Raw genomic sequence first — 60,817 nt, 5'->3', positions numbered from 1 at the left:
AGGAGGAGAAAAAAGCTTGGAATTTTGATGTAATCAGACACTTTGGATCAAAAGAGCCAAAATAGTAAATGAAATCTTGCTCCGAATACCTGGCTAGGAGCTAAAAGCATTGCTGGGTGAAACTACATTTGCCCCAGTGGCGGTTCTCCAAAATACTCGCTGCTGCTCCATATCTGGTTGCTGGGATGGGGAACGTTTGTGTCGTCCGCTAATGAAATCTAAAGATCGCCAGAGAGATGCGATAAGACGCACACGCTGACACTTGGACACTGCACGGATAGGCTTCGCACTCATCGTTAGCTTCTTGGAAGTTTCCTTATCGCTGACTCTCCTCAGCCGCCATCGTCATCAGTCGCATCCTCGTGTCACATCTTCCTCTCTGTTTCATTAATAAAATATACTCTCGGAATTGAAGATCTGTTTATAGCACACTCCCCTGATCTCTCCTCGGCCCTTATCGCGCGCATCACTAATAGAGACCAGCACTAATGCTCGTTTTTGCTCATACTCGACTTCTTCGACACTTGCATCATTCACGATATCCGTGAAAACTCTTGGGAGTGGAAGAGGACAGAGGGTGCAGAAGTGGGAGTCGATTTGGCCCCACCGAGGATCTTCCACGAAGAAGAGTCACCAGTCGCCAAGAAGATACCAAGACAGCCATGAGACTCGTCCTCTTTGCCTTCGTCTGCTCTTTAGCGACTGCATTTTCCTACTCGGACGCCTTTTATCCTTACTACGTAAGTTCACGTTCCTGCTTCGTTCGCAAAATACTCTCTTATAACTTCGAAATTTAGGCGATTTAATGGGAAAAGAGAGTTTTGTGACTTATAAATTCTCGATTGCATCATTGAGGTACCATTTTTCTAGTGTGAGATTTTTTAAGTGGATTTAATGTGTTTCTTTATAAAGACATATAATATATAAGATTATAATAAGTTGGATTTTGCGAACTAAGAGCATTTGGGCATATCGAGTTTTCTGCGTGTTAATGAAAAATTTTATGGGCGTATAGTTGCTAGTGAAGATAGTATTTTACCTGAAAATAATTTATATTAGTGTTACAATTAAGGACAATAAAATCATTTTTATTAATGATAGTTTCGGGATAAACAACATTCTGAGCAATCTTGTACTTTTTTCCGAAGAAAAAATTTATTCATTTCTTCTCTCATTTCATTTTATTCCTTTCGTGAAAATTATTCGATATAGCAGAGTTATCTAATTAATATGTGCTCCGAAGATTGTTACGGCTAATTAAAATGAGTCTCAAATTTACGAGATTCTGCATAGACGAGATTTGAAGATCAGAGTTCAATTGATAACGAAATTTGATAGACACTAGATGGCCTATTTACTTCCTAATACTTTCAAAAATATTTCTCAACATATATATTTATTATGAAATTGATGAAATTTTTGTTATTTTTGTTAACAGCATAAAACACGCTTTGATCGTTCTATTAATAATGACGGCAGTTCTACCGATTTGCAAGATATCCAGAACGAAAAAGTCCGATCTTTCACAGAACTTGAAACTGTAAGGATTACATATAGCATGCTCAAACATTAAACTTAATAATAATATCTGAAATTTGGTCGTTCAAAGGGCTACATTGGTCATAAAGATGCCACGGAAAACATTTGTTTCTTAGAGAAAATGCAAATTGAAAATCCAGTTGGCGGCTTATCGAAGAATCAGCCCAAAAAGGTCTCCAAAACCTTGTATGCATCTACCAATTTTCTAACGAAACATGAGGTGAATTAAACCAGCTATTATTCATTGAAGAAAATTTTATTTTTTTTAACAATCAAATTTTTTTATAATAGGCGTGGCGTTTAGTGGGTGGAAGAATCGTAGATTTTTGCAAAGGGCGTCGGTTTATTTTGCTTCAAGAAAATAGGCCATCCTATGTCGAAAACATTGATCCTTTCATGAATGAAATTGAAATGGACGAAAATTCTATAATAGAAAAACGCGTGGTGGATGTTCTCCTGGAACCGTTGAAAGCTCGCGCAAAAAGGGAAATCCAATTGGAAGAACAACAGAAGCGTAACGAAATTTTTGAAAAAACACGTAAACGTCGTCAGGCACCTCAGCGAGGAAGATTTCAAGGACAGACTCAATCGCAATATATGAATGTCGATGGCGATGGCGAAAAAGAAGGCAAGGCAGAAGCTGAAGCTACTCATCAGTCCTCCCACGCTATCGTCAGTAAGTACCAAATATATAAATCTTCAATTCTCCTGAAATATATTTGTTAGAAATTTAATCAACGAATTACAACTTAAACGCCATAACAAAAGAAACTTTCAAATAATACATTTGATTTCTTCTTCAAGAATCTCAGAGGAATCTGTGACAGTAATGGAAGAATCTACGAAAAGAGACGGCGGTAATAAATCGTGGATGGTGCAGAGATAAATTCTTTTTATTATTTTCTAATTTACAAATAAAATTATATTACTGCACATATTGATAAAATAAAAATCATTTTCATTACCGGAAAGACTGTTTTAATTTTCTCCATATATATACAGCAAATCGCGTTTACAAATGGCGCTTGAGTTATGAATTTATTTTCCCGTCGTGCTGTAAACGAGGAAAGGAAATAGTAGATTAATTTCAATTTTTAGGCGGTAATCGCGGTATGGGTCAAGCTCAGAGTATGTCATCCGGTGGATCAGGATGCGAAGATTGTCCAGGTTATGGTTCCCCAGAACGATACGCTTTACCGGGAACGAGTGGCACCGGTCAATCAATATTTCCCGGCGAAACTATATCTTATCCTGGTAGGGTCGGGCCTTATCCAGGAGGCTCGACAACTGGTACTGGTATTCTTGGAATTCCTGGCACATATACTGGAGGCGTCTCACCAGGAGCTACTGGAAGACCTTACCCAGGCACTGGAATCTCTGGAGGCACATCGGGATATCCAGCTGGTTCAAACTTGGAAACTGGTTCTGCTCCAGGCACGTATCCAGGAGTTGGAACTGGAACGTTTCCTGGTAGCGTTCCTCCAGGAGGATATCCAGGAGTTGGAGTTGGAACATTTCCTGGTAGTGTTCCTCCAGGAGGATATCCAGGAATTGGCGGTGTAATTTACCCAGGTGGTACACCTCCAAGAGGCCATGTAGTTCCAGGAAGTACTGAGATAAGCACAGGAACATATCCGGGAAGCGTTACTTCTGGAGGAGCTCCAGGAGTAGGTGGTGTAATTTATCCAGGTGGTACATCCCCAAGAGGCCAAATATCTCCAGAGAGTACTTTAACAGGCACAGGAGCATATCCTGGTACTGTTACACCAGGAGGAGTTCCAGGAGCCGGTAGTTTAATTTATCCAGACAGGACATCTTCAGGAGGTAGCGAAATACCAGGAGGTTCTCCCGGAATAAGCACAGGAACGTATCCTGGAGGTTTTGTCCCAGGTAGAACGATTCCAGGGGCTGGAACATATCCAGGAACTGGTATCGCAACTTATCCCAGTGGATTAGCACCAGGAGCTGAAGGAGCAGCATACCCAGATGGTATAACAACAGGAACTGGAGCAGGGGCTGAATCATATCCGGGTGGTGGTACTCCAAGAATTCATTCTCAAATTGGTAGCGGAGATTATCCAGGAGGTATAAGGTCTGGATCTGGAGTACCCGGAGTCTTATCTCCAGGAACTGGCTCGATTGCTTATACAGGTGGCGCGGCTCCTGGAAGTGGGACTGTGACATATCTTGGTGGAGTATCACCAGGGACTAGAATAGAGACATATCCTGGTGCTGTAGCACCAGGAACCGGTGTAGGAGTATATCCCGGTGGTGGAGTAATGTCAGGAGCTCGACCGGGAACATATATTGATGGTACAGCAGGTATTGGAGCAGGTGTCTATCCAGGTGGAGTATCTTCTGGAACTGGAAGAAGAGTTTATCCAGGTGTAGCAGAAACATATCCTGGCAGGGTGTTACCTGGTCCTGGATTGGAAGCTTCTCTTGGAACAGGAGTAGGAACATATTCTGTTGATTCTGCACCAGGAACCAGGGTGGAAACATTTCCTGGTAGAGTTATACCTGGCTCTCCAAAAGGAGCGAATCTTGGTAGAGTTGTATCTGGTCCTGGAAATGAAGCGTCTCCTGGAACTGGGGAAGGAACATATCCTATTGGAACAGCACCAGGAACCAGAGTGGATACACTTTTGGGCAAAGCTATACCTGGTTCTGCAACAGGAACGTATCCTGGTAGAGTTTTACCTAGTACTGGAGTGGAAGCGTCTCCTGGAACTGGTGCAGGAACATATCCCATCGGAACGATACCAGGAGTTGGTATAGAAACATATCCTGGTAGAATTATATCTGGTCCTGCAACAGGAACCTATCCAGGTGGAAGAGTACCTGTACAAACGTTGACCCCAGGTAGTGATGTATATCCTGGTAGCCAAATTTACCCTGGAACCAGTGGTACCACAACAACAGGCCAAGTTTATCCTGGAGGAATGGCTACTGGCAGGCTTACAGCTGAAGGACAGGTTACTTTATCTGGTGGTGTATCAGGTTTAATTCCTGGAACTAGTGGAACTTATCCTGGTGGAGCAACAACTGGCACAGTGCAACTAGGAGGTGGAGTAGATGGAAGAGGTTCTAGCAATATATATCAAGGACCTGGTGGTGTACTATATCCTCAATATTCTGGAGATAAATATCCATCCAGTGTCCTTGGTCCAGCTGGAACATATCTTGGACAATATCCATCTGGTCAATATCCACCTGGTCAATATCCGTCTGGTCAATATCCATCTGGTCAATATCCAGGTCAAACCGGGGTTCTTCAAGCAGAGAAAATATCGAGTTATGAAAAGCCTGATTATCCTGGTGACCTTGACAACGGATCAGACTCACAGGCTTCTAGTTCCGTGCAGCAAGGAGAAAAGGGAACTCAGGCGATTGCATCGGCCCAAGGAAAACACGGCGAAGGTACGGCGCAGTCACAAGTATCTGGTACTTACACCGGATCAGGTTCATTTTCAGCCCAAGCTGGTACCAATGACGCTGATAAAAGTGCACAGACACAAGTGAGCGGGGGTAAAGAGGGGGCAGTCAGCAATGCTCAGAGTAAAGGTGGCAAAGGCAAAAGTCAAGCGGAAGTAAAGTTGAACAGTGATACTGGGGCGACTTCTACAGGTGCACAGACCAGTGGTTGGAATCACGCGACTAATACTCAAGTCCAAGCAAGTTCAAAGGGAGGGATGGCCGATGCTCAGGCTAATGGCGAAGGCAGTACCTTCAGCCAGGCGCAAATTGGCTTTCAACCATACGCTAAAAACGACTCGAAGCTTGAAAAACGTGGCAAACCTTTCCGTGGTGGAGGAACAGCTACTGCACAAAGTGGAGCTTTCAGGGGACAGTCCCAGACTCAGATTCAGGGTTCGTTCCAATATGGAATCACGTATTCAGGCGCTGCGCAAGCTGGATCAGGATCGGGTGCGTCCGCATCCAGAAAACCCTTTAACTTCTCTTCGGTGGACGATGAACTCTTCAAGCCCTTCAAGTCTTACGATCCGCCAAAGATAAGCCCCAATGAGGAGCAAGCACCAGCTACTGATGCCAATTATAGTAATGAAGAAAACCATCAAGGTTTGCAAACAAGCTCTAGTTCGAGAAAGACAGTTGTTACAAGTTCGAACAGAGGTGAAAGCAAAAAAGAAGTGGAGAAGCATCGAGTAGACGATACCGTTTATGATTCGAACAATAACGAGGATTACGACGATGAATACGATGATGATTACGATACCCCGTCCCTGAAATCATCATCCAACTCCCCAAGCAGGGACCAGCGCGTGGGTGTAAGTAGAACGGAGCAAAATGAGAACTTACAGATTGCAAATAGACATCTGAATGAGCAAAAGTCGCAAGTTACAAGTTTACCGCGGGCGGGTGACCTACTTGAGCCTGGAACATCCCTGCAAGGCTATACCATTCCTCCAGGGTTCCGTGGTAGAGTAACGTCGGTTTCTCACGACTCCTCGTCTAAGAAAAGTGAAAATAAGTCAGATGCTTCTGAAAAGAAATCTCTCGACACAAAATATGAACGTTACACTGGTACACAATCTTCGAATAGCAAATTTCAAGAATCTGTTAATAATAATTCAGATTTTCGTAAGCCTAATTACTATACTGTTACTAACAGTATGGCTGGAAAGATTGATGATAGTCGAAATAATCCAAGGAAATACGAACATAGATATTATACCAAGAGCTCCACTTGTGGTTATTTTACATTTTCTTGTAATGTGGTATATGGCTCTAATGGGCGGACAAAGATCTGTAAACCCAAAGTACCAACGCATCCTGACGGTACACCTATGAAATGCTCATGAATCTCCTTCGTTCATCATTTTTTGTGAACAAGAAGAATCATGCTCTCGAACTTCCTCAATCGTTGTACCAAAATCAATTAATAGGAATACTTTAAGGGTACGATAAATTTAAGATTTAACTATTTACGGAGATTATTAAATTTATTGATTGTACGTTAGCGTCATTTGACATAACACCACTACATTTAAATAATAATAGCTGCACTTGGGATATGCTTTAATATCATCAACAATATATCTCTATTTTATTATTCGTATTTTATTATAGATTTTAAATCTGGCAAGTTTACTGAGTTTGATCTTTTTAATAATTACTAATGAAATATTTAATATTGAATTGAAGTAATTGTATTGCTTATATTTAATGAATACCTGTCTTCGTTATGAAACGTAGATTTTTAAATAGTTAAGTTCAGGTATCGCAGCTTATACATATACACGTGCTAAATATAAATAATTTAATTAAGTCAATACATAAAAAATGAACAATTATACATTCACTAATTAATATAATTTACAACATCTATATACATATATTAAGTGCATTAAATTATACATAAGTTTATTTAAAATACGTAAGGTCATTGGCACGTTAAAATTCAACCAATACTTTACATGATTATATAAAATCATTATATATACAAATAGACATATAAATGTATAAAAAAATACACGGAATACAAAATTATCAGTCGTTTTGTTAAAGTAAATAAAATATAAAAAAAAATACTATTCTCAGAATATTATTCTAGGTTCTCTACAACATTTATTTTTAAGTAGAGAGAAGGCAGTTAAAATTGACTACTGAATAAATTTTATCTGTACAGATTTACAGAATAATTATAAACAAATGCTTCATCCGATTTGCACTTTGATCCGCCTATTCTAATGTGAAATTTTGTTCGTTTTAACTATTTGCGTATTTTTAACTTTGATGAGGTAAATGATATTCACAGATAAAATTAAATAACTAAGTTTGTTCAATATCGTGCCCTGAAACACGAATTCTCCTGAGAGATATTTCATCGAAATATTTATAAAATGTTAAATTCGTTTATAATAATTTACCCTTATCTGTCTCGTCGTTGTTCTGTGACTTATCTACACTTATTTCGATAGGAGCCGCTGCGTCTGTCGTGCTAGACTCAGAACTGCAATATAATTCTATATTAATATTAATATGAGCAATGATATTATTTTTCTAGTTCCTAGTAACTTGCCTATTTCTGAAATGATCTAAGTGTAAATTAGCAGCTTCCAGTTGCTCCATAAGATCTTCATTTACTCGTTGTAGCTTCTTAACATTATTATTAGCAGTATCCACTTCGTCCTGTACAGCAGCTAGTTCTTTTTTAAGTTCTTCTACTCTTGCTCTTACCCTTTTAACTTCAGCTTCATACTGTTCTGACCTTCTCATTGCATGACATAATTCGGTTGTTTTCTCACCTAATAACTTCTTCAATTTAGCTTGTGAATTTTTCAGTTCAGCTATTTCCTAAAGAGTTTAAAAAGTCGATAAACTTCCATAAAATTAAAATTAATGCTATGTATAAGACGGTAATAATCTAATCAATTTACGTACTTTACTACGATCAGCGAGCTCTTGCTGCAATTGTCTTAAATCCGTATCAGCCGAAGAAATGGGACGAATACGTCGTGCTTCAACTCTTTCTTGTAAATCATTTAATTCATTTCGCAACTGTTTATTTTCTCGTTCAAGGGAAAGTTTTTCACTTTCCAATCGTTCCCGTTTACCCCATTCTGCTGCATTTTCTGCTTGTAGACGCTCTAGCTAAGAGTATTAAAAATGTAATGTTTATATATACTAAATAAATAAGGTATTTATAATATTTGATTAAGCAGTTACTTCAGCTCTGAGTTCCGATAATCGACGATCCATCCCCTCTCTATTAGAAGCTTCGTCAATTAAATCAGCTTGCGCAGCACTAAGCTCAACCCGGAACCGGTCTTTCAGCTCTAGTAATTCTAAGAGTTCTTTCATGGCTTCTGCTCTACTTGCTTGCACCTGTTCACACTGCTCTTGTAACTGAACGATTTTTGCTTTCATTTTTTCCATTCCGCGATGCAAAGAGTGCTTCTCCCTAATAAATAAAGCTCTTGGTAATAAATTAACCAAAGTAATAATTTATAAAGAATAGTAAATTGTTATTATTATATTACTCTTTTTCAGCAGAAGCAGACTTCAATGCTTCTTCTAGAGCTGATTGTAGCATTGATATTTTCTGTAATAACATATCCTCATTACTCCCCTCTAATAATGGTGGATTATTTTCTTCTATTGCATAATCTAATGCTGCCTTTCCTACATCTCTATTTAATGTATTATTTGAATTTTCTTTATACAGCTCTACTGCATGTTTCGGTACAGCACCCTGCAAAACATACTCCTCAATATCCCTATCTGGTAACACATGACTATTTGCTGTTCTTGGACTTTCAACTACATTTCTAGGTGATATTGAATCCTTTTGAGAGCTGGCTTGCTCAACTTCTTGTATGTTGTTATATGCTGCTAATAGTTCCTCAACATCTAAAGCATTTTTTAATTGAGGATCTGATTGGAGTACAGATATAAGCTGTTGATCAAATTGACCTGCATGCTTTAAAAGAATCATATGAATTTTTTCCATTTCTTTTTTTAACTGTTCATTTTGATGTTCCACTTCTTGAGCTTCATGTTTAAAACTATTTGCATCCTTCATGGCAATTTCAAGTTTAGCTCTTAATACTTTAGCCTCTTCTCTAGCCATATTTCTTTCATTTCGAACTTTACTCCATTTCTCACGCCAATTTGCAGTACAATCTGACCACCACCTCATTGTTTTTTCCATCTGGGCTGCTCTAGCCCTTGCTTCCTCCAATTCCCTTTGACGTAAAGCCTAAAAAATGAATAACCTTAATATCCTACTGATTTCAATAAATATAATGATGTATTCTATATAGATTAATACAAATCCTGATACAGAAACTGATATTACAAAGGTATACAATACAAGTAAATAAAATAAAAAAAAGATGAATCTCTAGCAAAATACCTCTTTTGTTTCCCATTCACTATCCATGTAACGTGAAGATGAGGATCCGCCAACATCGTGTTCTCTCATATATCTTCTTGATGATGTTCCACTAGCTGTTGACTGAGCCATAGCCATAAAAACTTTAATCTACAAATTTATATTGTTAAAACATTGATAACGACATAGAAATTTGTTTTGAAATTAATTTTGCTATAGAGGATTGCATCCAATGTTATAAATAATTGATATTACGTCTAAAAAAGTAGATTATTAATAATTTCGAAAGAACTGACATATATATGATCCAGATAGCGGCTGGATTAAACCTGTCTTCTTTTCTTTTCTTGTTCGTCTTGTTGTTGGTTTTATCGGCAGTCGGCCTTGTCAATTTTGTCACCTTTTGTCGACTAATGTGTCTACTCCGGCTCTCGGTTCATATCACACTTTTGTGCGCATATGAACCATATGTATGTATGAACGAACGAGTGATGCGTCGTCGCGGCGGTGGTTTTTGGAAATTATGGACTGATTTGTCGAGTAAATTTTTGTCCAGTTTTCATAATTCATTTTATTGTGTTTATAGATTACATTGTATATTGTACAAATTGTCTTTAAATTAAACTTGAATATTATTCATAAAATTTATCATTTTATTTGATTTCGAACTTTAATATGCTTTTATTAAAATAATATAATTAAAAAGAATACCCTGTGATTTTTATGGTAATGTAGATAACCGCCACATCGGCTTAAGATAATGTACATAATCTGTGGACGACTGTGGCCTGTGCACATATTTATCACAAAATTAAATATAGTATAAGTGGAAATTATTATTAGCAAATTATACCATTAACAATAAATAGAAATATTATAATTACAGTGATTACTTCATGTTCTTCAACAAAATCGGTATTTTATAACATATAATACTAAAAATAAACTAAAGGAAATTGTTTTTAACTTCCTTTTTGATTATCTTATTTTATCAATAATGAATAAATTTCTTTGTATTACAGTGGCATTACTATTGCACAATGTATATAAACGTGCATATATGCATTTGCATGTGTTTAACTGCTTTGATTAAACAGAAAGCGGTGATTGGTCAGTGTGGTCAGACTATATTTGATTATTTGAAATGTTAAGACTGTGTGAGAATTGTATACGTTAAAGGTTTAAAGTAGTGTTAAATGATAACATTTCGCGCCACTTGCAAATACCTCGTGGGGTATCATTTTTTCTCAACGGCTTTGCGCACTCGAAATATTGAAAGATAATTTATAAATAAATTACGTAAGTAATTTTACTCTACTACGATAATAAAAGAAAGTATAGATTCTATAATATAATAAGCGTAAATAGCCAAATTTGTTTCGTTTTGATGAAACAAAATCCAACTGACTTCACAACACCTCAATTTTTTTAAAATTTTATTGACAAATATTTTGTGCTTATGTTGATCTCAGTATAACGTAAATATGAAGTAACCTTTAATAATCAAGATGCCCTTTAACTCTTAATATATTATTTTCTGATATGCTAATTACAACATAGCTGTTGTCAGAATTTGCTCTATTTTGAAAGCGTTAAGCACTGATAAATGTTGAAATCACATGCAAGAAGCCTTTCATCAGTACTTGTGCTCAAATCAGTTTAAGAAAGTCAAATACATTCAGTTCAGTGATTGAATACTCATTTAGTGCTAATCGTTAAAAATTTACTTTATGTCTTTGCTGCTTGTTAATATAACTTCATCTAAACTTATTTAGACTATGGGTATCTTAAAGTTTTATAAAACTCCTGGTCTAAAGTCTGGTCAGTTGAAAAATAAGTTAACAGCAATTTCTGGGATATTAAAATCTGTAACAGAGATTGAAACAGAATTGTGTTATTACATTGAACTAAATGATGTTCTCGTAGAAAGAGAAGCAAAAATTTTAAAGTGGATTTTAAGCTCTCCATTTGAGCAAGAAAATCTAAGAATAGTAAGCTCATTTTATGAACAGAATAATGCTCTTATTATTGAAATAGGCCCAAGGTAAATTAATAATTTGATAGTAATGCTTCCAGTATAAATGAAGCTTAAATAGAAATTATATGTAATATTTAAATTTTCTAGACTAAATTTTTCAACAGCTTTTTCAAGTAATGCATTAAGTATCTGTGATTCGGTACAATTAGACAAAGTTGTCAGAATAGAAGTTTCAACAAGGTATTGGATTAAGCATAATGAAGTGGTTGATAAAAATTTGGAGGATGCTGTAAGTTTCTTGATTTTAATAATTTGTTGTATGAAATTAAATTTAATGAATCATTGCAGATTACTAATTTACTACATGATAAGATGACCGAGTGCAGATATTACCAACCATTAAATAGTTTTAATCATGGATTTCTTCCAGAAAATTGGTTTGAAGTTGATATTACTAATCAAGGGCGTAAAGCCTTAGAAGATGTTAATAAAAAATTAGGTATGTTATGGAAGCTCAATCAAGATATTTGTATGCTATTTGTTATGATTTTTATCCAAATAGTACATTTGATATTTATTTAATTGTTTGATTTTTCTTATAGGATTAGCATTTGATGATTGGGATTTAGATTTCTATACAGATTTATTTCTGCACAAGTTAAAACGTAATCCAACTAGTGTGGAATGCTTTGATTTAGCACAATCAAACAGTGAGCACAGCAGACACTGGTTTTTTAAAGGATGCATGATAATTGATGGTCAGGAAAAAAATGAGTCATTAATTGATATGATAATGAGTACACAAAATTTTTCAAATCCCAATAATGTTATAAAATTTAGTGATAATAGTAGTGCTATCAAGGGATATGAATTTAAAGCCCTTAGGCCACAACTTACTCATAGATGTAGCAATTTTTCATTAGAAAAAATTAAACAGCATCTCATATTCACTGCTGAAACTCATAATTTTCCAACTGGAGTAGCACCATTTAGGTATTAGTTACTTGCGTCATTTAGAAACATCATCATTTTTTCTTAATTATTATATAAAATGGCTTCTATTACAGTGGAGCAACCACAGGTACAGGTGGTAGATTAAGGGATGTTCAAGGAGTTGGTAGAGGAGGCTATTATATTGCTGGTACTGCTGGATATTCTGTTGGTAATCTGCACATTCCAGGTACTTTAAATTTATTTTGATTCCTTTAGATAAATTTTATCCATATAATTCACAGCTTTTATTTTTCATAGGATACAATTTACCATGGGAAGATAAAAATGTGCCATATCCAACAAATATGGCTTCACCATTAGAAATTTTAGTCGAAGCAAGTAATGGTGCTTCTGATTATGGTAATAAATTTGGTGAGCCTGTTATATCTGGATTCGCAAGGTCTTTTGGTATGACTGATGAGGATGGAACCAGGAGAGAATGGATCAAACCTATAATGTTTAGTGGAGGCTTGGGAACTGTTGATGCAGATATGATAGATAAAGTAAAGCCAGAGAAAGGTAAAAATATAAATAACTTTCCTGTTTTTTGATTCTCCTTTACATTTATAAGATGCATTGTATAATTTTTAATTCTAAATTGTAGGTATGGAAGTTGTTAAAATTGGTGGACCAGTTTACCGAATTGGTGTGGGTGGTGGATCAGCAAGTTCAGTGGAGGTAATGAGCAAAATATGTTTAATGATCTTTTAGTTCTATATTCTAAAATATTAGCATAAATTGATTCATTTATTTTCTGTCTAGGTACAAGGAGATAATAAAGTAGAATTGGACTTTGGAGCTGTACAGCGTGGAGATCCAGAGATGGAGCAAAGGTTGAATCGTGTAGTAAGGGCTTGCACAGAATTAGGTCCAAAAAATCCTATACTTAGTATACATGACCAAGGTGCTGGTGGAAATGGTACAAAACTTTTTTAAAAATATATTATAAATATATATTAAAAAATATATTCATATAATTTAATAAATTTAATAATAGTGCATTTATAATGTTTCATGCAATGCAGATTCAGGGCAATATAGAAAACTGGTTAGTTAAATAATTGAAATTTGCATTTTTGTTCTCTTTTCCATGTAGTTTTTTTATTTTCTTTCTTTTTCTTAGTTTGTTATTTGCACGCATTAATTTTGGCACATTGCGCTACGCTATAAATTTTGTATCTTTTTATCTGTTTTTAATGTATATTGATTTTTAACATTACACAAAATCATTTGACAGATCAGCCATTGATAATTACCTGTGTTACTTATAGGAAATGTTTTAAAAGAATTAGTTGAGCCTGCTGGAGCAGTTATCTTTACTCAAAAGTTTGAGTTGGGTGATCCAAGTATCAGCACATTAGAATTGTGGGGTGCTGAGTACCAAGAAAATGATGCTATATTATGTCGAACGCAAGACTGCCAATTACTTAAACAAATTGCACACCGCGAAAAGTGTCCCCTTAATTTTGTAGGAACCGTCACTGGTAATGGAAAAATAATACTTTCAGAAGAAGAAGATTGCGATGCTGATAAATACTTAGCTCAAGCAGAAGATACTAGCCTAAGACACCCGGTCGATTTAGAACTAGAGTTTATTCTTGGAAAAATGCCAAGCAAAGTAAGTAGCTCCAATATTATAATGTTATTAAATTGATACATAATTACATATTTTTTTCAATAAAATTTAATGATTTTTAGACTTTTGATCTTAAAACAGAATCCGTACAAAGAAAGCCATTAATTTTACCGGAAAACTTAAAAGTTAGTGCTGCACTTAACAGAGTTCTACGACTGCCTGCAGTTGCAAGCAAAAGATACTTAACAAATAAAGTGGATAGATGCGTTACAGGACTGATAGCGCAACAACAATGTGTCGGGCCTTTACATACGCCACTTGCAGATTTTGCTATGACAGCAGTATCTCATTTCGATTATGTAAGCTTGGCGTGCTATTTTATGGGACTTTTTATATATTGCATTTTAATATTTTTTTCTCTTGGTTTTAGGCCGGTATCGCCACTTCTATTGGAGAACAACCGATAAAAGGACTAGTCAATGCGGCAGCCGGTGCTCGTATGACGGTAGCCGAAGCGTTAAGTAATTTAGTATTCGCCCATATTTCAGACCTAAAGGTAATTGGAAAATTGATAAAGAATTAATTTCTCATAAGGACATTGAATAAAAGGAAACAAATTGTTTTAAATAGGATGTGAAATGCAGTGGTAACTGGATGTGGGCAGCTAAATTGCCAGGAGAAGGCGCAGCTTTATACGAAGCATGCTCCGCAATGTGTTCGGTTATGAAAGAAATAGGGATCGCTATAGATGGTGGAAAAGATTCTCTTAGTATGGCAGCTCGTATTGGGAAAGATGTTGTTAAAGCTCCTGGGACCTTGGTAGTATCCACTTATGCGCCATGTCCAGATATACGCCAAGTAAGCTACATTTTGTAATAATACACTTTTGTTAAACTCTTTTGGTTAACATTAATTCAAGCATCAATTTTTTTACACAAAATAGAAAGTTACACCGAATCTCAGAGCACCTTCACTCCTTCAAACTGGATTTTTGCTGTTCGTTGACTTATCCAATGGAAAGAGCCGCTTAGGCGGAACTGCGTTAGCTCAAGTATATAATCAGCTTGGTGATGATGTACCTGATTTAGAAAATACAAAAACACTAGTGAATGCTTTCTGTGCTACGCAAACTTTGATATCTGGTAATATATGAATTATAATTAGTATATTTTTAAGTTTCATTTATTATTATATTTATTCATTTTTCATACAAATAATTTATTTGGCTAATAGAGGGAAGTATACTATCTGGACATGATGTGAGTGATGGTGGTTTAATCACGTGTCTTCTGGAAATGGCATTTGCTGGAATATCTGGTATCGATGTAAACATCGAACATAAAACAGGATCGGATATTGAGATTTTATTTGCAGAAGAAGTTGGTTGGATATTAGAAGTAGATAAGTTTAAATACAATCGTGTCATAGAATTATTTTATTCATTTGATGTTCCAATATACCCTATTGGAAAGTCCACTCAATTTGGAATTCACTCAATGGTCTGTAATTTAATTAAAAACAGTGAAATTATGATACACACACAAGTTTGTATATTTACTTTTTTATTTTGTTATTCTAGATTAATATAAATGTAAATAAGAGAAATGTACTGGAATCTACCGTGTTTCAATTAATGTCTGTATGGGAAGAAACTGGCTACCAATTAGAATGTAGGCAAACTAATGTAGATTGTGCTTTCCACGAATTTTTTGGATTAAGAAATAGGAATCTTCCCAGATATAAGTTAACGTTTAACCCCGATTTTAGGTCTCAAATTGAACATGAAAATGATGGCAAGTATCATGAAATAAATAATTCTAAGGATGCTAGAGGAGACTCATTGCTATTAAAAATTATTTTTTTGTTTGCAGTTATTATTCGAGTAGCCGTAATTCGCGAAGAAGGAACCAACGGTGATCGAGAAATGGCAGCTGCACTAGTAAAGGCTGGCTTTCAAGTTTGGGATGTTACAATGCAGGACTTTTTAGACAATACTATTAATTTAGATCATTTTAGAGGTGTAATTTTCCCCGGAGGTTTTAGTTACGCAGGTATAGTAAAGATATAAATTCTATTAAATTTTTATAATTTATAGTTTATATTTCTTAAAAATGTCTTGCTGTGTAGATGTTTTAGGATCTGCAAAAGGTTGGGCTGCAGGCCTACTGTATCATCCAGCAATAAAGAAAACGTTTAAAGATTTCTTTGCTCGAGAAGATACATTTAGTTTGGGTGTTTGTAATGGATGTCAATTAATGAGTTTGTTAGGATTGCTTAATTTAAAAACACGAGAATTGAATGATATCGACGTGTTCTTGGATTATAATATTTCTGAGAGATTTGAATGTCGATGGAGTACCGTTAAAATTGGTGCTTCGCCATCGATAATGTTAAAAGGAATGGAGGGAAGTGTATTAGGAATCTGGGTTGCTCACGGAGAAGGGCGATTTACATTTAGGAACAAAATGATTCTTAGTAAATTAAAAGAAGCACGATGTATAGCACTTAATTATACTGATGAATACGGAAATCCGACTACTATCTATCCTCTTAATCCAAATGGCACCATCGGTAAGTTTATGATAAAAAACATTCAGTATTAACAGGCTTTTTAATTATACAAAATATTGTATAATTTTTTGTAACAGAGGGCATAGCAGGTATATGTTCTTCGAATGGTCGACATCTGGCAATGATGCCGCATCCAGAAAGATGTGTAGAAGTGTGGCAATGGCCTTGGCGACCAGAAGACTGGAAATTTGTAAATTCACCTTGGCAGCGAATGTTCGACAATGCATATGCATGGTGCACGTCCAGCTGTACTTCCGCTTGATTCTCAGGTCACATAATATATTTTATTAAAATGTAAAATTATTTTATTACCTACCATAACAAATTGTGGTAACGTTTAATTATAAGTATTACAAATATACATAAAAGTTAAGAATAAATTTGTTAATATCTATTGAATCATTCAAAAGAATTTTGTCTCACTTTAAAAACTTGATTTAATGGCGCGTAATGCGTAAATTGGTTGGACGGATAAAATTCTTCCAACTGCAAATCACATCGTAAAATAACAACACCCGAAGGGTTCACCTTTACTTTTATTTTGGTTTGTGGCGTCAGTATTCCATAATCAACTTCTTCGTATAAATCCTAGCGAAAATATTTGAAAAATTTATTAAAAATTAGAGTAAAGATTATTTCTTGCACGACCCTTTAGAAATTCGTACATACCTCTACTCTGTATCCACCTGGATACTGTAGACCTAATTCTTTTAAAGTAACCGACACATCAGAGGGTGTACCATCTGTTCTTCTATTTAAAAATGCAATGGCATATGAGTAATAAGATTCATAAATTGGCGTTATTGGTCTCGCCCAAATCTCAATTCCTTTGTGCTGAAATAAATAAAAGTGTTAATAATTTAAGTCAATACATAATGAAACAAGCTAAGCAATTAAACTGACTAACTTTATATATGCGACGACCTTGAATTCCTAATGGATCTTGATCTACAGCAATGATTTTCTTATTCTGTAAAATTGCTTTGTACTCTGGTCTAATGGTTCTGAGATCAACAGACATTAACAAAGGAGCTGCTAATATGGCCCACAAAGCCATTTGCGTCTTACTTTGTTCATAGCTTAAACCAAAATTTCCTATAATCAACATATCAGGATCATTCCAATGTCCTGGACCAGCATTTGGCACAATTACATCTTGATTGTTGCCGTAGTAATCAATAATACTTTCAAGACTATTCCAAGAGTCTTGAATATCATCAAAATTCCTCCAAAGATTGCAGTGTTCTATTATGGATGTGAAGTTTGGCTAAAAATGTATGTAGAATTATATTTGTATTTTAAAAGGAAGAGTTATATAATTTGTGACTTGAGCAATTTAAAATCACTGCTGACCTTCATACCAGCATAAATTTGATAGACTGGCCAACTACAAGAGTATATCATTGGTCTACCAGTTTGGTTCAAATGAAACCCAAATTCAGGATATCCTACCAAATACAAATTTGATTAATTATAATGTTTAGAGAGTGTCTACATCTTTTTTAAAGATATTAATACAGACCTCTGTCCATGTCAGAAGGATGAGCATAACACCCATCTAATTTAACATAGTCTACATCCCAAGATCCAAATGTAATAGCATCATTTTCTAAATATCCCAAAACACCCGGGTATCCAGCACATGTATAATTACCATAGTCTTCATAAATACCAAATTTAAGACCTTTCGAATGAATCTATACAAAAAAGTATATATTAATAACTGCAATATAAAAAACTGAAGTGTTCCCTAAATCATTTCTTGGAGAAATATATAATTATATATGCTTAATATCTCACATAATTTGAAAGGCTCTTCATGCCATAGGGAAACCGTTGCCTATCTGCCACTAGTTGCCCATTGATATCTCTATCCTTTTCCAACCAACAATCGTCTACATTGATATATTCATATCCTACTTCAGCATATCCTTCTGCAACAACAATATCTGCCATTGTTCGGAAAAGATGATCACTGGAAAAACATTAAAAACTGAGCTAAAACCTATAGATTTATTTACATGTATTACCATTATAAAATAATAATTTTTTTTTTTAAACAATTTTCATTATCAGTTCTATGGTATGTATATTAGGACTGACAACTCTGGAATGTGGAATTAGCATAATGGTTGTAACATATGAATAAATTTAAAATTTGTTCTTCATACATATCAATGCTCTGCAACCTTGCTTAGACTGTGAGAAATGCTAGAGAATTTACTCAATTATTTTAGTTAGTAAAAATATATTGACTTGCCTGGTAACAAATGCTAGTGCAGTTTCTTTTCTAATTTTGCATCAGAGCAAAATAATTCAAGCAAATTCTGCATTTTCGAAGCATTCTGCAAAATGCAATCAAATGCATTCTGCAGTTAAAGTCATTGTATGAATTTAAAACAGTATTTCCAAATGTTTATGAAACCATAATTCAAACATAAAATAAGGATATTTCAGTTTAAAACTTTACCATATTAAATTTAAAAAAGTAGGAGTTTGGTACCTGATACAATTTTCTGGATCATTTTTGCAGTCTGTATTACATCGGAATCTTTCCCAAGCAAGCCACCCCATAGGTGGTGTTCTTGCTAATCCATTTTCAAGGGCTAGCACAACATTTGCTCCGAACACTAGCAAACACTGTATCCATACTATCTGCAACATTCTGTGAAAACACCCAGCTTTCTTGTTACTTCTATGCTTAATATTATCACTTAAGAAATGTAGTAGTACTAGGAAGCTGGCAGCATAATTGTTTCAAAATAATTTTGAAAAAACACTGAATTATGCACAAGTGAAAAGCTAGTCATTGAAAGAATGAGAAAATAACTAACAACATCCTGCACTGCTTCTGACTCTCTGGCAGACTGATCTGATACAACACCAGACCTCCAAGCTAAGAGTACTTTCACCCAATGCCCTATTTCATTTTCACACACAAATACTATCATTAGTAGTGTGGTGTATGCATTATGTTACAACTAGCAGATATACCCATCACATTCACATGAACATATAAACGTTCTGAATGTCTTCTTACAAAAAAAATAAAATACTCCTTGAAATTACTTGAAAAATATGTTGGAGTAACAAATTTAATTACTGAAAATAGGTTATGCGTTAAAGGTTATGTTTGAAACATAATGTAAATAAAACTATATAATCAAGGGATATAAAATAATATTCGCACCTGTTTCAATGAATAATTGGTTTTTAATATCAAGTTATAGATATAAAATTTCGTTCATTTATTGCTGAATACCATGATTTGTACTAAGTAATTAAGCCTTTGGTAACAAAAGAAAACAGTTTGTATTTTTGACATGTAGCAGAGATGCAGGAACAGTGATTATTATTCACCACTGATGTATATACTAATTTGAAACCCATCTTAAGTTTGATATTATTTTTGATACTGTTAATTAAAACACGATTGCTTTTCTACAAACAATGGATAACTACTAAGCTATAAGATCTTATGATTGCATTCCACTGAAACGTATACTAATACATAACACTAAAGCACCTCGTTATTCAATCGTGAGCTGAGCGGTCGCTTAGAAAACAAAATAGTTATAATAGTAACGTTTTACGTCGTCTATCTAATGCGCATTTATTAAAAAATTTTAATTTCTATAGATTTGGTAATTATAACACACTGCTTTTATTCAACATTACTCTTATAGTGTAAAATTCTCTAAACAATATAATATAATTTTAAATTGAGTTATAATAATTCGCGGAGTGGCTCCTATACATATAATTAAATTTGGAGAAATATTTCAACGTTGGTAAAATATCACAAGTATTAATTGTATCATTAATGCTTGATACGCTGTCAGGGGTAATTTGACTCCAAAATTTAAATTGAAGAAAAAAAAATTACCTGGCAGTTTTAGCACTTTCCCCGTTATACCGTGTTCAAATATAATTGGGCAAGAGTTATAAAGAAGAACATTGACATTGATGCATCTGACCGATTGTGTAATCAATTTCTATTATCAATTCAAACAATTTTTATCATGCAGATGCGCATTAACATGCATTTTACCCAACTTTCCCAATAATATTTTGTACTTGCGTAAATAAAACAAACAATTAAACGATATATTTGATGGATGAACATATTAATCCATGATCTACCATAAAAATATTATCTTCGAACGTGATGCAATCTTCTTAGTGATATTTAGATTAAAATTGTTTATAATAGCCAGTAATATTTATATCGTAATCGAGTTGCAAGATCAATAACGATTAACGATAATTTAGAAAAGAATGGTAAGAATGTCTTACATGCTTTATATTAAACGCACCTGGATAATCAATTCTGTATTGGCTTTGGCTACTTAATCCGTTCTCGTTCTGCAATGCTCCATTATATATATTCCACAATTAAGTATGTACTTTATTCGCTAAAACAAGCATCGATATTTTTTGTCCCCTTTATCGAGCATCGCCTCGTAAACTAAATAGATAAATTAATTTTTCATTACATTAATCTTACAAATCAATAGATTTTCCAGTCGAGCGGATAAAAATATTGACAAATAGGTAATTGATCCGTACAAATAGATATACTGCATACGTAGATAAAACAAGAAGATGCCCCCAATACTGTCAGATTAATTGATTTAAAAAATACTGTAATTATGAACAAAAATGTATATACATATAAACTTTCTCCAATAAAAAAAAAAAAAAATGTCACGTGATTTTGGAAAGGAATAGTGATAAAGCGTTCATTCCAAACAAAAGGCACAATTATCATCAGGTTTTCAGGTTTTTCACAAGTATTATTATTCCTGACGATAATTGGAGGATACTTTCTAGAGCATAATTATGGTTGGGCTGAAAATTAATGGAAATCGTGGGAGAAAAGATTGGTGAGAGAAGGTTCGCAATCGCGCAATTCTTGGAATAGCGCAGGGGTGGTTCTCGAGGGGGTGATTGGAAGGAATGTTGAAGTTTGAAAGATGGTGGATGAGGTGGCGTGGTTGCAGTGGTGGTGCCCTCGCGTGGAATTCGACGAAGATAGGAGGGATATGGTTATCTCAGAAACGTTTGGAGGTTCTCTGTCGCACCAACCCTTCCCCGTTCGAGCCGCCCCACAACCCCCAACAATTCCGTAGTCAGCATCGTTGGACGCGGGCTTAACGGAGGGGTAGTCGCTTCTCCCTGGCCAGGAACACTCGTGTCACCGTCGCACATCGTCATCCTTCTGTATATACTCATTCTTTACTTCCCCACCCCCATTCACTCTTCCTTGTTCTTTCATCCCCCGAGAGCCTCGTCGCATGCCATGTAACTCGTCCACTCATCCAGCATTTCCCAGTGTTTATGGAGCGCTCGTATCCGTGGACAGCCGCACCGGAATACAAGGCAAAGCACAAAAATAGCCACGACAGCAACGGAAGAACAAGAACCGATGTGGAAACATGGAGATACCACCCCTCTCATGACCCAGGTAAGCAATTACTCTATTTTCGATAATCTCGCGCGAAATTTTCTTCCATTCCATTCGGTAAGTTTCCGTCAATCTCAATTCAAACACGGTTCTTACAATAAAGAGGGGGAGGGGGATGAAAATAAGCTTAGGTTAACCCCTTTATCAGCCTCGATATCATCCGATATTCACATTACACCCCTCTGGCTCGATCAAGTGTGCCTTTGTATCTGCGTATGTGTGTGTGTGAGAGAGAGTGCTGTCGGGTTTGCAGTGAAAAAAGGGCGCATATCCGCAACGTGCTGGTGTACATACGGAGTAGTAGAAGTGGATAGTGGTGGTCAGACTCTCGCGATATCACCGAGGGAAGAGATCGAGTCCTGAGGAAATCTCGCGAATATCTTGCTGGGAATGTTTCAAGTGCCAGGGGTAAATTACAATGGGGAATTCGCTTGAAATTGCAACGATTGTTTATTGGAATGGTGCGGTGTCTGCCATTGACCGATAGTGCACAGAAGTCTTGCACGGTTTGGCATGAATGAGTAATGGCGGCAGTTCTGTATAATAATTTTGGATAGTGACACGCATATAGCGCTGCGATCGTTCCATTGATCTGCCTCGCACTGACGTTGCTTGCTAATTTGAGGTAAGAGAGTAGCGTGCATGTGTCTGCACCGTTTAAAGAGGCGCTATTCATGTCAATAAGAAAATTGAAAAAAAGGAAGAAAAAGAAATTTAACAATCTAGCTCTGAAAAATTCTACACCGACCATTCGACCAGTTAGAATTTCCTGATAATCTCGACTCTGGTATTTGCCACTTGCCATTCGGCGAGTCTCCGTAGCGAGCAAATCAGCTCCGGTGATGCGTTTTAAACTGTAATGAACGCGTGATTTAATAAGCGGAAAGAAATCTTCGTGCCTCGATTTCTTAATTAACGGCTTAATTTAGGTTACTATTTATCATATTTTATATGTAGGGCGACGAGGATAAATCGATACGCGCTACTTTCATTCATGGCTGCTGCCTCCCTCACGCTGGCACGTTGCCGCCGCTCTACGTACATTTACCACTGACAATACCGTTACTACTACCAATCCGCTTGCCGGTAGTGGTGCGTCTCTTTCTACTCGGAGGATTCTCAACTCTACTCGCGCCACTTCCGATATCGTTCCACGTGTGCTATCCTTATTCCCACCCCTTACTCCTCTCCCATCGTGACGTAATTCTCCATGCTCGATTTTTTAATATTAAAGTTCATCCGGACGACGCGACACTCAAACTCGAAGCGAATAAACAAAGTCGTGTACATGCAGAGACATAAATAGAAGATTCTTTTGTCAGTTTCTATACCAGGCATTTTGCGAATTGTCATTCGTCGAGCAACGCTCGAAACATAATTTCCGAAACACCCTGCAGTGGTACGTAATTATCGTCACGATGATGAAATGACCTCAAGGCCAATGAAATCGATAAAAAGCATAAATGCGCGTGACTCATGACGACTACAAGTTTTAAGTACCAATTGCGCTCGGGGGTTGGGGGTAGGACTGGCTATGACGCAAGTAGCGTAACTTATAGGAATTGAGAGCTACTGACCTATCGCTATCACTGTACCGTAATACTACCACAACTTCAGCGGTTGAATTCGTGTTTCACATACCATCACCGTTGTACTATCGATAAAGCACCACTACGCGAGTCTAGCTCAACTATCACCACTTAACTTCAGTTCCATTTACATACATATATATATATATATATATATATATATATATATATATAGGTTTCTCAATATTTCTGGTACCAAAATACAATATGTATGTATATATGTACGTTATCAAAGCTTATCATAGTTGAATCGTTGCGTTTTCTCATCAACGCTTCGAAACTCGATCTACCGAACCTGTCAATACACAGAGACACAATTATATCAGAACGTTTTTCAATATCGTTTAACTCCGAATCGAACGTTCACCAAACCTCGTTCGACTTCTGATATCATCGCGTCACTGTCGAGCTTCCTCAATAATTCCACCTACGCTCTTGTAACTTTTCATTATTTTCATACCCCCTGATGCGGTATACTACATCTTTCAGTCGTCGACTCTTATACCTTCTGCTTGTTTATATTGCATGTCTTGAAAAAACCTTAGCTATACCGTGCTCCATTCTTGCATTCATTTTCCCTCTCTCTCTCACATACTTTTCTCAGACATAAGGACCAGTCACGTATGCACTTCCTTTCCGCATTTGCGTCAGTGTCTCTTGCACACTTTCCCACTCGAAAAGATTTTTCCAACTTTTTCCACCCTCGACTTCCTTATTTACTTGACCGACACCGCGTGGGAGGCCTTTCTTCCCATTCGTTTTATATATGTCTTGCTAGTTTACTATTCTATTGACTTTTTCTAATAGACTTATCGAGCTCCCGTTTAGAAGCTTTCCTCGGTTTTGATTTCTATTAGAAATTTATTAGATTCTTTAGTTGGATGACAATCAAATTTATCTTCTGGAATATCGTTCTTCTTGATTTTCTCTTTGCATTATTTATCGGTTGGAAAAGATCAGGTTTCATTTGTTACTTTTCATTGTGTGTATCGACCTCTTCGAAAGTCTTCCGGAACTCGTATGGCTCGTCTGTGTGTGTTATTCTTTTTCCACGTGATTCACAACTCCGTTTTTACTACGCTATTAAATTTCTCCGAATCTTTCAAATTATTCAAGGGTCCAGAGGTAATTACTTTTTAGCTGCTATTGTTTCACTTACAGATTTAACGTTCGCATGGACGAGTTTTTTTCAATATTTTATGACGTCATTGCGAATCCTCTATAATTTCCGTGCCTCGGTGCGATTATAGCAACGTTCAATTATTTTTTCTGGACTGTCGAAGGAAAAGTTATGACGCCGATTTATGTATTATAATTTCCCAACGGGGAGCGCGAATATCTATTTTTTCTAGGAATAATTTTATAATCATTTGAGAAACATATTCATCGAAATGTCCTCATTGTAAACAATAAGTTATAAACCATTAATGCTAATTTATAGCTGTTTAAAAGACACTAAATTTAAACTGCTCGCGTGGAAAACTTTTTCCGATTTTAAATAATAAATGTTCGCATGAAAGAGCTTTTATAATAGCTGCAGTATCTCTTTATGGTAAAATGTGCTTCTGCAGATATATATATTTAACTTGTCTGCTACGCTCCTCCTTTTTCATTTGGCTAGCGTGTGGGCGATTTTTATTCCACCCCGTGACGTCACAATGGATCGTGACGCCACATGCACGCGTAGGTCCTTTGCGACGGTAGAATCGATTATGCGACTGAAACTTCAACTCTGTCTTTTTCATTTGATATCGTTTCTTTAATTATGCAGAACCACTCTTTTTCTATAGACTCTTACTTATACTCACTCGTACTTTTCCTTTCAATACTATATATTTATACTGTGATCACCGTCAATGCGATTTTTTTTTTATTCATACGAGATGCTATTTGTGAGTTATCAATATATATAGTTATATTAAGTCTCAAAGAGCGTTAATAGGACTGCACGTTACAGTATTCATATACACAGTTTAGAAAGAACGTACAGAAAAGAGCAAATTGGAGTATTTCTCTCAAAATAATTTTTTCGCTCTCACGGTTTATATTAGGAATTAATTATTTTCCACGGCTTGTGTTTTTTTCACGAGATAATTGTCTGGGTTTTCCTCGTTAGAAGTCATGTCGTCACACTTCTGACTCTTGACGTTTATAGGATTATTCGGGATATGCGGTGCTGATAAACCGTACATATCGACACGCCAATCGCTCCAATGGAGTTTCCGTTCAATTTCGATGATTTTAGAGATCTGATGAGAATTTTGCTCGAATGCCTCAAACACGAACACAAATACGACCGTGATCACGAAACTGGTGCCGGCACAGTCAAGGCTATATATTCACTAGAAAGTGAAACAAAAAATGCGAATCTGTTAGGAAATTTAAATTAAATGGGAATAAATATCTGCCTATCCCACACGAATCCCTCCAAATTATATCTAATTTACAAACAAGCTTTACATTTTTCTCTAGAAACTCGATTGGTTAAAAAAAACATTTTGTTAACTTTTTTGGGATACTGCGACACGGGATTGGATTCATTTTGAAGAACTGGTTCGAAGTAACGAGGCATTTTAATAGACTAAAAAGGAAAGAGTCTCCTTAACCCATCCTTCGTTGAAACGTGAGAGGTAAAAGAGTCGACAAATTACGATCCTTGCAATAGTTTGCGTATGTGGCAGTGCAGGAAGATCGTAAAAGCAGGAAACTAGCGCTCACAATTTCCAGCTGTAATATCTCGTTACTCTTCTCGTACTCGCGTATTTATTATACGCTCATTAATATTGACACTGATGTGAAAATAATATTCACCATTACCCTATGAAATGGACACTTTTACTTTCGCGTCACATCCGTTTCGACTTTATCGCTAATGTCAGCATCCTCGCTGTATTACCAATTCTTTTAATATCGTATATAAAACACGCTCGTATAGCTGCAGCTTTACGAACGTTTAAAATTCAGCAGAACAATAGATAGAAAAATAATAAATGCACTGTTCTCCACACACGATTAAATCGCAGAGGATTACAGTTTCACGTAGGATCGACTCGGAGATTTATTCGTAAAGCGTCCGTGAAGTGTGCAATGCACAATTAAGGAGATTGATGTCACTGCCGATGAAATTATTACAGAACGTCGCATTGTATGATAATGATGGCTATGTTTACTGAAAAATTGGGGCGATTTTCTATCGCAAGGATCGTGAAAATGGCGTTTGGATTGCGCAACCGGTAGATCTATTAGGGTTTCTGGAGCAGCGCTTACGATTTGTGTATTGTGCGAAAATATCGTTACGTCATTATATATACAGCAGAGTTTCTTGGGAATCAAACCACGTGGTGTTGCACACTGACCGATTCCCCATCATCTTTGCAGTGTCATCGTCGTTCCTCGCGTCTATTTTCGATCGTAATCATTTGATTCCAATGGAAATAGACGAGCTGCAGGGCTCCTTTGTCCCAGTTGCTTTGTCAAGCCAAGATTCGAAAGGTCAGCCATCGCCAGTGGATTCGAGAGCAATCAGGATCTCCGGATCGAACTAAAAATCCATAGAAGGAGACTTGCGGGCGAATTATGTTTCGTAATTATCTTCGAGCAATTATCGCCAACACTTGGAATCCAGCAGAGTGAAAGTCTGCGGACAGCGGTGCGATTGTATAGCTCCTATACCTTTTCGCGCGCGCGTCAGTTTCGTACCTGTCGAGAGGATCGGTTTTATTTTTCTATCCCTTCTTTCACCTCCCCCGTTGACTTTCCTCCCCCTTTCCCCCCTGATCGAACAAAAACAATATCCACTGCATAGGAAATGTATATATATATATATATATATAGCGGCCTATTGACACATTTTTTTCACAATGCAAATCCCTTTGCGCAACGGCTGTAAAACTGCTCCCGTAATAAGGTTGCGGTTGCTTAACACAAATTTCTGTATCATTGTTCTCGCTCCGCGTTACTGGCACCGCACCGGTTTCTTTGAATTTTATATAGGTAAACGCGTATATATATATATAGTTAGAGAAAAATTGCTTCGTTGGATCTGAAGAAACTTACCGATGAAGATTCTATGAAGGATTATTGGGTTTTAATGAGCGATCAGTGATGATGGAGTAAAAACTTGGTGTCGTTTGGTCAACGGATGTTGCGAAATGAGCCAGGAAAGCGTTGTTCTCGCTCTGCGTTACTGGGCCTACTGGTTTCTTTGAATTTTATATAATACACGCGCGTATATATATATATATATATATATATATACAGTTAGAAAAGTTTCCTCGTGGTGCTGAATCTGAAGAGGTCTGCTGCAGAATCTTTAGATTGGCCTTTAATGGGTGATTAGCGACGATGGAGTAAAAACGTGATACGTGCGAGAGTCGTTCGGTCGACGGATATTGCAAAATGGGCCCGGAAAGTACAGTTATGAAGGCATAGAGCGCTTCAACCGTGACCCGAGTCGCACGTGGATCTGATACAGACTCTCGGATTTTGTTGAATCGTTAGCATGCCAAGGGAAGCCTGTCCTTTCCAGTTTCACTTCAGCATTGCCAGACGACAAGAGGCAGACCCTTTTATGCGCTCGTTATCCAACTTTAATTATCATTAGCTCGCGTGTTCTCCAACTTTTCATTGTCAACATTGCTATATATATACACGCTCAAAGGAGAAATCATTGTTCGACTAGAACCGATAATTTCTTTTCACTTTTTTCTTTCTTCACGACGAATAAAAATATCCCTTTCCAATCTCTAGTTTATTGTATCGTTTAATGAAAAGAAAAAGAACGCATGCGTATAATAATGAAATACGTAATTATATAGGGGAGTAGCAAAGAATCTATTATTGTAGCATTGTGTAGAGTCCTGCTGCCGAAATTAATCTATATATATATATATATATATACACACATACATATTGAAAGGAGAAATTATTATTCCACTGGAGCCAATAATTTCTTTTCACTTTTGACATCCTTTATTCTGAATAAAAATATTCTTTTCAAATATATAGCTTTTTGCATTGTTTATAAAGAAAGGCAAAAAAGACTCGTTAGTAATTAATTACAGCAGAGTCTATTATTGCAGGTTTATGTACATAGAGTCCCACTATAGCGAAACTGATAAATTGTAAAGAGAAAGATGCTATGGAATCACTTGGCTGCATAATGACGCGGTATAAATGGTTAAATATGCATACACACGATCTACTTGGTTATATCTATTTGCCTTACCAAAATGAGCTATTTTTCAAGATGTTGCAATAAAATTTTCATAAAAATACGTTCCTTTGAAAAAACGTCGATCAGTGTTGTGAAATATACAAGTTTTCATAATTAATTATAATATTTATGTTGTCTAATTAAAACCAGCGTCATTAGTTCCTTAATTAAGGGATATAAGCTTCGTCTATGCTATCTTTGCCAATTTTATTGTATACATTATGCATATTATTAATTTAAGGAGTCGAGCGTTGCAAAATTGCGTATATATTAGGTTCTGAATAATGTAGGGTGCTGCTTAAGCATCTGAATCAAAATATATGCTCGGGAGGGAAAAAAACTAATGGAACAGAAAGTGGATGAATAAAATGGAGATATTAAATTATGACACAAAAAAGTGGTAGCTCTACTGAATTGTGTTTGTTATGCGAGGTATGCAGAACGGCGTTGTAACATATTTAGCGCACGCTTTAGTAAGCCCCCCAGTCTCATTAGCCAAATTACTGTAAACATTTCACTCGCAGCATAAGCTTGGTTTTACATCGCTGCAGCCGGCTGCACCCGTTCGTCCCATTATGTTCAAACCGACCTTTCTCTCTCCGTTGGTGAACGCTTTACTCTGCAGCTATGCTCTGCTATACTCGCGTCACTTTCACTATCATCAAGCGAGATTCGTATACGCAAGCACACTGTCTTGTCGTTCGAAGCTCCGCTTCCACGAAAACTCTATAAAGCGAATCATCATCTTCCACTTCCTAAGAGTCTCCCTCTTTTCATACTTTACGTCAGTCTACCAATTTCACCCAATCGCAAAGAATTGATTGCCAGATTTATACTACAATCCTTCAAACTTCTTTTCACTTTTCGAAGGGAAAGCAAGGAAGCCTGGAGGTTCAAAGAGCGTATGAGAGAAACTGCGGCATCTTTACAGAAAAATAAAATTAACGTTTATTTCATTCAATATTTTCGATCATAAGTAGTTTTGGATAGTTTGATATTTTTTTAAAGTTTGTTCAACGTTTCCTTAGTTAAGGATAGTGCATTATGTCTTTCTTATCTCATGTTTTATTAACGCACGGTGTTAATAGTTTTATGATTAATTTATAGTTCATTAATGTTGTCTCAAGGATATATAGTCCAATATTTTATTATTTAATGATTATCAATTGTGATGTACCTATAGATCGAAAGAAGATTTCACGCGATGCACTCGCGGTGTTTTCTCCCAACCGCTATACGCCAGAGAGAGCTCCTACAGCGATGAATAATCCATTACGCTCGTTAAGCAAAAATCGAAGCAAAGCCAGTCTCGATCTGATATTTAACCTCGGTCAATTAGCGACGAATGCCCTCATTATTCGACGTGATTTCTTTCCAATAATTTCTCCCCGCCCTTTCTCCATCTAATTATCGAAGATTCCGTATTTGATTTCGAAAAACAGCAAATTTACCGTCTATCGACTCTTTTCTTATTCCTTTTCCAGTCGTTCTATTGGATCGTTACAGGGTTTACTCAGGATTACTGATTCCGGACGCTTTAGGATTACTCCCAACGTACCGAAGAAATTTTTGTCTCGACTCTCGTGTTGGAAGGTTGTTCAACCGAGAGTTCAATTTCTTTTCACTTTTATATAGCGCGCCAGACACTATACAGTGAGAGAATGCGCAGAGTGATAAAGTAAATAATGGTCTCTACTCTCTGTAAACAGTTTTGCACAAGATCCCCGACCATTACAGTCATAACTCGCTGGCCATATACAAGTTTTAGTTGGATTTTCTGTCGAGGCTCCCAAGAATCGATACAATTAAATTATCGCATAATTAGACTCTTTTGTTTTAATCACTCTCACCAATTCTCGATTCTCAATATTTTAACAATACTAATTACGACTTTCCCATTTTCGAGAAAAACAATGAGCAATTGCCGTCACTCTTCTAATATACCACTTTTAACGTGCCATTATTTTCACGTTTCAATCAATATTTACAGAGATACCTCTCTCTCTCTCTCTCTCTCTGTTGCAACAATTCAGCATCTACAAAACCTTGCTTTCTCCTTGACAGCGAATTTCTTCCTCTTTGCTGTTCACGTATAATTATAATTAAATCATACGCATGTATATTTCTTACGACTTCAAATAGGAATTATTTTATAGACAATAAAAAATAATAAACCTCGACTCAAACAGAGTTTCATTGATTTTCAAAGCTTTTCTCAAGGCGATATTCTACAACTGTCAATTATCGTAAAGTTATACAGATTTAGCACGGTGGAAAGATAGCATTGTCAACAATAATGAATCGTATAGGAAAAGAGATAATTAAGCTTTGGAATGTAAATGGCCGTTCGAGGTACCTAAATGAAATTATCTCATGGCAAAAGTTTTAATTATATTTGATGGTCGGGCAAATAGCAATTGAGAAAGGTCAAGGGGCAAAATTCAAGCTTACAGGATGAAATTAAATTGGAGGATTGGGGAGTATTTGCAAAACGACGAGGGGCTGGGAGGGTTCATTTGTGTCGCAGTTCCAGTAAGATTGGCCGGAGGGTTCGTGAGAGGGTCCAGTGCAGAGTGGCACTGATATAGTGGGTGGCAGAAGGCACTCTGCGAACGATACACCGCTCTTTGGTGTTTGACATTACGCGGAGAAGCGCAAGCGGTTGTAAATTAGTTAAACTAGCTCACCGAAACTAACCCAGTTATGCGAAAGAGGTATGTGTGTGTGTATATCGAATACATTCAGAGCGCAGTCGCGCGTGCACCGCGAACGGTGATGGTAAAAGGGGTGCGGTTTGTGCATGGGGGTGGATATGAGGCGACCCCGAAGGGAATCTGAGCAGAGAAAGCTCGTCTAAAGGAGGAAATCAGCTTAAAGTGGGAGAAATGTGGAAAGGGGCGGTGAAGAGGGGAGGGGGGGGGGGGAGATGAATGGTGATCATAAAGGAGAGTATAAAGAGGTGGTGGGGATGGAGAGGAAGAAATGAGCTAAAATACTTTTTATTGTTGCATGAATGTTTGTATGGGTTTAAACGAGACTATATACAGTGTAATATATATACGACTATGTAAAACAGGAGTGAGAGAATATGAGAGAAGGGAAGGGGGAGGGACAGAAGTTTCCTCATCTATGGGTGGTTACTGCTGCCCGGACAGCGTATATCACTGGTTTTGATATACACGCGCAAGCTGCACGTACAATGAAAGCGTCGCATGAGTGAACAGCACTGATGCTCTTCACGGTAGCGAGGCCTGCCCAGATCGTTGCGCGAGCCTGTTGCACTTTGTTCCATTTGAACAACGCCGACCAGTTTTTGCCGACCCTTCGAAGCATCCCCAAACAAAACTTCACTCCTATAGTGGTCTCTTCTCTCATCGGCAACTTTGTTTTATATCATTCTACTGTTAAGTCGATGATACAAACTCTTGTGAATGATCAAAGTATATATTTTTTGAGATTGGTTAATAAACGAGGGACAAAGAAGCAGTTTGAAATCTTTTAAATAATAGATCGATGCAGAGTGGAGCTTCGAAGTTAATTTTCTTACTCTTGGGGAGAGAGAAAAGGTGGAACGTGTTAAGGTGGGTCAATAGTAACCCTTAGAATTTGAAGGAGGATGAGAAGTTGATCAAATGTGAGAGGGGAATTCTTGTTGGGATTATCGGAAAACAGAAGAGGAATAATGGAGGTAATGACTTTGGATATGGTTTATTGACTCGACTGATGTTGGAACACACAGTGTTGTTATCAGAAGGGGAAGAGGAAAATTTCCAAGGGTTCAAGTGGGTCAATGGTAACATAGAGAATTTGTGAAGGAGGATGAAAGGTTGATCAAATGTGAAAGGGAAATTTTATTCGAGATCGTTGGAAAGCAGAAGAGGAATAATGGAGATGATGACTCTGGATATGGTTTATTGACTCGTGTGTTGAAATACTGCAAGCAAGTGTATAAAAAGTAAAAGAGGAGAATTTACAAGAGTTGAGGTGGATTAATAGACCCTGTTAAAATTTGAAAAAGAAGGAAAAGCTGATCAAATGTGAAAAAGATACTTTATTTAGCATCGTTGGAAAACAGAAGAAAACTATAATGAAATTAATGACTCTGGATATGGTTTATTGGCTCGAGTGTTGAAACAGTGTGTGCAAGTGTTGCTATAAAAAGGAGAACAGGAGAATATCCAAGATTTCTCAGGACGGGATCAGCGAGGATGGGCCTTCTGGGTGGTCTAGTCGGAAGTTTAAGCGGATTTCGAGGAAATTTCGTCGTTCTTGGAGGAAGGAGAGGGTTGAGGATGAAGTTGAGGAGAATGAGGGGCAGGAGCAACGACAGGATCAGGAAGAGGAAGAACGGAGTGAGAAGGCAGAAGAGACGGAGGAAGTGTCGATGGGGAGGAGCGTAGTCGAACTGATGAGCTTCCTGGATGTGTGCCAGCTTTACCTCGATACAAAGCGAAGACCTCGCGATTTGTGCACCCTCTGGGCCATCGTAACGTTCATTCGTACCGAGGACACGGGTGGTTTCTTGCGTTGGTGTCGCGCCTATACTATACCTCACCTTAGGTACAGCGAGGATCGCCCTCCTCGAGAATCGAAGGAGAAACCACGACCCGAGAAGATCCTCTTAAAGATTCTTCAAGATCTCTTCTACTGCGGTTGTTATCCTCCATAATCCACTCTTTGCGGTCTCTTCGTCGAATCTACCGAGTTCTATGTAAAAGCATTTTGTTATGACTGTAAATACAATTTTTTTCGACAGTTTCTCCCTCCATCTCTAACTCTTTCCTCTCGTTCTCCCTATTTCTGTTATCTGTCTCTATCTTCAATTCACAAAGAAAATATAACTCTAAATTAAATTTTCTAAAACTTGTGCCACTTTTATATATAAGAACTCGTAATCATTTTATAAACTAACAGTACATACCTTATTTTCATGAAAAAACAGCGCGTGAAAAGAACAATATTTACAGTGTACGACAATAATACTAATTATATTTTAGTTGATAGTAATATCTACATTCGATACTCGAATAACGTTTGAGAAAATGTGGACTATAGTGAGAGAAGTTATATATTTATATAAACGCTTGTCATTTGATGTAAAATTGTAGTGTCTCGCTTAATTGTTGTAACACACACACACACACACACAATACTTATTCAAACGCTCTTCTCTAAAATACAAATAATCCATTTACTACTGCACGAGAAATATGAATATTCCTACTGCATTAATCAACACGAAGGTACGAGAATTTTGTTTCAAGCACTGAAACTTGCATTATTGAGTCTGTAGCATTGAAAATGAAGCATATAATAAGATAAATACATATGATTGTTATATTACAGAGACCGTATCTTGTATTATTCCATCTCACACATATAGTCAATGGAAGATTTTCACGAAATTGGAGACTAGAAAGTAGCTACAAAAGCATACAAACAAACGTTACGCAATTAGAAAATCTCTTTCATAAAACTTCCTATGAGTTATTTATTACTGGCACGACCGTTTGATAATATTTTAAGTTGTGCTACAACTATAATTTTTGATAAATATATACCGTGGATCTTAGGAAGCTGGGTAGTTTTTCGGTATAAGAGAAGCCAGAGATATTTATAGAACGGTTCAGTGTTTAGAATACCGTGGCCCAGAAAATGTAGAGAATTCATTAGAATAGGTTAGTACTACCTGTGGATTTCTCGTGAAAACTTCAATTTGTGGTATCTCGTCAGTACTTTTTCGCTTGGTTGTATGATGAGCCGAGAAGCCCACTAGAGGCTGTCCACAAGAAGCTCAGCGTCCTTTCGTTGATGGAGACTTACTCGACCTGATTGTGTCCACAGATTTTGTCCTCGTCTTTTTACACCGGAGAGCCTTATTGCTTCTTGCGTGAGAAACTAACGGAAGATAAAAAAACATGGCACGGATGGATGAACCACTTATTCATATCCGAAGATGCCAGATCTCACGTCTTGCATGCATGGAAAGATGAACAAGCTCCGCAAACTCAATGATGGGAATACTGATTACGTATCGATGGAAAATACTTTCATAACGTCCACGTTACGGCACGCAACTATTCTAAACATGTGTTTATATACCGACAGTCTTCATTTTCGATGATAGCCTTTGCAGACATAGTGTATATAATAGGAGGCTTGTGTTTCTATAATTATTACATTTCTTTTATAAAGTATTTATAATTAATTACTATTTTCTTTCGAAACAAACAAATCTTCTGAGTTTTAAAGGGAGACATTTTAACGCTTGTTTCAGTATAGCAACCAAGCGTACAGATGAGGGTAAACGACACTAGCGAGAGGGATGTCTGAAAGCGACGGAGAGCAAGTAGCTCGGTCGGTGGCCTTGGAGCAAGCCTATGTCCACGAGGTTTACGAACAATGCGCCGAGAAAACTTCCCAGAGCAAACACTGGCCAAGAATATACGAGTTCCTTGAGGAACTCGAACCAGGTGCCCTGGTTTGCGACATCGGTAAGTCCTGCAACAAAAATGCACATTTAGAACAAGAAAAGAAAAATTAATTATCTTATCATTCTTTAATGTTTTCCATTGACGTTTTATCGCTGAGATTCGTGCAATCACGCTTATCCAGAACTATCGAATTTTTAAATCGTATAATATTAATTATAGCTCGTCTTATTTGTCAGATTCTTCTACTTACATAATGCTTACTATAACTCAACTTATACTGCTCATTACAGGAAATCTCTGTTCTGCTTCCTAAATCACTGGCTCTCAGCTATGAATTCAGTGTAGAGTAGCTCAATGAATTACAACTGTCAGACTCTCTTATTCAAATATTTTGAAATTTTAATTTGAAAACACTTCACTCTCTTGTCTTATCATAGTATCAAGAAATATTAATAAGAGAAAACAATAACAGAAAATAGAGGGTAAAGAAGAAAAATAAAAGCAAGGCGGGGTAATAAGGGGTTTGGGATAAACGTGGATAACCGGATAAGTCGTTGATTTGTTATTTGTTGTGTAAGAACATGCATGCGTTAATGGTGAGTATATATATGTATATAGAGAACACGCGTGCAGAGTCGTTGATAGATCGAATCGAAATTGAAATCTTGAGATGCTCCATTGAGAGGCGAACACGTTTGCTAACACGTTTGCGAACACTTTGAGATTAGAGTGTATTTGTGTGTTGGTGTAGCGTGAGGTGGCTCAGTCACTCGTGCTTTCACATGATCAATTGACCTCCGTAATCCGGCCGTGCAGCTGTGTTGGTGGCGTGTTCCGTTGCATTCTTACCTGTTCAGATCTCAAATACCGTGGGACCCATTCTATCTAGCGCAATTACGTAGTCTCGAATCACGATTGCGTATAACTCGGTAATACAGAAACGCCTCTGAATATACGATATATATATATATAGTATATTAATACTCGTGTCTCCTTACGGTCTAGCCTTACCGCACTATACGTTCATTATTATATCAAGACCCACCATCAATAATCATATTTGCACACGATTCGCGCAGCTCTCCGCCTGGAAATAATTAATTGCTATTAAAATCAATTAATCCCCTTGGTAAATAATTAAATTACAACGCTAATCTTAACCCGTGCTAAAAGTTTCCCATCAATCACCGTTTTGCGTAAGCTTCGCCGTACAAAAATTGTGCAGTAATTAATTCAATCGCGTTTGTTACCTATAGGTATAGTGCAGGAGTTGAAATTTCATTGTTTACGCAATTTCACTAATAATTCTTTAACCGGTAGTATAGTATATATGCTGGTATAATTATAACTTTCGTGACTGATTCATTTTCTTGCAGGCTGCCATTTTTTCTTGCAAGGTTTCACTTTTTTTTAGCTTAAATGAACTGATTGCTTTATTATTAAGAGGCAAAACTTTGGAATGTTTTTAGGCTGCGGCAATGGCAAGTATCTCAGCGTTAACCGCAGTATCTTCAAGGTGGGGGCGGACCGGTGCAAGCGGTTTACGAAAATCGCGCGCGAGAAGGAAAACGAGGTGAGTCGAGCATCGGTTGAGTTGGAAAGGAAGAAAACAGTTATAACACAGAAAAGCGATCCCGATCGCGGCGTACGGGAAGTGGACTCTTATACTTGCTGGCGAACTTACCTTGTACCGATCGATCGCTTGGTCGATCGATGTAATCGCAGTTACAGTAGCTATACTGCCTCCGGGGGCCATCAGCGCAAAGCCAACTTTTCCATGCACCGCACTGAAATAAATGTCTCTCACCGCTACTCAGCGTAACTTCTTCTCAAAATATTCGCTGAATTTATTATTTAAATCAGCCATGATATGCTCCAGGTTAAAGCTGCGTCCACACTGCGTCGACATTTTCGATCAACACTTACAATATAAAGATATCACTAAGGAGGAAAATTTATTTGAGAGCCTTGAAAATGTATGATTTTGAGTTTCTTTCTACGAACCATGTGCTTTATTTTTTTTAATAATTACTTACGTATAATGTAGAAGTGTGATTTTTTTATTATCGTGTAAATAGATAATGGGCTGATATTTTGACAATTGTTTATTATAGTATCAAGTATAGGCTTTTCGAAAGGAAGGGGGGGGGGGAGGCCGGCAATTCTCCATTTTTTGTTATCCATATCTAAAACCAATGTGACATAAACTACAAAATGCAAAATTTATAGATTTTTTAAAGAAAAGGGCTATTAAAGTTATTTGTATAATACATACCAGTGCTTCTCGTGTTATGCGTCACGTTTCCATTTCATAAGTATTTCAATTTTTCGAATTTCACTTGAAAATTTTCAGCAATTAATATTAAGTTCTGTTTGCATTTTATGTGGAAAAAATTACTTTTTAAGCTTCTAAATGCATCTTTCCCTTTTTTGTCGATGGATCAACTCGATCGAAAATATTGACTCAGTGAGGACACAGCTTAACGGCTACCAATAACGCCATTCATACCGGGGGCCTCGTTCTCTTCCTCCTATCGTGAAAGGAAATCAGCGACGGGATTTCTCCACTCCGATCGCTTTTACGAACGGTCTTTGAGAATTTCCTAATTAACCGGTGTTTTCATTAATACTCTTGCACGAGCCTGTTTGGTCCGGTCAAGAGGAAACTATCACTGATTTCGACTCGAGTTGGAATATAACCTCGAATACCGAGTACTTTCCTCCAAAAGTATTATCAAATTTGACATATACGATTCGAGGACAATCAAATTTACGGAATTTCCAGTTTTTTCCGTATAGTGTAATTTAAAAAAAAGTAGTTAAAGAATGCATCCTCTCCCCTTAAAAACACTTTCGTGTAGGAAAATAAATTTCCTGCTGTCAAAATGTTACCGAGTTTCTTGATACGAAAGAAAATCGATTTTACCTTATTCCTTCAGAAGCATTAAATTTTGTACATACGGTTCTAGGACAATTAAATTCGCAGAGTTTACAGCTATTTTGTCAGAAAATGTAACTTAAAAACTCTTTCTCGTAAGAAAGCATCAATTTATCGATGTCCCTTGATGATAACAGTAATTGACTTTCCCCAGGTTTTGGTGTGCGACAACTTGGCGTTACCGTTTCGCGATGACAGTTTTGATGCGGTACTGTCGATCGCAGTGGTGCATCATTTTGCCACCACGGAGAGGAGAGTCCACGCTCTCAAAGAACTTGCCAGAGTTTTACGAATCGGTGGCAGACTCGTTATATCGGTATGGGCAATGGAACAAAAGCACAGAAAGGTATAAATTGCTTATATGTATATTTATTTGTTCTCCATTCATACCTGACCGTACTTTCAATTATATGATTTCCTCACATTAATATTTTTACCTTCAATAGTCTTTTGAATATGATATACCGATTCGCAGTTCGAGTCTCAAGACGTTTTAGTGCCATGGCCAAAGGCATACTGTGTAGATGCATTGTGGGACGGACCAAAATCTCAAGTCATGCCAAATGATAGGCGACGCGATCAAACTGCCCTGAAACACTCGTCTAAAAGGTAAAGAAAACTGTTCGAGTTTACTTTGACCTGAGTGGAAGGGTTCTCACGAAAAGCCTATATTTACGTTGCAGTCACCGGAGATGCAGAAGCAAAAGCTACTGGATCGATCCCATTTTCAGCCCATCACCATCCACCAGCAGTCTTTCCAGTCCAAACGAAACGTGCTACAGTTTTTTTCGTCGAGCTCTGCAGGTATTTGTGTTTGTATTTGGTTGAAAATGCTGAGAGTTACCGCAGTGCTTCCCCAAATAGCACGAAAACCCTACAAAAATTTTCCCAGGACGTTCTAATAATGTACAGGTCTCTTGATGATATATTTAGAATATCCTTTGGATATTGCGTGCTATAGGGTCGCGTGAATGTGACGTATTCCTAAATTTGAGCAGTGAAAATATTCGAAGAGAGGTGAATTCTTCATCCGAGATGAATGCTGTTTTACAGAAATTGGCGGGCGGTAAACGAAGTTCCGGCAATCGACCTTGGTTCCTGGAAACGTGGCAGAACGGAAGTGAGAAGCGCAGGAAACGATACGAAGTGGATGACTCGGCCGATTTGGACGAATTACCGATCGAGTTGCGAAGATTGGAAGAGGACAGCACAACGTTACCCAAACAGTCGGACTCCCTCAGCATAAAATCCAAAAGCGTCGGTGATATTTTCGAGATACAGCGGCTCGACGACCTTGTGCGATCGAGATCCAGCATACCTGGCCTCTGCTCCACTTTAAACTCAGAAAACAATCTGGAGGAGCAGAGCAAATCATTGCCGCTCGTTGCCTCCAAGCCCCGCTTGGTCAAACAAAAAACTCACCTCGTGGACGATACTTTGGAAATTCCTGAAATCACTGCCAATGAAGAAACAACCGAGGACTTTCCAAATGCACGAGTGAGTCAAGCAAAAACTTTTCGTTTTATATGTTGTTCGGGGAAAAGATATCTCTCGTATATATATATTATCATTTTTTACGAGTTAGACCTGGGAGTAAATATTTTGACCGGAGGCTTGTTTTCTGCCATCGAACTATATTTACATCGTTAATCGTTTGTTTTCCAGGAACCCACGGGCGAACAACGCTCGAAACGAGGCAGCGTGGCGAAACAAGTTTCTATGAACGAGGAGCTCATGTCGACTGAAAGGTTAGAGGAGAAGGAGAGGTTGAGACGGAACATAATGAAACAGGCGTCCTTAAACGAGGAGATAATTTGCAAAGGAACGACTTTCGACGCGTTCAGGGACTCGACTTACTACGAGAACGCGACAAAGAGATTTCAATTGCTTAAAAGTGGCCTTACGAACAAGATAAGACAGTCTACGACGAACATCGAAAAAGTTTCGAGCATATCGATCAATGGATTCGTGAGAATCCTTCAGAGCTGGAAATCCAGCGAGGCGGAGGAAGAGCCAGCGGGGAATAGGTCTGGATTTGCCGGATTCGACGTGCCTATGAAAAATGGCGAGAGAGTACAGTCGACGAATTTGTTGAATTCGGTGAAACGAGATGGCGTTGAAACGGTGGAGCGTCGTTCCTCCAGAGAGGACGGGTCGGATTCCTCGAAAGACAGCAGTCTGCAGAGCGACACGAGTGTCGACTCCGAGGACAGCATCGCTTCGGTGATTTTCGTACCCAAGCCAGACGTGCGCTCCTTGATGGACGTCATGACGAAACCATCCGGGCTTCAGCTGCTCAGCACAACATCCGCTCCGCCATCGCCCCGCGTTAAACATCCGCCGGACGCCAGTTCCAGACTCAAGCTGATCACGATGTCACCGTTGCTCAGTCAATATCCAGCAACGAGTAAATCCTTGCCACCACCGAGTCCTCCTGGACTATCACCCAGAACCCTCAATTCCGTCTCCTCCAGACCTTTCTTCGCTATATCGAATTTCAATAACCTGCAGTCATCCCCTGAGAAAGCCGCCTCAAAGTCTACCGAGCTTCCCTTAGCAAGTAGAGTCCATGATCCTCTGCAGAACCCGAGGCAAAACTCACTGAAAGATCGTATACTGGAGAACAAAAGACCGCCGAGTTTGGGTGCCGCTGGTTCCTATCCCTCGATGACGGAGACCATAAACGCGGAAGTGGAGGGGGACGATGTAAATAACAGCGATGAAACTGCCAGGCTTATCACCGACGATGACGACGACAACGAAGAGAAGGACGCGAAGAGCACGGTGGTGACGGTCGCGGAGGAAAAGTTGAAGGACGAGGCTCGGGAGGAAGAGACCCGAAGGGCCAGCCTAAAACAGATCAAGGAACTACTGAAGCAAAAAACGGGTTTCGCCACAAGAACGAAGCCATCGTTTCCCCTGATGCGACGGGCCTCCATGGCCACCGACGGGCGTCTGGAATCGGTCACGAGAGTCGTCCTACCGAAATTGTTATCGCTCGAGTTGTTCAATCCTGAGACCGATGATCTTGACAGTGACACGAGTCCCGTTTCTTCGCCAGAGTCAGTGGGATCTGTGATCAGCGTCATATCGGACGAGAGATATATTTTAAAAAGAGGTAAGCAAATTTATTTATAGTCTCGTTAACTGAAATTGACAAGTATCGACGTGGTATTTTTGCAGAGAGCGCAAAAGCCGAAGAGTCAAGGGTCGATTCGACGGAGAAAACAGGAAAATCGAGCAGCGATCCGGGACTGTCGAGCGATCACGGATCGGAGAAGACAGAGGAGCATAAAAGTGCAACGACAATGAGCAACCTAAACACAGGATCTCCCCAATCACCTAGACTGTTGCAGGCAGCGGCTAGCGTGGGGGGTTCCTGGGAAGATGGTGTTCAACCGAAATCAACGGGAAATAGTGATCCGTCCGGCGCAACAGAGCCAAATGAGCGGGCTAAAACCACAACAACAACAACAATAACACCGGCCAGTGCCAGCAAAACACGAACAAACTCACTCGCTGACTCGGACACGAGGCAGCAAAACACGAATAACGGCGGCAGCAACGATTATTTGACACCGGTAGAAACTACCTGGAACGAAGAGTGCCGGCAGCACTTAATAGACTTCACGGAAAAACTCAGCAAGAACCACCAGAATAATATTACCGAGCCAAAATTCCATTCCGAGAAGATCGAGCATTGCGAGCTCGCGGAGAGTTTGCAAAGCGGCAAAAAATTCGACGCTTGCAAGTACAGCGATCTCTCGGACACCATAGCTTGGCTGAACAAGTCGAATTACGAGAATTCCAGCATAGAGGAGAGCGATATGCAGAGAAGTAGCTCGGACGACATAATGGATTTCGTGATGATATCCGGTAACGCAGAGTTCGAGAATGAGTCGGAGTCTAGGGAGAAGAGCACCACGAAGCCTACGTACGTCAGATGCGGAAACTCGATAGAGTCGAGTGACATCGGTGATTCTATAGAGAATACGATAAGCCTGAGCGATGGCAGTCAAACGGGTTCCATAGCGACTACGGGGAAATTGTGCAGTGGTAGCACGGTGTCGTTATTGTCGAATACCGCGGAGTATTCGAGCAACACTCTGGAGAAGAGGAAGCTCCAGATTCAGAAACGATCGGCTTCCGAGGAGATTCATACGAGAATCCCGGAAAAGCAGAGTACCGAGTGCCTAGTTACAGCTGCTGCCAGCAATGATACTTTGATGATGAGCGGATCGTCCTCGCAGGAATCGTTGCCATCCGATCGTGGTGGCGGTGCCATTACCTATCACCAGTACTATCACGTATTTAAGGAAGGCGAGCTGGACCAACTGATCAACAAATACGTCGAGAATCTCCACATCATCTCTTCCTATTACGACCATGCAAGTTGGTGTATAGTGGCTGAGAAAGTGCAGGTCTGGACTATATGACTCGAGGCGACGTGCTTCGCGTCCAAACCTGCTAATGTCGTGCGCATGATCATTCAAATGTGTTGGTTTCTACGCGCGTCCTGTATACTGCAGTTTTTAATCTCATTCTCCTACTTTCCCAAAAGTTCTTTTCGTCAGGATTGTCGTTCGCTGAGCCGATAAATGTCACAACTGGAAAAAGTTATCTCAGCACTCTCTGCGGAGGATCACAGATACAACCGAGCGAATCGGTTCCTGCATGTACATTAACCGTTAAGAAACGATAATCCTGGATGTTTCTTTACGCAGGATCCAGACTGCTTTTAGAATCCGGATTTTCAACACGAATTTTCGTTCCACCGAGAAACGATCAATTTGCTTGTTCGCGAATATTCTATTCTAATGAAGCTAATTAATATGTATAATCCAGTATTAAATAAAAAATTTTTATCATCAACAGCGCGTCATGTATCAGAGCTTAAAGCCATATCTTCTCTATATGCTTTGCTTCGTGTGTAAAGGCAAATATCTTGCAGCATTTTGAGCCCTTGAACCGAACGCGTAGATCCTGTAACAATATGTCGAGTGGAGCGTGCCAAATCTATTCGGCAGATACCAGAGAAGATGCTGAGTATTTACCTTGATTTGTGCTATCTGAATAAATTTCAGTAATCTATATCGCATATTGTCACGGAATCAGCAGAAAATTATCAATGCCCCCGGTTAGGGCAGGATTTATAAAGGAAAGTGAATGTCTGAGAAGAGAATGGAAATTTCGTGGCTTTAATTCGCTTAGCGTTAAGTCATACGACGTATCTATTATAAATACTATAAGCGAAATACCGCTACGAGATGCTTTACTAATATATACATACAAGATTACTCTACAGCTCACGTGCAACAGTAGAAATATCTATGCGGTCACATATGTACAGTATATATACTATAGTGAAACAAAACGTAAGCATTTAAAAGTTCCAGCAAGCAAATCGATCAGTGATATAGATTTCTTGGCTCATAAGGATCTAGATAATTTTATTATTCTTAAATTCGGTGCAAAAATATTTTCTCATCATTTATTGTTAATTTAAGGTAAATAATGATAATTTGCAAGAGATAACGAGAGAGACCTCGATCTGAGGTGGATAGCCGAATGCGAGGCTCGTAGAGATTTAAGATTGTAAATATGTAAAGTAAAATGTTCTCGACGTAAGCGCACAGATCATTGCTCGACACGTTCATAAAAAAGAGATAGCCAACGAGACAACACTTCTAGTATAAAGATTTATATTTCTTGTTGAACGACCACTGAAATTTTAGCTCATGATCGAGATCGTTTGTAAGCAACTAATATTGTTTAAAGAACCGAACAATCGAGAGGTAGTCGAGATTAATAGTTGTTAGCGAATGTCGTCCATCAGTGCTCGACCAATTACAGAAATTTTCCTATTTTCTCTTTAGTTTCCGTAAAACTGCATTAGACATTTCTCAGTGTCTTTCCGTAATGATAACAAAGAAGAATCCTGTTGAGTCCTCGAGACGTATACGTTGAATATCTTGAATTCGTCGTAACTTTACTGTTATGTATACTGTAATACCTCGCCAAAATGCGTAATGAGTTATCATACCAAAATCTAATTCGCAGGTATTTCCTATATAATGACAAACAGTAGAAAAGGAAGTCAGATATTTACATATACCAATACTACTTCGCGACGGGTTCAAGTCCTTTGTTTAATATACGATTTAAGAGCCGAACTGTTGTATAGAGTGTACAAAGAATATTGTTCTCGTAGATACATATGAATAAACATGAATAGAAATTATTACAAGGTAACACGTAAAAGCTACGAGTTATAACTAAAGTTTTCATGCAATTGTTGGATCATTCCGAATTTTGCAAAATAAAACACAAGTATCCGCGATCTGGTGCTTAAAAATGCCGTGTAAATAATTCTCATTTGGCATTAGTGAAACTTCCAGTCGCAAGAATATCCATGTAGTTTTACGGCGAACATCTCGCCATGCGATGCTAAAAATAATAATGATAATGATAATAATAATTATAATGAATTTAATCGCAAGAAAAGCGGGTAACGAATGAGAGAGAAGGAGGATAATAAAATACAATAGACGTCTTACCATATCGCAAAGAAAATATCGAAGTTATATTAGATGTTCTTAAACTGTAAAAATGTGTGAAAAGAGCACTTTTCCGCGCCATCAAAAAGTACATGAAAAAAGTGAATAACATATTATGATACACATATTACACTTGACATTATACAACCATGACGCACTACATATACCTATACACGCACACAACTGTGCGTTAACACAGGAATACACTCATGTATGTGTCCTAAGTAACTGTAATAAGCAGATATTATACATGCAAATTCCGTTATCAATGCGATACTAAATTATGAAAATGTGATAGTTGAACAAGCTTAGGGAGAAAGAATAGGAGAAATGGACTTAACAAGATAATAAAGGAGAGAAGGTAAGAAAGGAATACACGTATATAGTGAATGATTAACTGATGAATCGTTGCATAGCGATTGATAAGGATGTCTATACATAATGAGCGTAAGGGACTTATTATTGTTGGTTGATTAGTCTTGAAAAAATAAGCTTTGAACCAATCGTTCTATAATTTATATAAAAAAAATGTATTATATAAATTAATACACCTTTGTGGGGGCTAGAGCGTATAGCGACTGAGATGCACTTTTTTGCTCGTTTACTTTCAGAGAACAAAGCAGTGTATGAAGGCTTGATAGCCCCAAGGAAATTTGAGAGAGCCAGAAAGAATGCGAGAAATTGCGCGTTAGACATGTTATGTGTGTGTGTGTGTGTGTGTGTGTGAGCGCGCGCGTGAAAGAGACAAGAGAGGGAGAGATACATACACCGCTTGCACAATAACGCAGAAATATAAAAAGCTACAAATTACAGGAATAAGCATAACGAACATTACTTTGTTGTTCACTTTGTTATCGTCATAGTTACTTAGGCTCAAACTCTTGGCGCATTACCAAATAAGAAAAATGAAAAAAAAAAGCGCGCCTTTCAAAAACCCATTCAGATTTATTGATTTAGAAGAATCAGTCCCAAGATTTCTAATCAATTGTAACATATGTACAGCTGAAATCATAGCGATTCCTATAAAATTATTATAATATGCTACTATGTTTCCCTATATCGAGTAGCGTTATCAATCGTGTTCTTTTATTTTTAACGACAAGACAGGTTTCTTGTTTCTCCTAACACATGCAGACGCTTATGCCTTATAAATACTTTTTCCATTTTTTTCATATATAGTATGTACTCCTCGATAAATGCACCTCATCAACGATAAGTTTGACGCCTAAATTAGTTTAAAAATATATATTCAATCATCGCAAACTTGTATTTTATACCTGTGTATTTCACGATCTCCAAATAAATAGAGCTCTCGTTTACTGCGCATTGTTATGTATATGTACATTTTGTTTAATAGACATACTATTTCATAAGTCTTGCTAATTTTTTTCTCGTGTTTCCTCTCTCTTTCTCTTAATTGTATTTACCTTTTTCCATCTCCCCTTATCGTCAACCTTTGCTACCTAATAAACACTTAGAAGAATATCTAAATTCGCCTCTTTTCCGCCTTGTTAATATTATCGCACAAACAAAAAAATTTTGTTCTATTATTCGATTATTTATTGAGCTAAATTAATTTTATAACAGTCGTGCAAGATTTAAATAATACTCGTAAAATATAATCTTAAGTCGTTGTACATATTTGTTGGTAAATATCAAAAATTTTCAAAACAATAATAATTTACTTTCAAATAAATTTGATACAAACAAAATAGTTCGCGTTAACGCGAGATATAAAATAAGTTTAAGGACAGAAAGCATACCAGATGGGTTAAGATTAAGAAAATGTCATTATTATTTGCATTATAACAAGCTCTCTTCATCAACAATGTATTTTTATGATAACAAACAAGGTTATATTAAAATATAAAATAGCGTGTAATGTTTAGTTACAGAAGATGCTTATAAAATATTTTAGAGTTTTGAATAATCTTTGCACATCAACATGATGCAATATAACTGAACACAAGCTTAGAATAAATTTTTAAACATGTTTGGTGAATAATAATAAATATCTACAAGTCGAGGTTTTTCGTAACGCATTAAATTAATTTCCATCATTATAAAATGCTAGCTCCTGATTAATTTTATAATAAGGCCTATACTTCATAGAGTACAGAAACACTGTTGCAGTTTTATATTTATAGGAAGAATCTAACACTAATCAAACATAAAAGTACATTTACTCTGAAATGTACAGAAAAAGTAATATTTTATATGTATACTATTCTATTTTCATAAAATTATAATTTTTAGATGGTAGATTAAATATCATATGTATATGTATATCAAGCATAGCATAATTACAATTATTTACTTTTAAAATTATTTTTATGCAAATGAAAATTTTTCATGTATTTGTAACTTCATTAATCTTTGTTTAAATATATCAAAAAAATGAATGTACATACATAAGACCTTATATTAATATATTATGTGCAGTAAGTATTGAAGCTTATAGCCAAAAATATACGTATTTATTGATATATAAAGCTATTTTTATACAATCTATACACATACCACCTAATAGTTAATTGGTAACATTATTCTCTTCTTAAATTTTCAAGTCTAGCTTGGAGATCTGCATCAGCATCTGCAAGATTACCTGTATCATCATTACCTCCTGCAGCTGCAGCAACAGGCTGCTTTGATCCAGTTGTGCTCAAAGAGCCTGATGCTTGTGGCAGGCCAGATAATTGGTCTGTTAATTGCAAGCCTAGCTCATCCAGAACTTGTGAGACAATTTGATCACTAAAAAAGTTTCGTAAATTAATTCTAAATTAAAGAGCTCCATTTCCAATAAACCAGCATACACAAACAGTTTTTATTATTTTAATACCTTTCCTCTTCATCGCCTTCATCTTCCATTGCATCATCAATAGCATCATTCATAATTTCTTCTTTCATGTCCATTATTTCAGATTGTTTTTCAAATTCTTGCAAAATTTTCTGTATTTGAGGTAGATTTAATTGTCTATAAACAATGAACAGTCACAAAAAATTCTATATTTCAATTGTACAGATAAAAATAAAATAAACCATACTTGTTCATACTCTGCATTGCTCTTGTAACTCCTTTCATTGCTTGAGCCATGGTATTTTGAGAACGCAATGTTTGGATTTTTAAAGACACAGCTTGAATATTTGCTTTCATAAGCATAAACTTTTTAACGTAACGTCTAGTTCTAACAAGATCTTTTGCCATAATTTTTACAGCGTCCTAAAGATAGAAATAAATCAATTGATAAATCAGTTTTATTTTACTAACAATAAGATTATTACCATTTGGCCCTCCTTGGCAAGCTTCTTGATGTCAGCAATTATTTTCTTTTCCTGTTGCTCCATTCGCATTTTCTCTCTGTCTAAATCTCTCATTGCTTTATTTAGAGCTCTTTGATTTTTCCTGAGCATTTCCTCTGGTGTAACACGTTTTCCAAAAAGCCACTCCATGATTCTAATTAATTACAGCATTATTACAAAAAATTTTAAAAACAGAATATCATATGATTGCATTACACTATACTATACTATATATATATCTGTCAAATGAAGGTATAGGTTATGGTCGTTATCAATATCTTACACGTATAATCTTATCTAACATTATTATCCAAATAATTTATTTTTCAACTAAAAAGGATAACATTAATAATTTAAAAAATATTCATGATTTATTTTCTAACATAACAGCGATTTAGTAACGAATGTCAAACTGCTATGACTCATGCATATTTTCGAACATACACCCTTTATAAACCTTATCTTAAGCATCAAATAATAATAAAAATTTCTTAATATTTCTTTAGTAAGGATTAAGTTTTACTTTTAATAAATAAAAAGCAATTTTTGCAACAACTCTTTAAAAACCTTATTTATTTAAAAATAGCCAAATTAAATTTAAATTTATAATCGATAATAGCTTACGAAAATGCTGCACTACTTTTATTAACTTGAAAGATTTTTAAAGCAATATAGACTTTTCAAGCATTCCAATAGTACTATTGGTTAAATATACAAAATTAGTTGACAGCTCATAGTATATATATATATATTTATCTTTTATTTCTCAATGGATAATTTTAATATTTTTACTACTTCAGTTATTATACGATAAATACATAAATGATTGATAAACCACTATGATTGCTACTATTAAAAAATTGGTTATTCATCAAATAAATATATTTTATTAATACCTGTTATTTCTTCTCTGTAAAAGATGATATCAAACCATGTATCAGACGGTAGGTAACGTAAGTCGTAAACTAATGATCCAGCAATGATGCTGCTTTCTTACGTCCACTAACGTTACGTCTTCTTCATCCCGATGATGCGGCCATGATGGGTTAGATTGGAGCGTAACCAATGCTAAGTTGCGATAAAAACAAATACACGGATATGATTGGTCAATTTCAAGATGCTGACTATGTGACCAATCATATCAAGTATTTCACTTAGCGCAACTAAAGATGAAAATTCAGCAGAAGTGTTGCAGCTGCTTTGGAGTTGCTTTCGACATACTTAATTCCAATAATTCCATTAGAAAAGGTGCTACATACCTGATCATACACAGCCAATCAAATATTATTTTAAAAGATATGAATAAGTTGATTGTCCTTTTTATTCTAATGACGATAGAAACGAATAGCTTATACTTAAGACGGTGTTATTTATAAGATCAACACGAATATCATTTATAAAACTTATAGCGTCAACTTTCGCTTCATTATCTCATCTCAGCTCGCTTTTTTTGACGTACGTCGAAAAGAAAAAATTGTGTAGAATTTAAAGTGCAATAGCATTTATTTAAATTTTTTTCATTTTGCACGTAAATTTAAAACATTTTTTAAAGTTTTACACCAAAATATACAAATAATGTCTAAATTGCTTTATAATGCAAAATAAAGTACAATATTAATTATTATTATATTTGGAACAGAGTTGCAAAAGTAAATGAGTATAACATTTAAATTAGATATAATTAATATTTTATTAACTTTGATTACACGATTAATTACATACTATTATAAATTAATTATGTTATTCATGTTTTAGCTTTACTATAAGCGCTTAAAACATATTAGCTCATACTTAAATTTTTTTCTGTTTCCTTTCTTCAAAATCCCGTCACCTTTGTTAGTATCCTGATAAAATAAATAAATACATATAGGAACAAATCAAGATAACTGATAAAAATATTACAAATGAGGCGGTTATGTGAATCAATTACATGTTAAAATACCCAATGTGAAGTCCTACTACGCACGAATTAATATAGTTTAAAAGGCCTCTGGCTCTCGTTCAGGTACGTCCATCATCAATGGTGATCCTGATGCATGGTTGATCATAACTCCAACCCAAACCAAAAGAAAAGCTAATAACAAGTATACCCTCATAATGTAACTTCAATTACACAGTTGTTTTAAAAGTAACTAGAAAGTAAGGTTTTGGGCTGGTATATATACCAATTTTATTACAGTACTGTATAAATACTGACATAAAATAGCTTATCTTTATATGCGTATGGACGCAAAAAAATATTGTTATGTTATAAAATTGTTGAGAAACTAGCCAGATTAGAGTCGTTAAAAGACTTCCGGCAGTCTTCTGCATGTAATGCAGATTCTTGCAAGGTCACATTCCCTTCCATGTCAAAAATAGAGCCCAGCCAATCCAGGTAGAACAACCCGAGTCATATCGTCATTTTTATACGCCTTACTTTTTTCAGACTTACGTCAAAAAGACGGTTGATATTATTAATTCAAAAGAGTACAAAAAATTATACATATATGTATGATAAGACAACTGTAAAGCTACAGCAAAATTAACTTTAATAATCTCTCCGTATCTGTATAATTATAATATAAATATAACATAAATAATATATATATACATATACAATAAACCACTGTATAGCTTTTCGCCTTGGAAATTCACGAAGTGTCCTAGGTTTTTTGTTGAATTTTAATATGCGATATAAAGACCATTGAAGATTTGTATATGCATTGCTCTGACCCCGTGGCCTGTATTCTATAACTTTAAAGATAATTTTCGGTATTAGTTGGAACTAAAAGCAATATTTATATAGATATACATTTATTATTATATGTATCGATATTTATCATTAATTTCGGCCTGATGATATCGAAATTTGTTGATAAGAGTTACAAAATACATATACATACATAGGCCTACGGATCTTGAAGAAGAATTCAGGAGGGTTCCTAAATGCATCAATTTTTTTTTAATAAATGCGCGTCATACGCCAACCGGAATGTCCGGAATGCATCCGAACAAACCCAATATTTTCTGAACACTCCTGTGTTATGACCAGAAAACAGACCATAAACATGGCGTATCGTGGTGTAAAAGGTTCTGATCCGTTTGTGTCAAAAACTTCTCGAAATGAACGTTTTGCACAAATGTCAAAGCAAGAACAAATTATTCAGCAAAAGAAGCTGGAAATCCAAGCGAAACTGCAAGAACAAAAAGCAAAAGAAGCTGTGGAAAATGCAAAAAAGACAAGTTCCAATAGCTCATCAGCAACAGTGAGCAAAGCCAATTGTTCTAAGTGAGTAGTTATCTTATTTAATAGATTGTTTTCATTTCTTTTTTATATATATATTTTTTCTTTAATTATATTTGCCCTTTGTCTACAATTTTCTGATCTATATAAAATGATACTTTCAAAAATTAATGAGATTCATATTCTTTTTAAATAGAAACTTACATTGTAAAAATTTCTATTGTTCTATCTTTAAATATTACTTAAGAATAATCAGCATAATCTCTGTAAAAGAATATATGCATATTCTTAGGATTTAAAATATTCTTTCTCAATTTTGAGGTTAGCTTTATTTATTTTCATAACAGCAGAATCTAAGTGAAGTAGATACTTTTGATCTGCTGAGTTAATTAGTGATTTGTAAATTTAATTTAAACATTTGTAAAGTTTATTAATAGATAGGTAGAACATAGAGAGTTTGTTTATTGATGGGACAAATTTCATTTCATTTAACCATATTACAGAGCAGTCAATATAATCAGATTTTGTTTAATTTAATAATTTATTGTAGCAAATGATATTAATTAGAAAAAATTACAATAGTAATAGATATTGAATATTATTAAATTGAAAAGCAATGCAGAAAATTGTTTATTTGACTCTATTCTAATACGAATATTTAAATTCTATTAATATTGTATATTTTTTGTGTGTATGTAGAAAAGAGGAGGAAAAACCAAGTACCTCTGTTAACTTATTTGCTAATGATGGCAGCTTTTTGGACCAATTTAAAAAGATTGCAAATAATAAAAGTAGTAGTAGACAAGAGACATCAACTAAAAATGATGATAAAAGGGAAGATAGGAAAGAAGAAAGAAATTACGAGAGCTCAAGAGAAAGAGATAGAAGATGGAATAATGATAAAAATAGAGACTGGGATAACAGAAGAGACAGGCGAAGAAATGATTCACGTTGGAATAGAAGTTCAGATAGAAGACATAGCTCATCGTCTAGTCCATCTCCAACCAGATACAGATCCTCACCTAGTCCAGACTCTAGGCATAGTTTCCATCAGTCTTCTTTAAATGGACCAAGACCTCATTTCAATCAACAACAGTTTCCACCTCAAAACAACAATCAAACCTCTTCTATTCCTCCATTAATGTCACAACCTGTAATGCAACTGACCAATGTACCTCCCCCTAATATGAGAAGCATGGCACCAAATGTTCCCCCTCCAAATTTACCCAGAATGCAGCCACCAAAATCTAGTGGTAACAATTATCCTAATATTGAAAGCCATTCCAATAATCAAAGGATGCAAATACCACCACCCCATCTTATACGTCCTCCTCCACCACCACTTCAAACCATTACACCAAATACTAATATACCACCGCCTAATTTGCAAATGAATCAAAATGTACCTATTCCTAATTTACAAAGTATTCCACCTTCATCTGGTGGGCAGCAGCATATTATTCCACCTCCTCAACAGTGCACTGTTCCACCTCCACCTACTAATTTACAACCTCCAAATATACCTCCTCCAAATATGTTACCACCAATGTCACAAATGCCTCCTAATATGATGTCACTTAATAATTCCCAAACAATTGTTGTGACTGTACCTAGTGTGCCAAATATTCCACCACCAAATGTAATGCCTCCTATGATAATGTCAGCCCCACCTCCAGTTCACACTGTTCCATCAACTATCAACTCAGTTCCACCACCTAATTTAAATATTCCTCCACCAAATGTTCCACCTCCATCCATCATACAAAATGCACCTCCGCCTCCACATCTCATACCGACCACATATCCTCTTCCAAACCAAGTACCAATTTCAGTAGGTCCTCCAAATGTACAAGTACCGCCTCCTGCAAGGCCGTCCAATCTACAAGGTTCGGATGCATTAGGTATTATACATTTAATATTAAAGTCAACTTTAATTTCGTTTTGTTCTTTTACAAATTTATCTTAATACTTTTAAAAATTTGATTGTTTGTGAAATACTCTGAGAATACAGTCGCTTAGACTTTTATTTGCTTTATTGTTTAAAAATTGCGGTATTATTATACCACTCTAACAAAAGGTTCAAAGTGTGTCCTGTAGAAGCAGAGCAGCTGGCGCGAATTGTGGCTGATTGCGGAGATGAAATTGAGCAAGAAGTACGAGAGAAGAATGCCCAAGACCCTAAATTATGGTAATATTGTCCTCACTGGCTCATATTGCATCCCTATTTTCCTAATTTCCTTTTCTGAAAATTTGCATAACTTAAGAATGTAGAAATATTATTTTCGAAGGTGCTATTTGTTTGCACATAATTTTCAAGGATATGAGAAAAACTGATATTCATACATTCTTAAAGTACTATTTTGCAATATCAATTATTGCTATGATATTAATTCTTTGATTAATATGAACTTATAGTTGGTAAGAATTCATAGTAATGACCGATTAATGGAAAATTATGTAGTACCATCATTTTTAGCATTAACATTACCTTAATCAATATATAGTTTCCCGAGCGTATAGAATAATTAATATTTGTTTAGTTTTTGATTGCCGTTGGACAGTGTGTAAATAATATTTATCAAAGTTTTTATTTCGATTAATACTAGCTATACATAGATTAACCGCGGAAGTTTTTCCAAGTATAGAATCTCTAAATAATTTTCAATTTTATCGTTAAATATGAGTGGTTTCACCGTTTGCTTGCATTTTTACTCGGTAATCTATCAACATGTTTGTATAAGTAATGCAGCAGCTAGATTCGTTCTAACTATTAAGAAATGCTTCTATTAGTACAATTTGTTAGCGTGAATTTATATTGAAATATCGTACGGTAAAGTCAGTCATCCTAGTTTGCTTCTTGTCAGGATTACTTGAAACTTGGATTTAACTTCTTCTGAGAAAAATTTATATTTAGGCATACATATTACTCGACAGCGTTTTAAGTATTGTTTTAATCAAGGTTTCTGCACCAAAAGCAAAGTGCAGCGTATCTGCAGTACAGGGGATTGGTGGCAAAGTTTCGATCAGAGAAAGCTGGTAAGGATAGCAGTAAAAATAGTGGTGCAGAGCTTTATTGTCCTGAAGAGGCTCTTAGTGACAACGAAGAAATTGAAAAAACTCAAAAGCGTACACCCCAAAATGGTAAAATCCTATTCAAACATGTGATATTCGTAAACCTAGACTATATATAATTTATTAGTAAAAATAACTTTACAGATGGCCCAAAAGATGAAACTCGGGAAGAACGTAAAAGAAAAAGACGAAGTCGTTGGGGTGATGCAGATAACAAAGTTCCTATTGTTGGGATAGCCGCTTCACCAATTAATAGAATCAATTCTGGTATTATACAACCTGGAATAGCGATTCCAGGTCAAATTGGTCAGCCAGCGGTTATTCTGCCTTCTCCCAAAACACAGAATAGTAAAGGAAAAAATCCTATGCTAACGAAAATATCCCGCAATGATCCGGCATTGGTTCAGTATGCAAGACAAACATTTGGAACCTTGGATCTAAGCGAAGAACAATGGAAGAAAGCTGAAGATCATTTTAAAGTAAACTTATTTGCCATTATGTTAAAATAAATAAACCGAATCAATGTCTTAAAATACAATTTTTTATATATTTCAGATAAATCTTTTATATCAAAATTTACTAAAAAAGCGAGAGGAAGTAAAACGTTTGGAGGCACAGGGAAAGCATAAATATGAATATGACAGCGACGAAGAAACAGAGGGGGGCACATGGGAACATAAAATTAGATCGGCTGAAATGGAAGCCACGCAGATGTGGGCTGAGGAACTTACTGCTCAAGCAGAAGGAAAACATCACATAGGTGACTTTTTGCCACCCGATGAATTAAAAAAGTTTATGGAACAATACAATGCCGTTAAACAAGGCAAAGAGCCGGATCTCAGTGATTATAAAGAGTTCAAACTAAAGGAGGATAATATTGGGTTTCAAATGCTTCAAAAATTAGGGTGGAGCGAAGGACAAGGCCTTGGTAGTGAAGGAAGTGGTCGTGTTGAGCCGGTTAATAAGTGAGTTTTTTTGTAAACGTATTTATCGATTCTTTCAGTGTGTAATGTACAACACTTATATTTATTTTTTAAGATCAACAAATAGACTCGATAGTGCCGGATTAGGTTCCGAAAGACCAGATGGCGTTTCTAGAGACGACGATGAATTTGACGCTTACAGAAAACGGATGATGTTAGCTTATCGATTTAGGCCTAACCCATTGGTGAGTATTTTTAATTGGCAAGAAAATAATTATTAAGGGTTGTTATATTCTGCGGATAGCAGGAAGAAAGTTACTCCGAAAACCGGGAACTGCTCCCTAATTTTAGTAGCTTGTGACAAGTATTCCTGCTAAATGCAACCAATATAAATGTATGTTTGTACTATTTTATGTTAATTGTTGCAGAATAATCCGAGAAGACCCTACTATTAAGGATTGTTTATGCTATTGTTATGTGGCATTATTTAAACTAGGTACTTGCTAGTTTTTTTAAAAGTGAAAAGACCATCGAGTTATTTTGTAAATTTACAAATTACGTATATAAATTTAGTAAAAGGCATCATTAAATCTAATAATTTAACAAATATAAGGAATCTGAATAAAAAGAAGATTCGTTTATGTGTTCATTGATATCGTTTTAAAGATTTGCTCAAACATCGATGATTTTGTTTGTATACTGAGATACAAAGATTATACCTACGTGGTAAAATTTAATTTACAAATATATATTATATATATATATATATATATATAAATATATATTATTTATACAATGTCGCATTATAAACATAAGCGTATTCAAGGTCTAATTAATAGAATGTTTATTATTCATGCTTGTAAGTGATAAATCAATTAATAATTAGAGGTATCGTGACAAGTCTATTCTTGTATAAAAATTTTGACTGTAATTAAAATATACTTATTGATATCGTTTATTTAATAGTTATACCTTGTTAATATATAAATTACACCTATTGTTGAACAAATATTGATTTTTCATTTGTATCATAAAAATTAATGTTAATCATATCGAGTCATTTTCAAGAGTATTTTACATTTCAGCGTTGCTCAACGACATTTTTATCGACATTGGATAGACGTGAGAATATAGATCTAGATGTAAATGCAAAGTAGCTAATAAAAGGTTAGGCTTTTTTTGTAAATAACGTTGACGTCATGTAAATAAGTGGGTAATTGCACATCATCGTCTTGTTAATTACACAGAATTCATTTAAAGAAATTTCTCCTTTACTGTATCTTTTCTTTTTACATTATTTGTTAACGTTGGTATAATTTACTATAAAAGAAAATAATGGTAGCATAAATTATTTAAAAGGAAAGTTCACGTTTGAGAGTAAGATTTATTGCCGACAAGACATTAATATGTCACTTGATCCAGCTCTGTCTTTAAAATTAAAAAACCATCAATTTAAAGCATTTAAATAAAGTACAGCGAAGTACTTTATACAAGTTCATATATACAATTTGTTTAAAATACATAGTACATTAATATCATTTCATTTACGTTGTACTTTCGTCAATGTTCAAACATAGTAGAGTAATCAGACAATACATAAAACAAATATTTCTACCAATTTCTTATCTACCCAGTGAGATGATTTTCCTCTAGTTCTTTAAGCAATAAACATACAACATCGGCGTATTTATATATCAATACGTTAAAATGAGGAAAATTAGTGAAGCTTGTTCTACTCGATGAATTAATTCTTTAGTACTCTTCATACAATTTTCACTTTGAATATTATCTGCATATTATTTTAACACAAAACGAGACTTGAAAACGGTTGCACGAATGAAGAAAAATCCAATTCACTGTCGTTAAAATGAGTAACCTTAATATTGATAGCAAATAATACTGCAGTCTATGCTATAGAATTGTATAAAAATAAAATTTGTGTAAAATAACGATTTGATCAGATGTAATTTCTGTCGATGAGTTCTTTAAACGTTTCTTTAATTCTATTTTTGTAGTTTAAGTCGGTACGCAGTCGTTCCATTAGAGGCTCTGCTTTTTCGATTGCTTTTATCTCCGTTACTTGCATGTCTTCATCGGTGAAAATATGCAGGACAAAGATAGCCATACCGGCGCCGAACGTGGAAAATTTATGAAGATGGTCCATCAGTACTTCGTAAGGAAACAGAGTTTTGACATCACAATCCAATTGTGCGAGACAGTCCGACAGAGCGTCGTGATATTGGTGCAATAACGTATCAAAGTATTTTTCTCTGAGTTCGTGAGTACAACAACAGAACAGCATGTAGGATAAATCCACAGCGGGAGAGGCGTATCGAGACATTTGGAAGTCAATGAAGTACAAGCTTGTCGGTTTTTTCGTTTTCTGTGTCAAAAAATTCATTAGTTTCGTCTTAACACATTGCAATTAAACCGTAAAATATTAAAAATTGTGTTTTCTTTGTAAATTACCTCGTCATACTTAAAAAGAATATTATTTGTCCAACAATCCCCATGATTCACTACAGCATATGGTTCTGCGTTTGCTCCCATAACAGCTTCTACTAATTCGTCGTAAACAATTTTGCGAAAAGCGTCAAATCTGTCGCGATAAAATTTGTCCTCGTCTTTTAAAGCCTAAAAAATGTTGATCGATTATCGTTAATTAATTCATTATATACTCGACGATCATGACTATGGAAATCTCAAGGGAATTTTACCTCTTCGACCAAATCGCAATACAACTCTCCTCGAGATTTTGACGTGGAGTTTCTCTTTTGTCGAAAGAAGATTGGCTCCTCCATCGCCTTTAGCTCTTCAAAAGCTGCCGGATTTTTTGCTCGAGTCGCGAAACTGTAAGCATGAAATCTCCCCAAATGTTGGATCGCTAAAGAAACGTGGTCGTAATCCAAAGTTTTGGAGCTTTTCATTACGTAGCCTTTGCGGCTCAGGTCTTCTAAAATTAGCACCTGTGTTAAGGAGTAATCTATTATGTTTACATCATAGTAAAGAATTACTCCCCCCCCCCCCTTCTTGATAGTCAAATTGTATAACATTTATCTCGCAATAGTTACGCGATAAGAATCTCTTTAAATTGATCAAATTGTTTTACGTTACAAAATATGACAAGCCGTAGCATACTTTTTTTAGATAAGACACTACCAACAGCTAAATTTAAAATCGAGAGGTGAATGAACATTAAACTGTGTCAAGCAATTTTTGTGAGTTTACAGTCATGCCAAAAGTCTCCACGATTACACGAATTTTATCTGTTTCAGACGTTTTTAATAGCCGTTAATTATCATAATTAGATTTATCACTCGTGAAAAAAATATAAGATAACGTTACAAGTTTGATTGTTGGATCAATGAATGTTTTATCGAATTTATTGAGGAAAAAGAATGAAGTATCGGCAAGTGAATTTCTCTCTTTTTCTATTTCACACACACCGATGAAAAGATTACCTCATTTCCATTTTCTGCCCAAACTCCGTGAAGCGTGGGAAACTGTCCGAGTTGCATGTGGTGCTCGCTAAGGAGATCCGCAAAGATTGGCAGGACCTTTTCGTAGAAAAAGATCTCGCGAAGGAAAATTCTGTTGGTGTTCAAGAGTTCTCGACGCGTTTCCTCCTGAGGCGCACATTTCAGGATGGAATTTATCCTTTCGAACTTGCCGTTCCTCATGCCTTCCGTAATAACTCTGTAAACGATCCCAGCATAGTTGGCGCCTTTCTTGGTAGCATCGACAACTCGAAATTTCGGCTCGGCTAGTTTCAAGCTTTTCGCAATTTGCTGCAGGTGCTTCTGCATTCGTGGGTCTCGAGCTACATCCTCCAGTTCCGCGCTCTCACTTATCTCATTCATCGACATTTTTACAACGTTCGGCCTGTTTTATCTATCTAAAACTAATAAAAGCACTGGCTTTACAAGAGAGCTTAACGATAAATGCTTTGTGTACCGAGTGCGACTCTGCTTTAAGGTAAATATTGTGAGTTATATGTACTATATATATATCTGTGTGTGTGTGTGTGTGTGTGCGTGTGTGAAAAGGGAAGTAAATACCAATGGTGTTAATCACACATTTGGATAAGAGGCAGAAACGCAAATGGGAAGTGAATTCCGCTAATGTCAGTCATTGATAAAGGATACCAGAACTAGTAATCTTGACAATTGCAGCAAGGTCTCAACTTCCGCGATATGGAAAAACTGACTTACCCGAGCACGACCGCGGATCAACACTGACTTGTATTGAGAAAATGTTAACGGGTCTCATCTCTACGAATTTTCAAAGGCTTAATTGTACCGACGGCTCCCATTGGTTGGCTCACGGTTACGTCACGACACTTTGAAACCAAGTGCCATTTACGCAATGACTAGATTAATAATGACGCGGAAGAGGAGTACATAAATCTGACCAGTTCGGAGATGAAATATAGAAGATCGACAATAGAGTATTTGTCTTCAGTTTTTATCAATCGTTCGGGAAATCTACGAATTATTAAGAGGAATGAACGTCGAGGATGATGATGATTTTCATGGAGATTTATATAGTGCTATAGTGATGATTTTTAAAATGCTAAATTACATGAGTATATATATATATATATATATACAAAGTATATACAAGATCGTGCAGAGGTTGAATATTGTTTTGGTTGGCGTTAAATGAGCTGTACAATGGACACTTACGATCTGTCAGTGATCTGGAGCAACAAAAGATCTTCGGTGGGTACAAGCGTGTAAGTTGTGTCACGAAGCACGGGAAACTGGCCGTAGAGATACTAGAGATCGGTCCCCACCAGATCCCTAGTAAATCGCACGTACAGCAAATAGCAAGCTGGCATGACGTGCAATATTTAGAAGGCCTTCGAGATACGCTCGTATACAAGATACAAACATCACTTACTGACAGTTACAGTGAAATTCACACCCACTGCATTCGGGAAGACAATATTTTGCGCCTTGACCGGAATATTAAGTTTCATCAACAACTTCCCAGCCGGCCCAACGCACTCGATAGATACGCCAGGTTTTATCCTCGATACGCATGCTAACCAGCAAGTTCGTTGGAAAACAAACAACTCTTCGATACTGTTCCTTATATATACACTTGCTAGTGTCGATGCTCCTCTTTCGCGAGCTTCTTCACTCAACATATTACTAAAATTCTATCCAGGCAATAATGCCTCTTACCAAAATTTGTCGTATAAAAGATAACGCTTGTACGTTACCACGTTTTTTCTTTTTTGACCTTCAAAGTCGTGCCCCTTTTAGTGACATCATCTGCGCTCGTCGTTGTATTTTTATTTGGTTGCATAGTTTTTTTAGGGATTTTAGAAACATGGTTTTTATAAACTTTGGTATAAACTATTAAAAAGAAACATTACTAAGTATATATATTTCAAGATAGTTCTTGAGTAAAAAGAATCTTTTAGAATCAAATTGTAAAATTGAAAAATTTAATCTACGTTATAAATGTTGTGATAAATTAAAGGAATTGAAAAGGTTTTTTTATTTGATTTATAAAAAAGACTAGATTAATTGTATCTTTTCAAGCTTCGTAGAAGAATAATTCTTTAATTAAA

At 36.3% G+C, this 60,817-nt stretch overlaps 8 protein-coding genes and 1 long non-coding RNA gene across 23 annotated transcripts; 4 read left to right on the top strand and 5 right to left on the bottom strand.

Moving 5' to 3' along the window:
- Positions 1 to 353: 353 nt before the first annotated feature.
- Positions 354 to 6,770, top strand: LOC136778899 (WAG22 antigen-like). The gene is made up of 5 exons (XM_066736068.1): positions 354 to 740; positions 1,439 to 1,540; positions 1,610 to 1,759; positions 1,831 to 2,215; positions 2,638 to 6,770. The coding sequence occupies exons 1-5, from the start codon at positions 663 to 665 to the stop codon at positions 6,360 to 6,362; spliced, it is 4,440 nt and encodes a 1,479-aa protein (XP_066592165.1). The 5' UTR covers positions 354 to 662; the 3' UTR covers positions 6,363 to 6,770.
- Positions 6,771 to 6,938: 168 nt separating this feature from the next.
- Positions 6,939 to 9,820, bottom strand: LOC136778884 (coiled-coil domain-containing protein 102A-like). Of its 4 annotated transcripts, none has more exons than XM_066736044.1 (9): positions 9,694 to 9,820; positions 9,419 to 9,547; positions 8,690 to 9,262; positions 8,544 to 8,605; positions 8,230 to 8,464; positions 7,945 to 8,154; positions 7,583 to 7,857; positions 7,431 to 7,513; positions 6,939 to 7,355 (listed from the first exon to the last, which is right to left on the bottom strand). In XM_066736044.1, the coding sequence occupies exons 2-9, from the start codon at positions 9,533 to 9,535 to the stop codon at positions 7,333 to 7,335; spliced, it is 1,578 nt and encodes a 525-aa protein (XP_066592141.1). In that variant the 5' UTR covers positions 9,536 to 9,547; positions 9,694 to 9,820; the 3' UTR covers positions 6,939 to 7,332. The 4 variants fall into 4 exon arrangements, with proteins under 4 accessions (XP_066592141.1, XP_066592140.1, XP_066592137.1 ...); XM_066736043.1 differs by having other exon boundaries at positions 8,544 to 8,755; positions 8,828 to 9,262; XM_066736040.1 differs by having other exon boundaries at positions 6,940 to 7,355; positions 8,544 to 9,262.
- A 700-nt stretch (positions 9,821 to 10,520) lies between these two features.
- On the top strand, positions 10,521 to 16,919 carry Pfas (phosphoribosylformylglycinamidine synthase). Of its 3 annotated transcripts, none has more exons than XM_066736012.1 (18): positions 10,521 to 10,696; positions 11,173 to 11,441; positions 11,523 to 11,664; positions 11,724 to 11,874; positions 11,978 to 12,368; positions 12,443 to 12,555; positions 12,627 to 12,887; positions 12,973 to 13,046; positions 13,131 to 13,287; positions 13,640 to 13,986; positions 14,067 to 14,303; positions 14,375 to 14,500; positions 14,575 to 14,802; positions 14,888 to 15,086; positions 15,178 to 15,443; positions 15,524 to 15,995; positions 16,072 to 16,515; positions 16,593 to 16,919. In XM_066736012.1, the coding sequence occupies exons 2-18, from the start codon at positions 11,176 to 11,178 to the stop codon at positions 16,775 to 16,777; spliced, it is 4,059 nt and encodes a 1,352-aa protein (XP_066592109.1). In that variant the 5' UTR covers positions 10,521 to 10,696; positions 11,173 to 11,175; the 3' UTR covers positions 16,778 to 16,919. The 3 variants fall into 3 exon arrangements, with proteins under 3 accessions (XP_066592109.1, XP_066592108.1, XP_066592110.1); XM_066736013.1 differs by having other exon boundaries at positions 10,528 to 11,441; positions 15,524 to 15,737; positions 15,816 to 15,995; XM_066736011.1 differs by having other exon boundaries at positions 10,521 to 11,441.
- On the bottom strand, positions 16,792 to 20,020 carry LOC136778888 (alpha-N-acetylgalactosaminidase). Of its 2 annotated transcripts, XM_066736048.1 has the most exons (9): positions 19,706 to 20,020; positions 19,350 to 19,617; positions 19,019 to 19,180; positions 18,316 to 18,490; positions 18,038 to 18,212; positions 17,869 to 17,963; positions 17,423 to 17,782; positions 17,185 to 17,349; positions 16,792 to 17,103 (listed from the first exon to the last, which is right to left on the bottom strand). In XM_066736048.1, the coding sequence occupies exons 2-9, from the start codon at positions 19,352 to 19,354 to the stop codon at positions 16,915 to 16,917; spliced, it is 1,326 nt and encodes a 441-aa protein (XP_066592145.1). In that variant the 5' UTR covers positions 19,355 to 19,617; positions 19,706 to 20,020; the 3' UTR covers positions 16,792 to 16,914. The 2 variants fall into 2 exon arrangements, with proteins under 2 accessions (XP_066592145.1, XP_066592146.1); XM_066736049.1 differs by lacking the exons at positions 19,019 to 19,180; positions 19,350 to 19,617; positions 19,706 to 20,020 and adding an exon at positions 18,776 to 18,923.
- Positions 20,021 to 21,550: 1,530 nt separating this feature from the next.
- On the top strand, positions 21,551 to 45,005 carry fid (fire dancer). Of its 6 annotated transcripts, none has more exons than XM_066736017.1 (9): positions 21,551 to 21,982; positions 35,069 to 35,280; positions 36,690 to 36,793; positions 38,313 to 38,504; positions 38,634 to 38,767; positions 38,842 to 38,962; positions 39,212 to 39,655; positions 39,824 to 41,276; positions 41,342 to 45,005. In XM_066736017.1, exons 2-9 carry the CDS (start codon positions 35,112 to 35,114, stop codon positions 42,592 to 42,594), a joined length of 3,870 nt encoding a protein of 1,289 aa, XP_066592114.1. In that variant the 5' UTR covers positions 21,551 to 21,982; positions 35,069 to 35,111; the 3' UTR covers positions 42,595 to 45,005. The 6 variants fall into 6 exon arrangements, with proteins under 6 accessions (XP_066592114.1, XP_066592111.1, XP_066592115.1 ...); XM_066736014.1 differs by having other exon boundaries at positions 35,064 to 35,280; XM_066736018.1 differs by lacking the exon at positions 21,551 to 21,982 and adding an exon at positions 22,578 to 22,607 and having other exon boundaries at positions 35,064 to 35,280.
- A 139-nt stretch (positions 45,006 to 45,144) lies between these two features.
- On the bottom strand, positions 45,145 to 49,069 carry Vps2 (vacuolar protein sorting 2). Of its 2 annotated transcripts, none has more exons than XM_066736062.1 (5): positions 48,912 to 49,069; positions 47,998 to 48,169; positions 47,760 to 47,935; positions 47,555 to 47,689; positions 45,145 to 47,466 (listed from the first exon to the last, which is right to left on the bottom strand). In XM_066736062.1, the coding sequence occupies exons 2-5, from the start codon at positions 48,163 to 48,165 to the stop codon at positions 47,259 to 47,261; spliced, it is 687 nt and encodes a 228-aa protein (XP_066592159.1). In that variant the 5' UTR covers positions 48,166 to 48,169; positions 48,912 to 49,069; the 3' UTR covers positions 45,145 to 47,258. The 2 variants fall into 2 exon arrangements, with proteins under 2 accessions (XP_066592159.1, XP_066592160.1); XM_066736063.1 differs by lacking the exon at positions 48,912 to 49,069 and adding an exon at positions 48,640 to 48,754.
- Positions 49,070 to 49,686: 617 nt separating this feature from the next.
- LOC136778900 (uncharacterized) lies at positions 49,687 to 50,922 on the bottom strand. The gene is made up of 2 exons (XR_010823499.1): positions 49,946 to 50,922; positions 49,687 to 49,859 (listed from the first exon to the last, which is right to left on the bottom strand). It is a non-coding gene; the product is annotated as an uncharacterized lncRNA (long non-coding RNA).
- A 126-nt stretch (positions 50,923 to 51,048) lies between these two features.
- LOC136778878 (bromodomain-containing protein 4-like) lies at positions 51,049 to 56,036 on the top strand. The gene is made up of 7 exons (XM_066736031.1): positions 51,049 to 51,286; positions 51,941 to 53,142; positions 53,327 to 53,429; positions 54,201 to 54,382; positions 54,458 to 54,792; positions 54,869 to 55,278; positions 55,352 to 56,036. The coding sequence occupies exons 1-7, from the start codon at positions 51,066 to 51,068 to the stop codon at positions 55,515 to 55,517; spliced, it is 2,619 nt and encodes an 872-aa protein (XP_066592128.1). The 5' UTR covers positions 51,049 to 51,065; the 3' UTR covers positions 55,518 to 56,036.
- A 131-nt stretch (positions 56,037 to 56,167) lies between these two features.
- On the bottom strand, positions 56,168 to 60,547 carry LOC136778890 (uncharacterized). Of its 3 annotated transcripts, none has more exons than XM_066736052.1 (5): positions 59,922 to 60,547; positions 58,698 to 59,137; positions 57,954 to 58,202; positions 57,706 to 57,870; positions 56,168 to 57,619 (listed from the first exon to the last, which is right to left on the bottom strand). In XM_066736052.1, the coding sequence occupies exons 2-5, from the start codon at positions 59,100 to 59,102 to the stop codon at positions 57,194 to 57,196; spliced, it is 1,245 nt and encodes a 414-aa protein (XP_066592149.1). In that variant the 5' UTR covers positions 59,103 to 59,137; positions 59,922 to 60,547; the 3' UTR covers positions 56,168 to 57,193. The 3 variants fall into 3 exon arrangements, with proteins under 3 accessions (XP_066592149.1, XP_066592151.1, XP_066592150.1); XM_066736054.1 differs by lacking the exon at positions 59,922 to 60,547 and adding an exon at positions 59,448 to 59,593; XM_066736053.1 differs by lacking the exon at positions 59,922 to 60,547 and adding an exon at positions 59,295 to 59,437.
- Positions 60,548 to 60,817: the final 270 nt, after the last annotated feature.

The sequence above is a fragment of the Prorops nasuta genome, unplaced genomic scaffold (assembly GCF_024137725.1).
Source record: "Prorops nasuta isolate Cenicafe-Biocafe unplaced genomic scaffold, Cenicafe_Pnas_1.2 PNAS00015, whole genome shotgun sequence".
Lineage (NCBI taxonomy): Eukaryota > Metazoa > Arthropoda > Insecta > Hymenoptera > Bethylidae > Prorops > Prorops nasuta.
This window is presented reverse-complemented; position numbering and strand designations above follow the sequence as displayed.

What these genes read in the sequence shown, in the direction of transcription:
- LOC136778899 (XM_066736068.1), top strand. Translation starts at nt 663, where the DNA reads ATGAGACTCGTCCTCTTTGCCTTCGTCTGCTCTTTAGCGACTGCATTT. An exon ending in ACGCCTTTTATCCTTACTAC is followed by an intron (nt 741 to 1,438) that starts GTAAGTTCACGT and finishes TTTTGTTAACAG; the next exon opens with CATAAAACACGCTTTGATCG. An exon ending in CTTTCACAGAACTTGAAACT is followed by an intron (nt 1,541 to 1,609) that starts GTAAGGATTACA and finishes GGTCGTTCAAAG; the next exon opens with GGCTACATTGGTCATAAAGA.
- LOC136778884 (XM_066736040.1), bottom strand. Translation starts at nt 9,535, where the DNA reads ATGGCTATGGCTCAGTCAACAGCTAGTGGAACATCATCAAGAAGATAT. An exon ending in TATCGGAACTCAGAGCTGAA is followed by an intron (nt 8,155 to 8,229) that starts GTAACTGCTTAA and finishes TAATACTCTTAG; the next exon opens with CTAGAGCGTCTACAAGCAGA. An exon ending in CAACGACGAGACAGATAAGG is followed by an intron (nt 7,356 to 7,430) that starts GTAAATTATTAT and finishes TTCGTGTTTCAG; the next exon opens with GGCACGATATTGAACAAACT.
- Pfas (XM_066736012.1), top strand. Translation starts at nt 11,176, where the DNA reads ATGGGTATCTTAAAGTTTTATAAAACTCCTGGTCTAAAGTCTGGTCAG. An exon ending in ACTGGAGTAGCACCATTTAG is followed by an intron (nt 12,369 to 12,442) that starts GTATTAGTTACT and finishes CTTCTATTACAG; the next exon opens with TGGAGCAACCACAGGTACAG. An exon ending in CAGTATCTCATTTCGATTAT is followed by an intron (nt 14,304 to 14,374) that starts GTAAGCTTGGCG and finishes TCTTGGTTTTAG; the next exon opens with GCCGGTATCGCCACTTCTAT.
- LOC136778888 (XM_066736048.1), bottom strand. An exon ending in AAATTTATGCTGGTATGAAG is followed by an intron (nt 17,783 to 17,868) that starts GTCAGCAGTGAT and finishes ATACATTTTTAG; the next exon opens with CCAAACTTCACATCCATAAT. An exon ending in AAGGTCGTCGCATATATAAA is followed by an intron (nt 17,350 to 17,422) that starts GTTAGTCAGTTT and finishes TATTTATTTCAG; the next exon opens with CACAAAGGAATTGAGATTTG.
- fid (XM_066736017.1), top strand. Translation starts at nt 35,112, where the DNA reads ATGTCTGAAAGCGACGGAGAGCAAGTAGCTCGGTCGGTGGCCTTGGAG. An exon ending in CGCGCGAGAAGGAAAACGAG is followed by an intron (nt 36,794 to 38,312) that starts GTGAGTCGAGCA and finishes GACTTTCCCCAG; the next exon opens with GTTTTGGTGTGCGACAACTT. An exon ending in CTGAAACACTCGTCTAAAAG is followed by an intron (nt 38,768 to 38,841) that starts GTAAAGAAAACT and finishes TTTACGTTGCAG; the next exon opens with TCACCGGAGATGCAGAAGCA.
- Vps2 (XM_066736062.1), bottom strand. Translation starts at nt 48,165, where the DNA reads ATGGAGTGGCTTTTTGGAAAACGTGTTACACCAGAGGAAATGCTCAGG. An exon ending in GCAATGCAGAGTATGAACAA is followed by an intron (nt 47,690 to 47,759) that starts GTATGGTTTATT and finishes CATTGTTTATAG; the next exon opens with ACAATTAAATCTACCTCAAA. An exon ending in GAAGGCGATGAAGAGGAAAG is followed by an intron (nt 47,467 to 47,554) that starts GTATTAAAATAA and finishes AAACTTTTTTAG; the next exon opens with TGATCAAATTGTCTCACAAG.
- LOC136778878 (XM_066736031.1), top strand. Translation starts at nt 51,066, where the DNA reads ATGGCGTATCGTGGTGTAAAAGGTTCTGATCCGTTTGTGTCAAAAACT. An exon ending in AGCAAAGCCAATTGTTCTAA is followed by an intron (nt 51,287 to 51,940) that starts GTGAGTAGTTAT and finishes GTGTGTATGTAG; the next exon opens with AAAAGAGGAGGAAAAACCAA. An exon ending in AAGCTGAAGATCATTTTAAA is followed by an intron (nt 54,793 to 54,868) that starts GTAAACTTATTT and finishes TATATATTTCAG; the next exon opens with ATAAATCTTTTATATCAAAA.
- LOC136778890 (XM_066736052.1), bottom strand. Translation starts at nt 59,102, where the DNA reads ATGTCGATGAATGAGATAAGTGAGAGCGCGGAACTGGAGGATGTAGCT. An exon ending in GGGCAGAAAATGGAAATGAG is followed by an intron (nt 58,203 to 58,697) that starts GTAATCTTTTCA and finishes TCCTTAACACAG; the next exon opens with GTGCTAATTTTAGAAGACCT. An exon ending in TTCTTTTTAAGTATGACGAG is followed by an intron (nt 57,620 to 57,705) that starts GTAATTTACAAA and finishes TTTTTGACACAG; the next exon opens with AAAACGAAAAAACCGACAAG.